This window comes from Amblyomma maculatum, unplaced genomic scaffold (assembly GCF_055883805.1).
Source record: "Amblyomma maculatum isolate TAMU_Amacu unplaced genomic scaffold, ASM5588380v1 scaffold_13, whole genome shotgun sequence".
NCBI lineage: Eukaryota > Metazoa > Arthropoda > Arachnida > Ixodida > Ixodidae > Amblyomma > Amblyomma maculatum.
The window spans coordinates 30649531-30710478 of NW_028146738.1; the positions used below are offsets into that span (position 1 = coordinate 30649531).

Below are 60948 nucleotides of genomic sequence, written 5' to 3' on the forward strand. Positions count from 1 at the left end.
GCTTTTCAGAATTGGAATCAGAATTTGAATTTTATTTCAGCATCACATACATAGTGCTGCGGGTGTAGGCAAAAGGCCTTTCACAGTGATTGCCTTTAAGCATGCATGCTTAAGGCAATGCATGCCTATTAATACAATTGTAACATTAAGTTGTTAAACATGAGTGTTCTGTTATATTTTCTCCACAATCAGTTAGGAAAAATTGCCTCAATCCTTCCTTTCCTTTTTTCAGACCTCTGTAAGCAATACTTAGCACTTCACCATACTAGTTTTACTGCTTGCTTGATTTTATTGTGTACTGTGTGCATTGTAAATGCTTATGTAATGTAATGAGGTTTCATTGGTGTATCGCATGAAAGTTGCAAAAAAGGTATCATCTTCAATAATGTTTCATTACTGTCTAAAAATTTTTATCCTTTTATTTATTTTTTTCTTCAGAGAAATATCCTGTCTCGGACCAAATGTTCAAGTGAGAATATTGCCTGCCCACAGTTATCATCCCACTGCATGGAGCTGTATTGGAGCTTGAACCATCCTTATACTGAAAGGAAGCCTCAATATGCCCTGAATAAAATTATTTGTATTGACTTCGCAGTCACTAGTTTCCTCTCTGTATGCATCTGACATGATTGGATGTGTCCGAATTTCAGCATCCCAGGGGCTTTTTACATGCCTATGGCTCCAGCACGGTTTATTATTAGGCTGCAATTATCATGCCTCAATTCTTTTGCATATACATAGTTGCATGCAAGCTTGCATACAAAACAAAAAGTATACTATATTATCTTAACATGTGGGCTTATAGTGAGCTCATAGTATATTACTAGATTAATGGCTGTGATTATTGAGGCCTGTTTTATGGACATAAAGCTTCATATGTTGAATATTGACTATTGAATGTTATGATAATGTTCATCATCATCATCAGCCTGATTATACCCACTGCAGGGCGAAAGCCTCTCCCATATTTCTCCACTTAACCCGGTTTTGTGCTAGCTGCATCCACTTGACCCCTGCGAACTTCTTAATCTCATCCGCCTACCTAACTTTCTGCCGCCCTCTGCTACGCTTTCCTTCCCTTGGAATCCAGTTTGTTACCCTCAGCGACCATCGGTTATCCTCTCTTCGCACTACATGTCCTGCCCATGTCCATTTCTTCTTCTTAATTTCTACTAGAATGTCGGTAACTTGAGTTATTTCTCTGACCCACTCTGCACGCTTTCTATCTCTTAATGTTACCCCTACCATTTTTCGCTCCATAGCCCTCTGGGTTGTCCTCAACTTAAGTAGAACTCTCTTGGTTAGCCTCCATGTTTCAGCCCCATAGGTGAGTACAGGCAAGATGTAACTGTTGTATACTTTCCTCTTGAGCAATACCGGTAAGCTGCTAGTCATAATCTGCGAGTGCTTGCCAAATGCGCTCCATCCCAATCGTATTCTTCTTGTTATTTCCTTTTCGTGGTCCGGATCTGCGGTTACTACCTGTCCTAAGTAGACATATTCGCCTACTACTTCCAGTATTTCGCTACCTAATGTAAACTGCTGCTCCTTCCCGAGGCTGTTGAACATTACCTTAGTCTTCTGCATATTGATTTTCAAGCCTACCTTTCTACTTTTCCTGTCTAGGTCATCAATCATTATTTGCAGTTCATCCCCCGAGTTGCTTAGCAAGGCAATGTCATCAGCAAATCGCAGATTACTAAGGTATTCTCCATCTACCCTTATCCCTAACTGCTCCCATTCCAAGTCTCTGAATACTTCCTCTAAGCAAGCTGTGAATAGTACTGGGGAGATTGTGTCTCCTTGCCTAACACCTTTCTTTATGGGAATTTTATTACTTTCTTTATGCAGAACTATGGTTGCTGTGCAGCCCCTTTTAATATCTTCCAGCACTTTCACGTACGGCTCGTCTACCCCCTGATTTCGCAATGCCTGCATCACCGCCGAGGTTTCAACTGAGTCAAATGCTTTTTCGTAATCAATGAATGCTATGTATAAGGGCTGGTTATATTCCGAGCATTTTTCTATCACCTGACTGATGGTATGGATATGATCGATAGTAGAGTACCGTTTCCGAAACCCTGCTTGATCCTTTGCTTGATTGCAGTCTAAGGTTGTCCTGATTCTATTAGCGATTACCTTAGTAAATACCTTATACGTAACAGACAGTAAGCTGATTGGTCTGTAATTTTTAAGGTCCTTAGATTCCCCTTTCTTGTGAATGAGGATAATGTTTGCATTCTTCCATGGTTCCGGTACCGTCGATGACACCAGGCACTGCGTATACAGAGTAGCCAGTTTTTCTAGCACGATATCCCCCCCGTCCTTCAGCAAATCTGTAGTTATCTGATCCTCTCCAGCTGATTTCACCCTTTTCATAGTTTCTAGTGCTTTCTTGACCTCGTCCTTCGTCACTGGTAGAACGTCTGACTGTTTTTCCCTACCGCCAATCTCATTACGGTCCTGACTACTGTAGAGATCTGTATAGAACTCCTCGGCTACTTTGACTATCTTTTCCATATAAGTGATGACGTTGCCCGCCTTGTCCCTTATCGCATACATCTGGTTTTTGCCTATGCGCAATTTCTTCTTTACCGCTTTAAGGCTTCCCCCGTTCTTTACAGCATGCTCAATTTTCTCCATGTTATACTTCCTTATATCGGCCACCTTGCGCTTATTGATTAGCTTTGATATCTCGGCCAATTCGATCTGGTCTGTTGGATTGGAAGCTTTCATACTCTGGCGTTTCTTAATCAAATCTTTCGTCTCCTTAGACAGCTTGCCGGTATCCTCTCTAACTATCCTACCGCCTACTTCTACCGCGCACTCTGTAATGATATCTCTGAAATTATTGTTCCTTCCCTCTATGGTAATGTCGCCATCCTCAGTTAGAGCTGAAAACCTATTCTGTAGCGAGATTCTGAACTCTTCTGCCCTCCCCCTCACCGCTAATTCGTTGATGGGTTTCTTTCTTACTAATCTGTTGCGTTCCTTCTTCAGATTTAGGCTAATTCGGGACCTCACCATCCTGTGGTCACTGCATCGCACTTTCCCGATTACCTCTACATCTTGCATAATGGCGGGGGTTGAACACATTATGAAGTCGATTTCATTTTTAGTCTCTCCGTTAGGACTTTTCCATGTCCATTTCCGGTTCTTCCGTTTGCTGAAGAAGGTATTCATGATTCGTAAGTTATTGCGCTCTGCAAACTCAACTAGTAACTCCCCCCTGCTATTCCTAGAGCCAATGCCATAGTCACCTACTGCCTTGTCTCCTGCCTGTTTTTTCCCTACCTTGGCATTGAAATCGCCCATTAGTACAGTATACTGCGTCTTTACTTTTCGCATTGCCGATTCTACATCTTCATAGAAGCTTTCAACTGCCTGGTCATCATAACTACATGTAGGTGCATAGGCCTGTACAACCTTCAGTTTATACCGCTTATTAAGCCTAATACGATGCCTGCAACCCTCTCATTAATACTATAGAATTCATCTATATTACCCGCTATATACTTATTGACAAGGAAACCTACTCCTAGTTGTCGCCTCTCTGGTAAGCCTCGATAACACAGTACATGCCCATTCTTCAGTACAGTATATGCCTCATTCGGCCTCCTAACCTCACTAAGCCCTATGACATCCCATTTCATGCCCTCTAGTTCCTCTAACAGCACTGCTAAGCTAGCTTCACTAGCTAGGGTTCTAGCATTAAACGTTGCCAGGGTCAGTTTCCAATGGCGGCCTGTCCAGCGGAGCCAGGCTTTCTTAGCACCCCCTGCTGCGTCACAGGTCTGACCGCCGCCGTGGTCAGTTGTTCCGCAGCCGCTGGTGACTGAGGGCCGGGGTTTTGTGGAGCTTATCATAGGAGGTTGCGGCCAATTACTGCACCAGGGTGGCCAACTCCTGTTCTGGTGAGGGAGTGCGTTGCCGGAGGTGTTCACCGGCATCAGGTCGCACCCCAAACCTGTTTATGCAATTCCATCGACACGCGGATTTTTTTTTTTTCATCCGGTGGAGAATTGCGCGGCACCGGGATTTGAACCCCGGTCCTCTTGCATGCGAGGCGGATGTTCTACCGCTACGCCACCGCTGCACCATGATAATGTTATTCGATGTTTATGTTGCATTGTAAGCACTTTTTTAATGTTACGAGCAAATGTTCTAATATTGTCTCCTAAATGTTAAAGCAATAATTGGATCATAGGTATAAAGCAACATAGCATACAAACTTGAAACACTGAGTCCCAGCACTTTTGCCCTTTATCTTCCAGTAACCATGTTTTTACAATAACACTTCTTTGCAACTAGAGCTTTGAGAGGATGCCGACCTTAGAATGCCAGCACAGCCCTAATATTTTGCAAGAAAGTATTGTGTGTCCATTTGCCACACTCACTCACGGAACAACCGTCGGCGGTGGATATAAAAGGTTGACTGCTATTTGTTTAGAGGCGAGTGTAGGAATGGTGCTGTATTACGGAGTTGTTTTGTACTGCTGTCTGTAAATCATGGAAGCTGTGTACCATCAAGTGCAGTAGGCTTACATGCTCATGCAAGGTTACTCTATTTCACAAAAGTTGCATTATTGTTGCTTAATTCTTAGATTTATACTGTGTAAATGTTTATGGAAACATTACACATAATTAAACCATTAGAAAAAAGATCATTACCAACATAAAATTGTTTGACTGAAACAAAAAATGTAACATTGCTTTAATGTTTTGGTGCTGCCTGTGATGTAACTCTCATATATTTTCACCACCACCCCTGGACATAGAAATGGCCGACTCCATAGCTGACGACGCGATTGCCTTCATCCTGCAACAGTGGCAGGGGAAGTCCAGATCGAGGTATCCTATATGGGCAAATGATGTCAGTCGTCCCACCCTGGCGTCTTGTGCATTGTGTCGCGCGTGCAAAAGTCTGCGATAGGATGCTACATGCGCGCGGCTATGTTTATGTGCCCACACACCTGCAGCATTACCCAATCTTCAAGACAAAAATCACGGCCATGCAATTTTAAGAATGTGTGCAAGCATGGAAAATAAAATATGGTTTGTGATTTGAAATCTTTGCTGTCATATCTTTGTTTTGGTTGCATGGTCCAAGGCAGCCGCTGCAATAGAAAGACCAATAACTTATTGGGTTATTGCCGCCAAATATTCTATAGGTCCTATAGGGTTATTGGTTCTATTGAACTATTGGTGCTCTTTGGATATTGATACCATTAGGCTATTACTTTACAGGTGCACTGGTTCTATGAAAATTCTACTGCAGCGGCTACCTTGGACCACACAACCAAAACAAAGATAATGGCAAAGATTTCAAATCACAAACCATATTTTATTTTTTATGCTTACACACATTCCTAAAATTGAATGGCCGTGATTTTTTCTCGAAGATTGGGTAATGCTGCAGGTGTGTTTCAGCTCCAGGTAAGGTGATATCATGATGTTAGCTGACTGGAAAAAGTCTTGTTCAGGAAGGCATGCAACATTACATTGTTGCACTCTAATGATGGACAATTTTGAAAGGAGCCTCTCAAGAGCAACACATATGGCTGGAATCCCCACAGGGAAAGATCGAGTGCTGTACAAGCATGTGGTCTCTAAAGAACATTTTTTCTGACTGGTGCTTCCAAATGACACAAGTGAAAGTTTGTAGGCCCTCACATGCTTAGTGAGCACATGCACACTGCACCAATGACCACACACACCCACCATGTTTAATTCATTAAAAAATGAAAAAGGTATTCCTAGGAGCAGTGCGAGTGCATGGTCTTAGAGCCTTGTAGCAATTGGTGTAACCAGTGAGGTTACATGTAAATGAGCGCCAGACTGTGCTAGCAGCCATCGGGCTCATTTTTGTCATTGTTGGACTGTCATTGCCCTAAATAAGCTCTGAAAAATAAGCTGAACTCCAATCCAACACTTATACAGGGCGGGATGACCTGAACAGAAGAGAAATGGTTTACTTACCGAAGAGTAGCATGTCGTAGGCCTTGTAGAAGTCACTTCATATTTTTGAGTCTTACCAGAAGTGATCCCAAGATGGCCGATGGCCTGTCAATGGACACGTCTTGGAATCCTTTTGGTGGCCATCACACTTGGCCAATGCTATGCATTTTATAGCAAATAGCTTGGATACCATGCAGAATGCAACTATATAGTAAAATCATCAGTCACTCAGCACAGCAACTCTTTAGCCACCGTGCATGATCCCACAATTCACAAAATAGGTCACACAATTATGCCGCATATATACTGCCAGGGACTATACCTGCCTGCAATCGTTTTTATTTAGCCGCCAGTTTCGCGCACGTTCTTATAACATGGAGGCGCTAATCATGCCAATCTAGCCATGCTTGCTTGAGTTCCAGCTTCAGACGACATTCTTAGCGCAAAACAACACACACGCACACGAGAGAAAAGGAGGGACACGGGACAAGTTCTACTACATCTGGTTTATTGCACTGAAAAGACCTGCAATGTATAGCAAAGACCACACATGCGTAGATCAACCAACACGCCCCCCTTCACCGAAACCGCTCAAGAAATCGCCTTTCTGCCCCCAACAGAGCGACAGACGTGTCACTAACACACCCCTCCCCTCTTTTTGTTGGTTGATTTACGCATGTGTGGTCTTTGCTATATATTGCAGGTATTTTCAGTGCAATAAACCAGATGTAGTAGCGCTTGTCCCGTGTCCCTCCTTTTCCCTCGTGTGCGTGTGTGTTGTTTCCCGCTAAGAATGCCATCTGAAGCTGAAAACCATCTAGCCCGTCTAAAAGTTCTTTTAAACCATTTGTTTGAGTTCGTGCCCGCAAAGCTGGCGAACAAAGCCGATGAAAGAAATAGCTTTAATAAAAAATTTAATTATAGATTAAAATCACCTCCATATAAGCTAAAATGGGATTGAACTAAAACAACATATTTTACACAGACTACAGATGATAACTTGCACATGTGAAGTTACCCTATAATTTGCTTCGAGAATTTGTGTAAGTTCGCCTACGCATGCCGCACATCTCTCATTTTGTCCCCATCTCGGACCTCGGTCGGTGCACTTCTGTCACCTGCTGGAGCGGCTTGGATGTGCAGTGTGCTGCAGCTTAATCACACCCCTCTTGAAAACTTCTCCCGCCTCAGCCGTAGGCTCATTTGCACTGAAGCTGCGCACAAAGTTTGCATGTTTTCTTTACGAGGTAAGTTTGACGATGGGGCTTACTTGGTTTGGCCGCGCATGATGAGAAACCACAGCCATCTGAGACGACATTGATAAGCTGAAAACGCAAGCGCAGTTTCCAGCAAAAGGCAGCTGTGGCGTTATCTGGCATAGCAAGAGGGAAACGCTGCTATTCGAAAGTGCCCTGCAAGTATGACACATTCCTGTAATAGTGGTAGATCGCGCCATCGCTGCCTCTCTTCAAAAAATTGGCGTTCGCATATTTTGCTCCTCAGTCTTGTAGTAGATGGTTTCGGTTTTTCATCATGAGCGACCAAACCAAGTAAGCACCATGGTAAAACTTAACCCGTAAAGAACGCGACAACAATGCGCAAGCTTTCTGTGCAGTCTCAAAGGAAATGAGCCTTCTGTTGAGGCGAGCATTTTTAAAAACGGGTACGATAAAGTTGCAGAACCCTGTATGATAAACCTAAAATTTACAATTCGGAGCAGTTTAGGATGCCACACCTTTCCTATTTCCTGTAGTCCTGGGTTGGTAGAGTTTGTAACTGCCACTTCGGCAGGTACGCGGATTGACATTCGAAATTGCTAATGCTCTAAAGAAAGTAGTATTGGTGAGAACGTAAAAACTTTTGCTCTACAAAGGGTTCATTCGGTTGAAGAACTCACTACTTCGGGCTGAAATTTCACCTATAAACGGCGTACGTGGCACATGACAGACTATCTGTAATTTTCAGTTCAGGTGTGGTCAAAGTGCTCAGTTTTTTTTTTATCACAAATAGAACTCTGCGTCGCCTGCATTTTCTGCGAGCGAAGTTGCTTCGCGTCACCGATATTGCATCATTGCATTTTGTATTGCATATTGAATTTTGTGTGACCTTCTACATCATGGAAACTAGACATTGAAGGTCATTGCTATCAGTGCAATGAAGTTTGGCTTGAATAACGGGTTGTTCAAGCAAGGTGTATAGCACTTTGCGGCTCTTATTTGGCACTGCAATATTGACCGATACGAGTTAGCAGGTAATGAATAGTGTCAAAAAAGAAGCTAGAAAAATTTACGCGCGTGTCTGATCGTAAATATGATATGCACTGGGCCGACGTGACTCCCAAAATGCCGTTGGCCATTTCTGTTCTTAGCTTTATCTTGTCTTTTTTTGCAGTCTTTTTCTTCTAAAAGATGCAGTCGTTGATTGGGTTCAGTGTTCCGTTATTCATTCTTTTGCCACTTCTGCATGTATTGTTTTGCAGGTGCAACAGCCAGGCTTCTTGATACGATGGCGGCATGCGTTGGAGATGCCACCACAAGACATGTTTGCAGCGATGAGGACGGGGGCCGCACCGCTAGACTTCATGCCATTGCAACGTCAACAAGTGTATAAATATAGCAACTAGCCTGGATTGAACCACTTGGCTGAAATAAAAAATGCACGAAATCAGTGCACTACTTGAGTGTGGTATATTTTGCAGTACACTGTCATCTGTCATATACCAAGCAATATTTCTGTTGGATTTGCTGATATTCAAGTTTATTAATTGTAAAAGTACATGAAGAGATTATTTATGCCTCCCATTCATGCAAGCAAGCCAGCAAGTAAGCTTGCACTACATACATAGTGGAAAACTTGCGTGCATTCTTTGGAAGCCTGATCTAAGAGTACCTAGAACTTTTCTTTGCAGGAAGCTTGCAGCATCGCTATCAATTGCTACATTTTCTGATCAGCTTATCAAGTGGCCTTATTGTGTATTTTCAGACCTAATAGAAGGTCTCAATATATATATCTGATGCATAGGGAAGTGGTGGCTCGAAACGATTACTGTTTAACAATATTGCAGCAGGGTGGAAGCAACTGGCTGTTGCTGAAAACAGGTGCTAGGAAGAAGCTAAACTACATATTGGCCAATTTGATGAGCACGCTAAGAAAATTCTTGGATTCAACATGGTGTCCGCGTCTGTGTTATACAGTCCATGACCGTACCAATTATTGTCCATACTTTGCATCCCTTGGCATGTCCGATGCTAGGCTTGTCACATCCAAGCACAAATTTGTGGTGTCCAGCATTCTGCCAATTATGGAAGCATTGGCCATTAATGATTTACCATGCTTGGTCCAATAAAATTCCACTACAATTGGAATACTGTTTAGTCTGTCAGATGAAATGCTGAAAAATCATTCATGACATCTACGTTTATAGTATGGTAACAGATAATAAGCGCAGAATTCTAGCTGCACAGAGCATTTATAACCATTTTCCGAACCGAACTTGCCGTTAATCACTTAAAAGGCAGACCACTCTTCTACTTTTCCACATGATAGCCATTACAGTCTATGAATTTTTGCAGATGCTGGGCATTTTTAGTATGCCCAGGTTATACAGCTTGCCGCCATGCATCACACAGTTGCCATGACTCTGCTGGCAGACTTTGTTCGCTTGAATTTTTGCGGCTTAGGTGGAGAAAAAGGCCGCCACTCACGTTATTCTTGTTCTCAGGTATGAAGTTTCATCACCTGTTGTAACGATGAAATCCAAAAAGGTTTCCTTTAAATTTCATCTCCATAACGCTGAAGTAATTCCCGGGAGTCAACGGATTGCCCGTGAATGTCGCCTGTGAGCATTCACGGATGATGCCGCCGGAGTCCAAGAACTACCGGCCTGCAACTAAGGCGACTGTCCCACCTTCCGGGTCTAACCCCCGAAAAGCGGGATAGTCACTCTGTTGGACGAATAAAAGTCCTCTCTCTCTCTCTTGCACACACTTGCCGATATTTCAACTTTGCTGTCAAAATTCTACGGGCACCTCGTTATAACGAAGTCTCATTTTGCGCGGAAATTCGTTCGTTATATCCGATATTCGTTGTAAAAGTACGCACAAATTCCTACAAAAAAATTCTGTTCATAAGCCCAAGTAAAGGCTATCCTAAAATGGAAAGCACAGAGCTGAAAAAAAGCATTTTTTTTCTTTAAAGTGTGGTATAAGCATGCAAAACCTTACCTTTCATTTTGCACTGCCAAGCAAAAATGAGCACACAAATCGGGATTTAGGCCACGCAGAACTGATTTATTTAAAAAACGACGTAATCTTCATTTGGCGGCACTTCACACTATTCGATAGAATAAATTTCTCAACGAAATCGACACTGTGCAGCACTTTCCCAATGTCAGCTGATTTGGCCACAGGTAGGTTCTTAAGGTACCTTCTCAATTTCCTCGCCATATCGGCGGCCTCGGTGCTGCTGAGAGCTCGCTCTTCGCCTTCTTCGCTCTCATCGCTGCTCGTAGCATCATCTTTAGGAAGCAGCTGATCGACAATTACTTGGTTGGTGAATTCGGGCGCCACAGCCAAGTTGTCATTTGCAGCAATAAAGTCCTCAAACATAACATTCGGAACCGCCAGTTGATGCCATGTCGTCTCGTCGCAATTGTCCTCTTCACCTTCAGAATCGTGGGCGTCGCTGGGCTCAGTCTAGCTGGTGGATGGGGCTAGGCCAGCATCAACAAAGCAATTTCTTATTGTCGACTGTGCCACTTCGTTCCATGCACCGTACAGCATGTCCAGCGTAGTTTTGAGGTTTATGGCCGTTGATACGCCCCTGTCTATGTCAAATACGAGCTGCGTAACCAATCGCTTTCGGTAGCAGCATTTTAGTGAGCGAATGATGCCCCTGTCTAATGGCTGCAGCACTGAGGTCGAGTTTGGCGGCAAAAAAACTAGGCGGACCGCTTCAAGTGGTACGGACACCTTATGGGCAGAGCAGTTGTCCAATATAAGGAGCACTTTCCTGCGCTGCTCTGTCATGTCTTTGTTGAAGGCCTTCAGCCATGCTTCAAAGAGTGACGACGTCATCCACGCCTTTTTGTTTGAGCTATAGTCCGCTTGGACATTCCGGGCGTTGCGCAGGCACCTGGGGCGAGCAGATTTACCAATAACAGTTAGCCACCTTTTATCTGACCCATCCTTGTTGACACAAGCAACAACGGTAATGCGGTCTTTGCTTTTCTTGCCTCCTCGGCACAGTTCGTTCTTCGCAACGAGTGACCTTTCCGGAGCAGCTTAAAAAAAGCACAGTCTCGTCCACATTGTAGACATCGCGCATCTCGTAGCCATCCAGTTGCATGCGGAAGCTTTCTGCCCACTTCTCGCAGTTCTCTACATCGACGGCTGCTTCTTCGCCTGACAAGGCATGGCAAACAATCTAGTGGCGGTCTAAATCGCTGCAGCCAGCCACTGCTTGCATAGAAGTCATGGCCTAAGACGCAAGCGAGACTTCTTGCCTTCATTTGAAGCACGGCACCAGACACAGGCAAGTTGCGCGCTCTAACGTCCTTGAACCACGCGAACAAGGTACCTTCAACATCCTGGTGGTGACAATACCTGACGCGCTTCCTGTCGTTCTTCACGGCGCCTGCAGAGTGCACGTTTTCTATCTTCTGCCTTGCGCTCAGTATGGTTGACAGAGAGCTAGGCGCAACGCCGAAGTCTGCGGCAATCTCTTTCTTCTTGCCCGCTGTTGACCGCCCTGAATATTTTTATCTTTATTTCAAGAGAAACTGCTTTGCGTTTCAGCGCCGCCATGCTGCAAGACGAAGGCACGACCTCGAGGAAAGTGAGCACACGCGCGGGTCGGCAAAAAGTAGGACTTTACGGAAGCGGATATGTACGCGATAGGACAACTCAGGACGACCTCGGCGGCGGGACCAGACGGCTTCTCAAACAAAATCCTCAGGAACCTAGATATCGGCTCAGTTTCGGCCCTAACTGACCTCATGAACACCTACTGGAGGAAAGGAGAGGTACCGCAAGAATGGAAACATGCCAAAGTGACATTCATACCGAAACCAGGAAAGAAGCTTAACATAGAAAACCTAAGACCCATTTCGTTAACGTCGTGCCTAGGCAAAATAATGGAACACATCGTTCTCAACAGGCTGCAGGGTTATGTAGAGGACAACGACCTCATCCCCTCAACCATGATAGGATTCAGACCCAACCTCTACACGCAGGATGTCATGATCCAGCTGTCGAGGGATGTTATGGATCGCAGGTACTGTCATGGAACGAGGGCAATACTTGGGCTTGATCTCTGTAAAGCCTTCGATAACGTCTCGCACGAGGCGATATTAGAAAACCTCTCGCTTTTGAATCCTGGAGAGAGAGTCTTCGGGTACGTCCGGTCCTTCCTTACGAACAGGATGGCCGAGCTCACTCTCGGCGCGATCAAATCAGACCCCATATCTCTGGGCGGAAAGGGAACACCACAAGGCTCTGTGATGTCGCCGTTCCTCTTCAACATTGCACTGATAACACGGCCCCCCAGACTCGCCGCCATCGAGGGTCTACAGCATACGTTTTACGCGGACGGCATTACCCTGTGGGTGAACAGGGGAAGTGATGCCCAAATAGAAAGTGTGCTTCAGGAAGCAGTCGACACCATTGAGACTTACGATCTAAAGGAAGGTCTTGAATGTTCACACTCTAAGTCCGAACTCCTTGTAGTTCGAGAAGGCCCCAATCGAAAGGACAGACTTCCGCCTCCTGCAATCAGGGTAGAGCTCAAAGGACTGCCAATCAAACAAGTAGACACCATCCGAATCCTAGGCATGTTCATTCAGGGTAACCACAGAAATTTAGGAGCATTAGATAAACTGACCACAACAGTCACCCAAACAGCCAGACTAATCAAGCGAACAGCCAACAAGAGGAGGGGCATGAAAGAACGCGACACCTGTCGACTCATTCAGGCTTTTGTCATCACCAGGCTAGTCTGCACCCTGCTCTATCTGCACCTTTACCAAGACGAAAAGCAAAAGGTTGAATGTCTTATCCGGCAAGCTCACAAGACAGCACTAGGACTATCGAGAAACACCTCAACCGATAGGCTCTTAGCTCTTGGAATGCACAACACACTTGATGAACTCAAGGAAGTGCATTTAATAGCGCAGTACTCCAGACTGGCGCGCACCAAAGCCGGGAGGCTTGTCTTGCTGAGGCTAGGCATCAATGCCGAACCCATGGCGGACGATCCCAGGCAAATACCCACAGCAATCAGGAAGGAGCTTGTTATCAAACCCCTCCCTAAGAATATGCACCCCATTCACCACGAAGGCAGGCGACTAGCACGCGCACGTGCACTACACATCAAATACAAAGGAAACCATTCGGTTGCTTACGTAGATGCGGCCGAATATGAAGAAACGGACCACGGTTTTGCGATTTGTGCGGTAACTGGGGCCCGTGAGTCCACGCCTACCAAAATCTTAGCTTCAGCTACTGTACGCACTAGAACCTCCGAGGCTGCAGAGGAAGCAGCCATCGCGCTGGCTATCGCTTCTACCGAAGCAGATGTTATAGTCAGGGATTCCAAAACAGTCATACGGAATTTCGGGAGGGGCCGCCTGTCGGCTGCCGCCAGGAATATCCTTAAAAGCTACCGTCCAGTCCCTGGTAGGACGATAGAACTGGTATGGGTTCCGGCTCACTCGGGCAATCCCGGGAACGAGAAGGCTCACGAATATGCCCGAGGTTTCGTCGGCCGGGCGGTGAGCACCTCGTTTCCCGCGGGCGCGAGGGAGGGCTTGCTCTCGTTCCATGATATAACTCGCCATTTTAGCCTGGGAAGGCGCATCTTACCTGCACCACACAATTCATTAAGCAAGGCCCAGGAGATACTCTGGCGCCAGCTACAAACCCACTCCTTCCCCTTCCCCAAAGTTTATTCATATATATTCAAAGAGCAGGTTGACCCTGAATGCAAAGAGTGTGGCATCAACGCTACTTTAGACCACATTACATGGGGGTGCGTGGCCTATCCGCCACCCGCCAATTTGCTGCCAGCTCCATATCTGGAGGAGTGGGAGGCCGTGCTGCGCTGCTCGGACCTGGCCATCCAGGCTCGGGTCACTGATTGGGCCGAAGAGATCGCCGACAGGGCGCACTGGCGGCCAGCTGGCGTGGCCAGCAATCAAACTGAACCTCTTAAAGCCGATGAAATAAATGTTTTCTCATCCATCCATCCAGGGGCAGGGGCACGCGGGCGGTGGTTCGATCACGTGCAGGCCACATGCCAGGCAGCCCTTGATGCTATATTCACTCGCGGTCCCTAGCTGGCGTGGTGTGCGAAAGCGCGGGTGATTCAAACACATTTTAGGTGGAGGCGACGCGGGCGGTGGTTCGATCACGTGCCGGTCACATGCCAGGCAGCTGTTGATGCTAGATTCATTCGCGGTCCCTAAATGGCGTGGCGTGCGAAAGCGCGGTTGATTCAAACACATTTTAGGTGGAGGCGATTGATAGAACCGAAATTTACCATTTTGAAATTTTTTTTTGCTTCTTTGCGGATTTTGAGTCGTGTGAATACGAAATATGCTTCGTTATAACCGATTTAGTGTCAAATTTTCAGTTTTTCATTTTGTATACAGATAGAACTCCCATAGAAATAAAGCACAGCCAACCAAACTTTGCTTTTACTTTGTTATATTCAATATTTCGCTGTATCCGTGTTGGTTATAACGAGGTTCGACTGTATATATCACTTCTAAAAATGCCAGAAACCAATATGAAGAGTTTGTTTAATGTTATCCTCTGATCTTGCCGCATCATTTCTTCGACTCAATTATTTCATTAAAATTGACATTCTCCCGCACCTTTGTAATGGCATGCTTGTATCATGACATTGTGTGTTGATTGCTTATTACAACCAGAAAATAATCTTCCTTTATTGCTTGGCATTTTACTGTCTGGACAATGTGTACGCAGTGCTGCCCTAGCTTTAAGTCAAAATTTCCTACGCCATCTTTCCCTTTCGTATCTTATTCTCCATTTATCACTGTGTGCATGTGAACAATAGCCTAGTGGGCATTGCCTAGTTATCCCTGCTATTCGATTCTGCTTCTCTCTCCCTTCTCTGACATCTTTCATGTTTGGCAGGACCCTTACATGCACTAGCACATGAAAATGTAACTGAGTTGGAAAATGTGACCACTTCATGTTCCCAACGAGATTTTAATGTGTAGGTTCAAGATTCGCGCAACTGTGCATCTTTTATATGTTCAAATAAAATTGGTTGCCAGCATTCTGTGGGTAGCTGTTTTCATGCATCGAGGTCTTGTGCATCAGACATGAAGTAGATCACAAATAACTAGTTATGCCACTTCCTACACAAAATAATGGAGCTTTGGCTCATAAGCATCTGCAATATATCGAGGACAAGCTGTGACAATGGATTGACTCACAGCTGCTAAATCCAAGAGCATGGCTTGAACCCGGGCCACAGTGGCCATTATTTAGTACAGGTGAATAGCAAGGCATTCATGTATCATCTGATATCAGTGCACATTAAATAATCTCAAATGGTCAGAAGTTTTTGCTGTCCTCCACTGTGGCATTTCAACATGGAACACAAGAAAAAGAACTACACAGGACAGTGCTGGTCCCAAACACTTCTTTTCCTTGTGTTCCTGTGTTTTCATTGGTCCAGAACGTTACTCCTATGTCACCTAGATTTAAAGTATAATTTTTTTAATGTGCACTTTAAATGTTATCTCATATAAAGTATATGGGATTCATTAAATGTTGTACTGGTAATATTTTCTTCTGCATCAGAATGCTGCCTCTGCAACTCACCACAGCTTTGGTAGGGCTGAAGGGTACTGGAATGGAGTATTGCTAAATGTCCAGCTTTACTTGCGCTGTGGCTACTGATCTGTGCTTCTCCTACTAATATCACATGATGTCATTGAGTGACAACAGTGCTTTTTCAAGGCAACAAATCTGGAACACTGCTCATGTTGCCTTTATTAATAATATAGCAGGCTGGTTTTTTCACTGCCAGTGAATGTAGGCCTTGCTACAGCGAAATGTTGCATTGAGCCTTCTCAGCTGATAATTTTGCTTTCAGCTTCGAAGTTAGTGTAGAAGAGATGTGAAAGACAGCTCGAGAAAGTGGTAGCAAAACACACGGGGTTACAGCGAAGACTAAGATTCCGTAGCACCTTCCTACAAGACATGGGATTAATGCGCTCCCTTCCGACAGTTCATTCTTTTGACTGCCATGGTCGTTCTAGATCATTGCAAGATAAGCCTCTTATTCTTATTTTTTATTGGGGGTTTCATTACTTTCGAGTGAGACCCAATTCTGCCATCCGTGCAAGGTCGTACTAGCGATAGCCTCCTAAACGAGATTGGCGAAATATGCACGCAGTCTTCTGAAATTGTAGCATTATTCTGTCAATCCAAATGCGACACATTGCAAACAAAATGTGACCCACTTGTTCGAGTGCAAGAGTACAGGTGAATAGCAAGGCATTCATGTATCATCTGATATCAGTGCACATTAAATAATCTCAGATGGTGAGAAGTTTTTGCTGTCCTCCACTGTGGCATTTCAACATGGAACACAAAAAGAACTACACGGGACAGTGCTGGTCCCATTTCCTTGTGTTCCTGTTTTCATTGGTCCAGAATGTTACTCCTAAGTTACCTAGATTTGAAGTATAATTTTTTGAATGTGCACTTTAAACGTTATCCCATATAAAGTACATGGGATTAATTAAATTTTGTACTGGTAATATTTTCTTCTGCATCAGAATGCTGCCTCTGCAACTCACCACAGCTTTGGTAGGGCTGAAGGGAACTACTGGAATGGAGTATTGCTACATGTCCAGCTTTACTTGCGCTGTGGCAACTGAACTGTGCATCTCCTACTAATATCGCATGATGTCATTTAGTGAAAACAGTGCTTTTTCAAGGAAACAAATCTGGAACACTGCTCATGTTGCCTTTATTAATAACATAGCAGGCTGGTTTTTGTACTGCCAGTGAATTTAGGCCTTGCTACAACTTGATTGGCCACAAGCTGTAGGCAGGTCTTGAGATGTGCCTCCATTTCTATGAAGAAATGAGGGAAAAAATCTCATTATCATGCAATACAATATCTTAATATAGACATCAAAGTTTTGCTTGTATGTTTTCTTCAAAATAATGCATTAGATATTTTCTCATGTTGGCTGCCTTCTGCAACAAAATAAATCATGATTGAAATTCTTGGTGCCATTTTTGGTTGTCTTTTATTTAAATGATGATGGCAACTTGTAATTGGTGTTTAGGCCACATTAAGCAGGGAAAGAAACAGCATTAAAACTGTTAGTAATCAGTCTGTTGCCACTGCAGCTCTCAAAGCAGGCTTAATGAATAAAAACCTGCATATTACCACTACTAGTTTTTTTCTACCTTGCTGCATATCACATCCATCATTGAATTAATGAAACTGAAAACAAAAAGCATCAATAGTGAATTCAATTTATCAATTATTTATGGTTGTAGGTAGCATTTGACAAAGAAAAATTCTGTAGACACCTGCGAATAGCTACATGTACAAATGTAAAAGCTGGCTCACATAATGTGCTTCCATAAAGGACTTCAATTTTTCCTCCTTTGGCACACGCCACCACACTGCAGGAGCACAACACACCCTATATTCTTTGTTTCTCTGCCCTTTTCACTCCTCATTTGATGGTGCCTGCTGTGCATGATCACACGGCATGGAATGACAAGGGGATTAAGGTGCCCAAATACAGGTGTATATGTCATAACTTCAATTCCCTACCACAAACTAGCATTAACCTTGATTAGTAGATGCATGCTAAATGAAAGGCAAAGTGGTATCACAGCACCCGATATGTGGCATGAACGGTTGTACTCTTGTTGCATGAAAGGGGAAATCTTGAGTAACATGCTTATCGACACTGTAGAGTGACTCCATCTTTATGGGTTCTATTACCATTTCTTGATATCTGATTACTACACCAGACAGGTTTCGGCATAATGGGGCTATTAGGGTTCACACTTTAAAAATACAGCTATAATTAGGTGTCTACAGGTCTCTTAGAGTACAGGTCTAATGATTCAGACCACACAACACACATCAGAAGCACCTTTTCAGAGATTGCCCCTTAGGCATTGTAGGCCCATTGTAGGCATACACCAGCACTAGAAATGGAGCCAAACCACTCATTAATAAGACTAAAAGAGGCCTCTCAAACCTATAGTGTCTGAACAAGGTTCATGGCAAACACAGCTGTCACAGCTCTTGCAATGTAAGCTCAGCCTGCTTAAGATAGACCTGTTTTAGTAAAAAATTCTTGAAGTCATTGATTTTATGCAGTTCAGAAAAAGTGATAGCCTTTGCACTTGATTAGTCGACATCAGAAGAGCAATACTTTTCACTGTCTAATGATCAGCTATGTGCTGAAGATTGTATTGACTAGTTTGAAAACGTGGATTTTCAAAACTGAGCAGGTAATAATGCTAGTAATTTTTTAGAACATTTATCCTTTTATCTGAGCTCTACCTTTATCTTGTGGAATGGTAAGCCTCATCTTTAAATAAAAGGAATTTGTATCAGTTCCTGCAGTGCCCCCATCTTAAGTGACCCCTCTCTAGCCAAACCTGGCAAGTTCGTTATGGACAGATTAACAGCAGGTTGTCAGTTTTTAGATATGTTGACGAGTTCTTGATTGTTATTGACAGTGAGCACGATTCATTTGAATCCCAGGCATTTACCACACTAATTATGCTCAGACAGTTTTAAACGGCTTGTTCTTCCTTCTGAACTGCATTTGTATGATAAGCTGAGATTTCTTGACATTGGCATCACCTTTAACCCAGGTCATACCTGCTGAACATACGAAAGTCATAACAAGCCTCTCCTGCCCTTCAATTCTGCCCCCTCTAAAGTGGTCAAAAGAGCGGTAGCGAGCCTTTGCCTTCAAAATTTCCTTCGAAAATCCTGTCCACCTTGATGTATCAAAGTCTGGCTATCCTGGTCACCTTCTGATTTCTGGATTGGAAAGTTTGCTCAAAAAGCTGAATACTGACTATTACTGCGTGCGGGTGCCCTTTAAACAAAAGAAAATCATTTCAGTAATTCCATGTGCATACCATTTCTCAGTCTAAAGCACAGTGCAAAACCGATGTGTCGGTGGCTTTTTCTTCTCCTGAAAAGTTTAAAGAAGAATACACAAGATGAATAAAGGTGTTTATCCTGTCTCCAATCAATGTACTAAAAAACATCAACTCCATTTGTTGACTGCAAGGTAGATGTGATGTACCATATTTGTCCCAGATGTGGGACAAACAAGTAGCTGCTCTAATGAATGCCTCCGTGAGCATAATCACATTGTCATTAATAAAAACAAACAAGACAGTGAACTTAACAAACACTGCAATACATGTACAAACTGCAGGCCATTACTTGGCAAGTGTTTTTTAGCTGGCAAACATAGGGACCAGCATACCCGTGAAATTTTGAAGCGGAAAACAGTAAAATTAGGAAATGGTTGTGTAAGCACTCCTTCCACCAGTCTCTTAAAAAAGATTGGCTACTTAAATTGCTGTTGATTATCACATTCTTTAGGATGACATGGCAATGATGCATGTATAAAACATCATGCATTTGTTTCTAATAAAGTTGTTGGAATTTTGTGCTGTGTCTGTCTACTCATTCTTAGTCCCTTGTCTTTTTGCACTATTGCTTCAAATTGAGAATATCTCACATACTTGGTGAACAAAATAGAAGCCTACGTTGCCATGCCAAAGTGCTAAAGCAAGATGACAAATGCTAACTTGACCAAATGCAAAGTAGTGCAGAAGCATGTTGAGCTTAATTTTTCTCTCAGTTTGAAGCTAGGGTGCTAAGGTAAGGCCTGAGGTGAAGATTGGTGTACAGTCAAACCACAATATAACAAGCCCTACTTGCAGGTGAAAATTTGTCAAATTGCGAGTTTCGTTATGCTGAAGTTCACATGTTTTAGCTGCCCAAATACAGCAACATGTTAGTCGAACACTGATAGTTGATGGAAACTTGTAAATTGCAAATTCAGGAATTAGGCAAGAAACTCTTGCAGTAATAGCACTAACAAAGGTACCAGAAGTTCTTCAGTACATCAGGAGGATAATGGGTAATAATGGAGGACAACGGCAAATGGACACGAAGGTACAATTTTTTTTCATGTGAGCAAAGAGCGAGCACATCACCCACGCCAGCACGGCTACCTTTGTGCAGCAATCTTGGTCAGGCCTCACATATGTGTACCAAATTTACTTATAATGAACTTGCCTCCCTCTTTGCTGCAGACAAAATAAAATGAATTGCTATATGTTACCGCTCCCTTCTGTTAAGTGTTGTCACAGACCAGCATATTTATTGGCAGGGCACCAAGACTGTGCAGTAAGCACTTCATGGTGTGCATTAGCTCCAGTGGTGGGGTGAAGCTTAGCTGGTCTGGTTGCTCAGTGCCTTCCCTTTATCACATAGCATTTGGGATGAGCACATTTGTCACTTCCGCACAATCAGAGGAACGTGTGCACAGCAAACTCCTTTTGAAGTGAATGATGGTAAAAGCCTGCGTCGTGACCATACGCTTTGTTTGATGACTGAAGGGGTTGTAAACTGTTGTAAAACTGTTGTAAAAAAAGTCTACTTTTCCTTGCCCACTCAATACTCTCCTAAAACTTACGTTGATGGCTGGGAAATGCAAAATGCAGTGTGTAATGGCTAAATATATTGTTCTCACCCCACTGTCAAGGTGGCTGCTGATACAAGCATGTGATACGCGAGGCCTCTGTAAAATCGATAGTATGATATAAAGTTACTTCGTTAAATCGTGAAAAAAACATATGGTTTTCGATAGGGCAGATATTGGGAAATAAAAATATGCTGCATTGGGAACTTTGTTACACTCAGGTTCATTATATAGAGGCTCGACTGCAATTGGTGACTTATTAGGGATAACTTTACACACATTAGGAGATCAATGTGGTAGCAGTGCTTGGAGCTATTATGCATGGATGGAAGTTAATGAAGATGACATGCAATGCTCAGTGTGAGCAAATGGCAGTTAAACATTGCATGGTGTTCAGCTCTGGCAACAGCTATAAGGATGTATGCTCACTTCCCGCAAAAAATGCCTAGGTTGAAATCTGCTCCAACCAATTTTTTGCGTGGGAGGTTTCCTGAGCTTTGAAGAGGCTTCATTGAACAGCACTGCTATAGATGTAAAATGTCACAAAATTTCCTTGCTGATAGTTTACTGCATGTGAAATGTACTGCACGTGCTTCACTGGCTTTATACTATATATTTCAAGAAAGGTCAATTCAGTCTGGTACGAGGCCATTCCAAAATTTGCAATGCCATATTATACTGCAAAGAATAAAGACTTATTCAAGTTACAGCATAGCTAACGCCATTTCAAGACTTGAGCCTCAACTGCCAGAAGCTGCGCGCATTTAGGAAGCGTTCGCTTCAAACAATATCTGTGTATCTGTTGCTTCAGTAGTTTTTCTTGCCATTTTCATTTTTTTTACTTTCTCAGTCCTCTGCAGCAGCTGGCATGAAAAGGTTGCCTAATAACCTGAATATGTTTTTTTTTGAGTGATGCCTTCAGTCCTTTTATTAAGTATATAAATACGGTATTTATCTCAAAAGAGGTATGTCACCTGCAATACAGAGCATGCACAGGATGTAGAACTTGCAGCAAGCACTTGTTCACATCTGAATTAAGCTACATTAAAACTCCTTTCTGTGCAAGTTGTTGCAGTTAGAGCACAAAGAACCACGCAAAGACAAAGTACTGCCACATAGCACAAGCACACAACAAAGCACTTGTGTTGCATTACTGTCTGTGAATGGGTGTTTCTTTTTTTGAAGTCTAGATATGCAATAAATTAGGCTAGCTACCAAGTTTTGTAATCTAGCTAAACAGCCAAAATATTTTTTCTAGAAAGTTCTGGACATCCTCAGCAGAATACAGGCCATTCAATCCTAGATATATTATCATTATTTTATTTACTTTCAATGTCTCATCATTGTTCACCATGTGAAATCAGTATTTAATATGGTTTCATGGTACCCATACTGTGGTCTTTGTATGTTGGTCAGTTTTCAACTTTGTTTTTTGCCTACCACTACATGACATCATAACACTGGACATTCAACGAATTAAAATAAGTAATGAAGGCACCGCACATTTTACATGCACTGCACTCACCTGGGTCAGCCCCTGCTTTTCCTCAGCACCAACACAACTGTTGACAAGGTCAGCAGACATTCCGCTGCTCACTGACGGCTTAGTGATTGTGTAGCCATTGTCAACCAAGTGTCCAGACTCTTCATCTGTCAACTCTCCAGAAGTATCTGACAATGACGTGAAGGCCAATTCCTCAGCCAGATCCTCCACATCAGGTGCTGTCACAACACACATCAACATTAGAGCTCAGTTCTCAGCATCAGTGCAACTGCGCACTGCTAAGAGGAAATTGCCTACCACAAGCTCCCACGTCACATCACAAGCACTGATCATTTGCCAAGCAGAACTATACTGTGCATGCTGCCAACAGTGCAGCCACAAGGTTTTGGTCTCAAGTGAACACAGCATCCTGACAAAGATACATACATTGCAGAGCCATCTATGACCCATCCCACGAGCTCACTGTAGAGCAGACGGTACATGCATGACACAACACCAGAAGCATTCTTATGTAGACACAGACACTGTGGTGCCACCTGTATGCTCCTTCTAAGTTCAAAGCTAAGCAGAAAGCACAGGCACATGACACCAGCCACGACAGCGCTGGTCTAGAACCTGCAGCTTCCACTCCACAGAGAGCAACTTGAGGAGGATTTAGTGATTATGTTTACCGGCTACTGCAATGGGATGAAGAAAATTTTGAGATTATCCTACCCATTACTTAGAGGCAAGGTCGACTGTATTGCTGGTTGTTCTTGTATGAGAAAAAGTACACTTTGACAACAAAAGAACCAATGTGCTCGGTGTCATCGCTACAGTGATCATGTACAATGCATCAAGTTAAGAATAAAAGCTTTGATATCCCAATCATCCGAAATACTACGTCTGATTGTCACCCTTTCAAAAATGGGTGAGTGCACGCATAGTAGCAACAAAAAAAAAAGGGTTTTGTTGGTCAGAAAAAATGCCCTCAATAATGCTACAGGAAGAGGATCACATCTAATGCTACGTATGAGTCTCACAACACTCAGTTGGCATACAATTAAGCCTCAATGTAATGAACTGCAATGTAATCAAATCCCTGAAGAAAGTATTTTGGCCTTCACAACTTTGTGTCCATAGAACACATATGTTTAGCTCCAGTGCACCAAAGTGCATTATACTGCACTTGCAACAAAGCAAAATACTGTTGATGGCACCAAATTAACCTACAGAAAAAAAGCTCTATGAGCTCAAATGGTCAAGTGAAGCACATTCTCAAAGGTGCAACAGAGCATATTTGTGAAGGTGAGCACTACCTAGAAAGTAGATAAACGGACTTCACCTGCCGTGAGTGCAGGTGGAGTCAGAGTGCACCACCTGCTGGAAAGAAGTTTTCAAATGTAGTGCTGAGGGAAACTGCCACTAGGCAGCAGAAGCATCTGCACAGGATGCAGTCAGCAAATACCAGATGCAGTTGTAACCATGCCCCAAAATATGCCCCGAATGTTGTGCACTACCTGTTCCAAATAAAAACTGCTGTACAATCATCGCATTTATTTCTTCCCTTAAAGTTTGGTACGAAACAAAGAGCAGACACACCAAGCACATGCTAACCAAGGCAAGCATGCTTACATTTGCAATGCAAAGTGACGATGTGCAGCGGGAGCCGCACTTCATTTTAGCTGGTGCATTGAAGGGCAAGAAAGTGAGGAAAGTAGGCTTGGCCTGCCGCCGGCCTTTGTCCCTGGTGGCTGCAGTGGCAATGGCAGCCGAATGTGCTATCCAATTGGTGATCTGATTGGGGACTCGAAGTTGAGAAGGGCAACGATGATAGTGAAATGAAAGCTGTACGAGTTTTGTCGTCAAAATCACTCAATTTCCATTTCCATCATAGGTTTTTCTTGTTAATGGTCTGTGAAATGTTATGAAACTTGGCGACAGCTTTTCTTGGCTATCTGGACCAAGCATCCATAACTCTCACTCCACCAGATAGTTTAGCTTGACAGTCTACTGCACTGCAGTCTGTGCAGTCTTTTACCTCATCCCTTGTACAAATGCCCCAATCGATGGAAGCCTATACTAAAAACATGTGAATGACTTAGTCTTTGTTGTACTCCAGCTGCAGCAATTGCTTTTCGATCAGGGCAAAAAGCAAGGTGCCTGTGTGCTGTGTGACATCAGTGCACATGAAAATATTCCAGGTGGCTTGAATTTCTGGAGCCTTAAACTATTCCATCTCATAGCCTCAGTCGCTTTGAGGCATTACACCTCATAAACAAGACAGCAAGCAAATAAAATATTTGTGGTAATTAAGGAAACTGTTTCTACCTTCAATCTTCGACTCTGAAAGTTGAGTCATGTCAGAAATGTGTCCCAAATTAAGAATTAACAAACTATAGTGTTTCGAGAACAAGGTGTCAACTGCAACAAAGGAGTATTTCTGCCGGAAGTTGACAGTCATGTCAGTAATTTGTCCCAAATTGCAAGTTACTCATGTACAGTGTAGTCCATTTATAACAATACTGAGAAAGCCAGAAAATTTTGTCATTATAACCAAATATTATTGAATCTGTGGTGGTGAAAAGAGAAGGAAAAACAAAAACACACAGCCACATATTTTCTAATGCATGTAGACTTGGCTCCTTACCAGCAATGAGTAAATCAATTTTAACAATGCTATTCATCATATAGAGTGCTAATTAGTTTATTACAAGATATATCAATAGTCATAAAATACCTCTAGCATATTATAAAAATTTGGAAATTGGCACTCATTTCAAGAACAGCTGAAGCCTGACAATCACTGTGAGCATCGCTTTCAGTAGCACGTGCACTAGCAGTAGTCCTTTGGTTTGCACAAAGCTTGCTAAGATTTTAGAGTGTGAATGTCTATTTTTTTCCCGAGGCTTCCAACCTCAAAACCCTAACTGAAATCCTGATGAATCTGCCATTTAATCTCAGAGCAATCATACATTATTATGGTCGGCGCCATCTTTCACAGACGTACAATGGGCAATGGCAATACAGCCACATCCTTTGTGCGGCCACAGGCAGTGATTACGGTGATTATAACAGTAATTTCTTTTCATCAATATATAACGTTGTCACATCATTTTCTTCTTAGTGTTTCATTTTTACACATTCAGGCAATTTTCCAGCTAAACATCTACCTAGTGGCAATAAAACTATTGTTGCATCTGATATACCGCCAATAATCTGATCGTTATAAGCAATAGAGTAAAAGCTCGTTAATTCGACTCTGGTTAATTTGAAAAATCAAATAATTCGACCTTCGCGCCTGGTCCCCAGAATTATGTATAGAAGTCTATGGGACAAAACTCGTTAATTCGGACGGATTTGACTGTACAACGGATAATTCGGTCAACTTCGGGCAGCTACCGAGGCTCAAAAACGAAAATAAGACGAACGCGGCGCAATAGCGATACCCAAAAGCAGCATCACCATGGACATCAATTAATCAACTTGGCTCGACTTGTTGCTGGATGGGCGCTTTTTCTTGTTTTTTCACGAGTCGACGTTACTGGCGGTGCCATTTTGTCGTTTTGCTGCTGTCAGTGTGCTATGCTGTTGTATTGAAGACTAATTGCTTTAGTGCGGCTCATTGCTTCTCTGTTGTGCGCTGGTATCACTGTACTCGCCCCCGATGGCAACACCGGCGAAACGGCCAAAGAGCTACGAGGCCAAGGACTTGGCTACCAAAGTGGAAATTTTGCGGGCCCTTAAGAACGGGCTCTCCCGACAAGAAGCAATAAAAAAATATGACGTTAAAAGGAGTACTTTAAGCACATATGTAAAAAAATGAAGAACAGATTCTTCAGGCGTTGAAAGCAAGAAGTTCCAAGCGTCAAGAAAGCGTCTGCGAACAGCAGCTCATCCGGAGTTGGAAGAAGCCTTATTTCGGTGGGTGGTCAACTCGCGTGATGCAAACCTCCCATTGAGTGGACCCCTCATCATGGCGCAGGCCGAGAAGTTTGCACTGATGATGCATATCGATGGATTCAAAGTGTCAGAAGGGTGGTATGCGTGCTTTAGAGACAGACATGGTCTCGTTTTCCAAGGCTGTGTGCGGCGAAAAAGGTGCCGTCAACGAAGATGTTGCCAACAGCTGGAAGAACACTCAGCTGCTGGAACATATCGCAGCATATGATCCAAATGACATTTTTAATGCTGATGAAACAGCACTTTTCTTTAAGGCATTGCCTGACAAGACTGTGACAATGAAAGGAGATCCCTGCATCGGAGGAAAAAGAAGTAAAGAACGAGTCACCGTTCTTTTAGCCGCAAACATGACAGGGACAGAGCGCTTGCCGCTTGTCGTCATTGGAAAGGCACAAAAGCCACGGTGCTTTAAGAACGTGCCTGCTCTTCCGGTGGAGTACCTGGCTAATAAAAAGGCCTGGATGACATCGGAAATTTTTCGCGGCTGGATACAAAAGTTAAACCGACAGTTTTTCGCAAAGAACCGCAAGGTGTTAATTGTCCTTGACAACTATAGTGCACATAACAGTGCCACCGGACTGAACAACATTGAAGTTGTTTTTATGCCACCCAACACTACATCGGCCCCCCAACCGATGGACCAAGGTATAATTCAGTATGTGAAGACTAAATACCGCATGCGCGTGCTGGAACGCATGCTACTGTGCAATGAAGTCGGTAAGCAGTACGACGTGGATCTTTTGAGCGTGGTCACATTCTTGCCTACGTTTGGAAGAACACGCACGTCATCGCTAACTGTTTTCGACACAGTGGCTTCGTTTTGCCCGAGCCCTGCAATGACACAGTGGCAGAAGTGTCGCCAGACAACAATGCAGATGACTGCCTGGATTTCGGAGGTGTGCTGCCGGATGCGGTGACACTCGCCGATTACATCAGCATTGATGACGGCATTGCTACAGCCGGCTCTCTAACTGAGGAAGAAATTGTCCGGGACGTACTGCACGGCGAAGATTCGGAGGAGGAAGAGGGGCTATGAGAGGAGCAGCCTCGGCCCCCGCACTGTGAAGGAAGCAGCAGAGGCCCTCGTTGTGTTAGAAAAATTTTGTTGGGGCACTGCAGATGGCATGATGCTGCTGAGCACCTGGAAAGACTGAGGAAAATAGTATCCGCGCAGGTTTCTGCGGGAAAGCAGACAAGCATCCGTGATTACTTTAAGTAATAAAGGTATGTTGAGATAAAATCGTGCATGTTTTTTTTTTCTGTTCTCTCGAAATTTATGACATTTGGTTAATTCGGACATATCTTAAGGTCCCTAGAAGTCCAAAATAACGAGCTTTTACTGTATATCGTCATAGCTGTAATCATTGTAAGTGGACTACACTGTATATTGTGTCCCGATAACAAAGCGTCAACTGCAACATGGGAGTATTTCTGCTGCGTGTGAAGAACGGATATGTTAGTGCTCAGCGGCTTTCCCTAAACTGGGAAAAAACAATGCAAAGCATAGCCCATGTTCTCACACTAAACAAATTTAACAGACAGGTCAGCTTTATGTTAAAGAAGTATAGACACCCAATTTTTGGGTTTTTTGTCTTATCCTTTGTAATAATGCCTATTACATTATTGTGCACGGATTACCATGTAATATTAACCTACACTTAATAATTTAAAATCGAAATTTGATCTATTGATCTATTGATCTATACTTACTCAATAAATTATAATCGAATTTTTTTCGCCTGTTTCAGTTTCAATAGCTGAGTGATGGCTGTGACGCTAAAGTCAAGTGCATGTCAGGTGAGGGATAAAAGAAATACCGATATCATTCCTGTGTGGTTTGAACTCACTGCAATGATAAAGCCTGCCAGCCTTAATAGCAACCACTGTAATTGAAGATTCGGCGACTATATGGTGGTTTTTGTCATGCCGCATATCAAGACTTGATTGTGATGTCATGCCATCTCCCGGCTGCTGAAATTGAAATTCATGTAGACATGCAGTTTGAAACTAAATGTAGAGGCACCTTTTCCTTTGGCAACAACGTATCAGGTCTAAGTTCTGGTAGCCAGTGCACAAGGGTGCCACATTTTTTTTTACCAGTGCATTTTCCTCATCCATCAAAGCACACATTAAAAGTAGAGAACAGCAACTTTTCAGTGATGACTTTTCGGCAGGAGCCCAGTACGCTCTCTCATAATAATGCTCAACTGTGAGTGTCTCCTTTAAAGCCCACATTCAAAGTCGGGTACAGCAAAATTTTGGCAATGTCTATTTGGTATGAGCCCAGTATGCACTCTTATAATGTTCAATTTTTCGTGTCTCTACCTCTGCTCAGCAGCTTTTCAAAAATGAGACGTAACTGCACTTAGTGTTTTCTTACCATTCTTCGTTGCCTTGAGGTATTCAGCACATTCCTCCAAAGTCTCACCGTACTCAGGTCGTGGGTGGGATAAGGATGCGACCCATGCGTCAAGGGTGCCAGGGGGGAGATAAGTGCTGGGATCGAATGATTGCCGTTTGGTACTTGTGAAACTGCCTGCATAATGGATGCGCGCTGCAATTTACTGATTTTCACAGTGCACAAGCGAGGTTGCCATGCATAAGGTGCTACCCTCCCCCCACAAGCACAACTGCAAGCATACATTTTAACTGTAACCTATCACCTTCAGTCATGAGTGAAAATTTAGGGCAGCAATGCACAGGGGTCACCTGACAAATGTAATCCTCATTCTGGGGTGAGCTGCCTAAGATCTTGGCCTCTGATGTATGCAACACAATGATGTATGAACCACTGATGTATGAAGAAAATGTGTTCTATGCTGGTGACTGCTCACTGTGTAGACTAACCTCATGATGGAATTCCACTATCTCGAAAGCTAGGTTGTGGATACTCACAAACTATCAGCCAGTGATTCTCATGTCCCACAGGTCACTTCATGAAATAAAAAGCAAAAATGCTCAACATGACAATCCCTGCTGCTTCATACAAATCTACTATACTCAGTGTGGACGATATGTCTTATCCAATTCATCACTACAGACCCACAGAGGATTCCAAACTTTTTGTAAACCATGAAACTTTGTACAATAAATATTTCTTTGCAGCTGCAGGAATGCATTGCAGTACTGCATTGTACTGGTCAGCTTTTCAGGCAATTATCTGATTGGCAAATGGGCCCACCTTGAAGCTGGATGGACAAACCTAGAGGAGATAAGCTACAGGTCCAGTGCTTTCCACGAAGACGAGAAAGGGGGAGAGAATGTCTGTCAAACAATGGGTGGTTGTTGGCTACATTATTTGCACTTTTATATTGCTGCACAAAACCCTTTCATTCCAATGATGTACTCTACCAGTGTGAAAGAATCCTATATAAGAATCCGATAGAATCCTATTTAAGCACTGCAACAATGCTGAGTGCATTTGTGGCAAAACTGGCTAAGTATACAGTGCCAGAAAAGGGCCATTGGAGTTCAAGACACAAAAAGATATATAGCCAAAGCTCTGTATACTGGAGGCTGAGTTTTGAGGTGGTCGTTCATCATTCTCCATGGCTCCTGCTGGGCTGAATCACTAAAGCTTCAAATCCACTGAAAAGGTGCCATGCTGAGTGTCTCTACTGCAACAAATGGATTTTGGTCTCCTGAGATAATTTCTGTTGAGGCAAAGATGAGGTTGTCCAAAAGCCTTTTTACAAGCTTTTTGTCCCACATGATACAAGCACAGGGTCAGAAGAAATCTTTCACCCAGTTGGAAACCAATTGGGAATCTAGCATCCCTGGGAATTAAACCCAGAACCAACCAAATGCAAGTTTACTGCATCTCCGTGAACTAGAAATACTTCAGGCTATGAGTGCTGCCAGCATTCATTTCCTTCCACTTGTCATATTGCTCCTGGTCTTCCTGTGCAAAGGAGTGCAGAAAAACAACCAAAAGTAGCAGCGAGACGTACCAGAACTTGAAGGAGCTTGATTCACCAATCCTTGCGTGCTGCTGGCCAATGCCAACGTGGTTGCTTCGGCCGAGTGACCACGAGGCTCCTCCTCTCCCCGGCGGCCACCAAAAGTGGCAGCAAGAGACGTACCGGAAGATGCCGCAGTTTGATGCACTGATCCTTGCATTCTGCTGGACGATGCCAATGTGGTTCCTTCAGCCGGGTGACCACAAGGGTCCTCCTCTGCCCGGCGAGAGTAGGCTGCTGGAATGCCTTGCTCTCTACGCAGTGTGACCATATAGACAGCCTTCTTTGGCTGTCTGGCGTAGGTAGTTGGACTGCGTCGCTCTGTGGCCGGCTGGGCCTTTTGAGCACTGTCTTTTCCTACCCAGATGGAGTGGGCTTTCGGAATGCCTCTCTTTTCCGGTGGTGGGGATTGCTCTGTGGGCTCCTGAACTCTTTGGGCAGTGCGCTTCTGTAATCACAAAAAATACTGTTTTAGAATTTTCCATTGCATGAAGAATGCAACAAGAGATTGCCTACAGAGGTTTAAATGAGAGCATATTTCAAACATGGTAATTTTTGATGGAGTGGGGGAGAGGTGGACTAGAGAAGCTACGGTTTTGGAATGAAAATTTAAAGCGAAAGGCTTTCTAAGCTCACCGTACAAAATCCGGCATGCGTGAGTTATGCGCAAGATTTGTCATATTCCACGAGGTTAGCTATTGTCTAGCATTCCCATCATCTGCAATTTCACACTTGAATGCGTGCCACATGACACCCACTACATGTAGCCCTGCAACTAATACCAGTAGGAGGCAAACAATTAAAGGGAAGTGATTGGGGAGAAAGGGTAGGCTTTTGCCATTCTCCTCTTAAAAAACATCAAAGAGACCTAATATTTTTTCATGATGCAATTTGACATATTCCAGGGATGCTTATTTCCATCTGCGGAATCTTGAATCCAAATATGCCAATGATTGAAGTAAAACAAGTCCCTCTGCTCTTATAATGCTATGAATCCTAATGTTACACTCATGTTCTGTAACAGACAGGATAATCTCACTTGCTTTTTGATACCAGAGAAGACTGATAGCAAGAAGTTTAGCAACTTTCTTGCAATTTTTTTAAACCTCAACCTCTCATAAGATTGCAGAGATGTTCAAGAATTTTTTGTGCATTTATTGGCATGTTTATAAATTTCGAGCAAGTTTTACATGTTTCAATAAATATTTTCAGCCTAAGAATACCTTGCATGTTAAAATGGGTTGCATGACCCATCAGTCACAAGAGCCACTGTGTGTACGACCAGAAACTCGTGTGATGTTATTTGAAAGAATCGCTGCTCTCATTGCCAACCATTCGGCTAACACAGTAGAGAAGCCATTCTAGAAGCAACACAACACATTGAGAACACTGATATGCAACTATCCACCAATCAGTTGAGGGTGGAAACGAAGAACTGGAAAACAAACAAGACATGGACAAAACGCACACATTGAAAAGCAGAGGGACAGAGTGAGCTCATGAAAGCCCAAACCTTGCCAAGCTCAACATGTAAGAAAACTGCGCATAATTGCACAACTGCATGCATTTCAGGTGAAGTGAGAATTTAGAAGCATACAGTAAAACCTCGTTTATCTGGATCTCATTCACTCGGAAATTCAGTCAATTTGGACAGGCTGCACAGTCCCAGCAGGACTGTGTATAGTTCAATGGCGGCAAACGCTCATTAGCCCGGAGGCATTTACCCACACATTGGTTTCCTCAGAGAACTCTGATAAGAGCTACTGACATTCCTGTGTTACTGTGCAATACAGCACGTATGTGCATCCACAGCAGGCTGGCAATGGGAAACCTACACGAGGCGAGTCAGTCTGCATGCTGCTCAGCAAAAGCAGCAACATAAGCAAAGAAAGGCTGAAAGACATGAATTGTGATAACGCTAGCGAATCATGTTTGCAGTGGTTAGGTGGCACCGGTGACTGTGCACTTCAAAGAGAGAAACCACTTCAACACCATCATTGTCAGGATGGCAAGACCTTGTATTGCTGTCATACCCGTCACTGCAGTCTGGTGGCTAAGCTGGCTGCACATCTGATTTCATTGTTCTTATTGTTTCTGGTGCAATGGTGAAAGTGCATGAATCATACGAGTGAGTGTCCGTTGCTCTATTGGACTGTGTCTAGGGCCTGTTGCCACTTCCGTTAGCCCCACAATGATAGCAACCGCCACTCCAGTGAAGCTACAACGATGTTGCCATTGTTGGTATGCTGACCAATTACAACATATTATCAGAAGGTCTCGATGAAGCTGGAAATTGTCTCAATGAGAAAAGTCACAAGCAGCTGCTGCCACAATGTGCGTTGGATCATGTGACATAGACCATGCACACCACCACTTGATGGGACTGAAAAGCAATTGTTATCGCACAAATTCTGATAAACAAAGATAAGGCAGTTTTTATTCAATAAAGGTAAGTGTATGCCCAGTACATTTTGTTTCCTTTTTATGCTAAATACGATAATCCGAATTATGGTTAACTGAATTTATGCCGGTCTCTTGCGCTTCATATTGACAAGGTTTTACTGTAGTATCATAAAGTACTTTTTAACAGCTATTCCTTAATTAAGGCTATATTTACGAAACTTGGCACGAATTAGAACACAGAACGTGTAGGTTCAGAAAAAGGTAAAAAATTTCTATGTATTCCTCAAACTTTGTTTATTCATTTTATTTTTATAATCACTTCTATCCATGTACTAGAAAGGGCAAACACAAAGCTGAAACTAGCAGTGGAGAAGAACACATTTGCATTGCAGAAGTAGAACTAGAAATATAGGCCTACAATATAGTACATTTACTGATATTGTTTTTTTCACTAATGCTTGTGCAATATAATCAATTTCTCAGGACTACTCAAGGCCAAAGAATTGTGCTCAATCAACTCATGCATTACACAGTGCCCCTGTACTGCAACAGGGCAGTTCTAGGCTGTTACAGTTATACAGACATTTCGTGCAATTGTGCACAATGTAAAATTGTGAAAGCAAGCAAAAAGAAGTGGTCCTTACAGTGCATCATGCTAACAATGCAGAGGGGACACAAACAGCCACACATAAAAAACGAAATGGATAGCAGGTAGCCTTTCCCAGTGGCACAGAGATAGCACTTAATGCGGGATGACCACAAATACAACTACTGTTAGGGTGATTCTGGCATGCACATTATCGACTTACCAGTAAATGACATGTTTCTCATTAATGCCAACATGTATAGAAAGGCAGAGAAATCAAAAACATGTTAGAAAGAGAAAGGTTTTGAAGCAGTTGATGCTTCACAGGTACACCTGGGCAGATAACTTGCATTCAGTGAACAGACAACTTTCTGTAACAAGCAGGAGGCACACTGGCATCATATGTGACGCATGGTCACTCATTCATTAATAATCCATGCATACAAAATGGGTGTGGAACTGGAGCACTGACAGTGCTGAAGTAGGCAAGTGCCGTAAACTTAAATGCTTAAGTGTGGGGTTAGACATGTAAGAATTTGTTGCATCTTGAAATTTTGTTACACGCCTGCATACCTTGGCAAAATCACAGGTGCTCACACACAAAATTTTGGTTAATCTGTGGGCTCAATCAACTGTGGTATCACGCATGTCCATGCTCACAGAACTTGTGGGCTCAAATTTATTTACTCAACCCATCTGGGCTCACTCTGGGCTGATCGTATTTTATAATGCAAGTGATATGCAGGAATGAAAGGCAGAAAGAGCTTAACTTGGCCTCTGTCCACCTTGACCTGCATGTCAGTGGCAACATTCTTTGGATGAAAAATTTACAGAGTATATGTGGAAGCATATGTAGGAAGATGTTTCATAGAATTCTCTTTTTTGGTTACCAAGAGATGTTGCTAAGCTGGAGCATTCTCAATGGTGCTTTGCCAAAGCAATGAATTTTTCTCCCCTCAATTGTGAGAAAGTAAGAAAAATTAGGTATGCACCCCCATCACCAAAATGCACACTATGATCAGAATATGAGTCAAAGACTAATCGAAAAGTGAGTAAAGAATCATTAAAACTCAGATCATTACCCAAATGTTAGTTCGTACTTGCTAACAACTTCGATAATAATTTGAGCTTAAATCCACACCCAGGACACAGATAAGATGAAATGAACCCAAGTCCGAAATTACTGCCATATGTTTGTGGAATCACTCATCTATTGTAAACTGTCTGTGAAATTGTGACTTTTTTACCCACTCCTGTATGAGCCTGTCAAAAGGCTTACAGTATAAATAAATAAAAATAATAAATAAATAAAATTGATGGAAGTTAATGCTGTGTGTGTCTACTCATTCTTAGTCCTTTGTCCGCGCTATCGATCTGAAGTTGCCTGACATACGACATACTTAGTGAATAAAATTGCAGCCGACATTGCCAAATGTTAAGCTGGCTAAGTTAGGCAAATGCCGAAGTGCTAAAGCATGATGACAAATGCTAACTTGACCAAATGCAAAGTGGTGTGAAAGCATGTAGCTCTTAATTTTGCTTTCAGTTTAGGTCTAGGGCATTAAGGTATGGCCTAAGGTAAAGATTGGTGTACAGTCAAACCTACATATACTGACAGCCGAAAATTTGTAAATCTCAAGTTTCATTATGCCAAAGTTTCCATGCTCTAGCTGCTCAAACAAAACAACAGGTTAGTCGAACACTAATAGTAGATAAGAACTTATATATTGCGAATTTGGGAATTAAGCAGGAATGTTTAGCAGTAATAGTGCAAATAAAGGTACCAGATATTGTTTTGTGCATCAGGAGGATAATGGGTAATATAAGCAAACAGCGAGCTTATCATTCGTGCCAGCACGGCTACTTTTGTGGGGTAATTTTAAGTTCAAGCCTCACGTATATGCACCAAATTTACACTTGTCCTGAACTTGCCTTATACTTTTGTTGCCAACAAAACAAAAAAAAAACGCTATTTGTTAGTGCAATCCTCTGATATGTGCTGTCGCGTTCTAGCATATTTATTGGCAGGGCGCGAAGACTGCACAGTGAGAACTTCATGGTGTCATTAGCTCCAGTAGTGGGGTGAAGCTTAGCTGGTCTGGTTGCTCAGTGCCTTCCCTTTATCACATAGCAATTGGAGTGGGCACTGTCACCACTGCCACAAAATTGATAGAACGTGTAGCAGCAAACTCCTTTTGAAGTGAATGAAGTTAAAAGCCTGTGTCATGACCTTATGCTTTTTTTGATGACCAAAGGGGTGGAAGCATGAAGAACTGTCGTAAAAAAAGAAGTATGCTTTTTCTAGTCTGCTGAACACTCCCCTCAAACTTATGTCAATGTCTGGGAAATGCAAAATCTGGTGTGTCTCGAATAGTTTCAGTTCTCATCCCACTGTCAAGGTGGCTGCAGATACGAATGCAATACGCAAGGCATTCAATAAATTGAAAGCATGGCCTAAATTTACTTCATTAAATTGCGAAAAAGCATATATGGTTTTCGATAGGGCAGAGATTGACAGTATAAAATGCCCTACATCTTGAATTTCGTTACATTGAGATTTGGTATAGAGGTTCCATTACAATTGCTGACTTGGGGATAACACACCTTAATATATCGATGAGGTAACAGTGCTTGGACCTATTATGCATGGATAGAAGTTGATGAAGATGACAACATGCAATGCAGTGTGAGCAAAAGACAGTTAAGCACTTCGTGGTGTTCAGCTCTGCCAATAGCTACAAGGTTCTATGCTCACTTCCCACAATAAATACAAGGGTTGAAATCTCCTCTAATTTTTTGTATTGTAGGTTTTCTGATCTTTGTAGGAGCTTCGTTGCTATAGATGTAAAAAGTCACTATTTCTTCTTCCTGATATCATGTTTACTGCAAGTGAAATGTACTGCATGTGCTTTGCTGGCTATGAACTATATATTTCAAGAAAGTATAATTCATTCTGGCATGAGCCCAAAAAAAAATTTGCAATGCCTTATGATGGTGCAAAGAAAAAAAGACTAATTCAAGTTAGAACATGACTAATGCCATTTCAAGGCTTGAACCTCAACTGCCAGCAGTGGTTAATGAAACTGTAGGCATTTCTGAAGTGTTCTCTTTCAAACACTATTCATGTATGTGTTGTTTCAGTGGGTTTGCTTGCCATTTTCATTTCTTCCTTTCTCAGTCCTCTGCGGCAGCTGGCATGAAAAAGTTGCATTATAACCTGAATATGTTCTTTAGAGTGATGCCTTCAAAGTCCTTTTATAGAAGTATATAAATACAAAATCCATGCAACACGTAGCATGCACAGGAGGTAGCATTTACAGCAAGCATTAGTACATGCCTGAATCATCATCATCATCAACCTGATTATACCCACTGCAGGGCGAAGGCCTCTCCCATATTTCTCCACTTAACCCGGTTCTGTGCTAGCTGCATCCACTTGACCCCTGCGAACTTCTTAATCTCATCCGCCCACCTAACTTTCTGCCGCCCCCTGCTACGCTTTCCTTCCCTTGGAATCCAGTTTGTTACCCTCAGCGACCATCGGTTATCCTCTCTTCGCACTACATGTCCTCCCCATGTCCATTTCTTCTTCTTAATTTCCACTAGAATGTCGGTAACTTGAGTTATTTCTCTGACCCACTCTGCATGCTTTCTATCTCTTAATGTTACCCCTACCATTTTTCATTCCATAGCCCTCTGGGTTGTCCTCAACTTAAGTAGAACTCTCTTGGTTAGCCTCCACGTTTCAGCCCCATAGGTGAGTACAGGCACTGTTGTATACTTTCCTCTTGAGCGATACCGGTAAGCTGCTAGTCATAATCTGCGAGTGTTTGCCAAATGCGCTCCATCCCATTCTTATTTTTCTTGTTATTTCCTTTTCAAGGTCCGGATCTGCGGTTACTACCTGTCCTAAGTAGACATATTCGCCTGCCTGTAGTAGACATGCCAGAATAAGCTACATTAAAACTTCTTTCTGTGTGAGTTGCAGTGCAAACATAAAGAACCACAAGACCAAGCACACAACAAAGCACTCTGTGAGTGGTTTTTTTTGAGGTCTAGATTTGCAATGAATTGGGTGAGCTACCAAGTTTAGAAATTTACCTAAACAGCCAAAATAATTTTTAGAAAGTTCTGGACACCTCAGCAGAATGCAGGTCATTCAATTTGTTTTAATTGAATTATTTTATTCACATCCAATGCCTCAACATTGTTTACCATGTGAAATCATTATTTACTCTGGTTTCTATGGTACCCATGCAGTGGCCTTTGTATGTTGGTCAATTTTCTATTGTTTTTTACCTACTATTACATGACATCATAACACTGGACATTCAACAAGTTAAAATAGGGTATGAAGAAACTACAAATTGGACATGCACTGCACTCACATGAGTCAGCCTTTGCACTTCTTCAGCATCAACACAAATGTTGACAAGGTCGGCGGAGGTTCCACTGCTCATTGATGGCTCAGCGATTGTGGAGCTATTATCAGCCAAGTTAACTTCTTTCTGCTTCCCAGAAGTAACTGACGATGATGTGCAGGCCAATTCCTTAGCACGCTCCTCTGCAACACGTGCTGTCACAACACACACCAACATTAGAGCTCTGTTCCCGGCATTACTGCACCACATGCTCCTAAGAGGACACTGTCTACCACAAGCTCCCAGGTCCCTTCACAAGCACTGATGAATAGCCAATTGGAACCATACAGTGCATGCCGTCAACAGTGCAGCCACAATGTTTCCAGTAGTAAGTCAACACAGCATCCTGACGAAGACATACATTGCAGAGCCATCTATGACCCATCCCACAAGCTCACTGTAGAGCAGAAGGTACATGCACGACACACCAGCAACATTTTTATGTAGACACATACACTGTGGTGCCATCTGTATGCTCCATCCCCCAAGTTCACAGCCAAGCAGAAAGCACAGGCACAACACGGTGCCATCGACAGCAGCACTGCTCTAGAGCCTGCAGCCTCCACTCCACTCAGAGCAACTTGAGAAGTATTTAGTGACTATGTTTGAGATTTTGAGAAATAAATGTTGAGATTTTCCCACCCATTACTTGGAGATAATGGCGACTGCATTGCAAGTTGTTGCTTGTGCAAGGAAATGTGTACACATTGATGACAGAACCATTCTGCTGGGTGTCAATGCTACAGTAATCATGTAAAATGCATCAAGTTAGGACTAAAAGCTTTAAGATATCCCAATCATTCAAAATACTACGTGCAATTGTCACCCTTTGAAAAACAGGTGAGTGCTCGCATAGTAGCAGCAAAAAGAAAGGTTTTATTTATTGGTCAGAAAAAAGCCCTCCTGGAATAAAATAATGCTACAGGAAGAAGCTAATGTCTCAGGTTATGTACTAGCCTCACAATACTTTGTGGGCATATAATTAGGCCTCAATATAATGCACTGCATGCAATCAAATCTCTGAAGTAACAAAGTATTTTGGTTTTCACAACTTTGTGTTACAGAACACAAATTTTTAGCTTAAGTGCACCAACTGCATCACACCACACTTGCAACAAAGCGAAATTTTATTGACGGCTCAAAATGAAACTACAAAAAAACTGCCCACAAGCTCGAATGGTCAAATGAGGCATATTCTCAAAGGTGCACCGGAGAGCGTTTGTGAAGGTGAGCACTGACTGGAAGACAGATAGAGCACATGGCCACTGTGAATGAGGATGGAATCAGAGTGCATTACTTGCTGGGGAGTACAGCTGAGGTCTGCAAATGTAGTGTTGAGGGAAACTGCCACTAGGCAGCAGGAGTGTCTGCACAACATGCACTCAGCAAAAATCAGATGCAGTTGTAACCTTGCCCTAAAATGTGCCCTGAATGCTGCGTGTCACCCGTTCCAAATAGAAACAGCAGTACAATTATTGCATTTATTCCCTTAAAGCTTGGAAAAAAAAGCAGTCATCCCAATCTGCCTGTAAACCTCCCTTCCCACTCGGACACCGCGCACACACCAACCAAGGCGAGCATTCTCACATTTGCAGTACAAGCGATGGTGTGCAGAGTGAAGCACGCTTAACTTTATCTGGTGCACTGAAGGGCCCTGTTCTTGCTGTCACTGACACAGAGAAAGTGAGGAAAGTCAGCATATCGAGTTGCTGGCCGTTGTTTCCTTCATCCATTGTGGATGCTGACGGTGGCAGCCAAACGTGCCATCCAATGAATAAAATGATGGGGACTTGTAGTTGAGAAGAGCAACAATGACAGTGAAATGAAAACTATACAAGTGGTGGCGTACCAATCACTCAATTAATGTCCACTTCCATCCCTGTTTTTTTTTGTTAACAATCTGTGAAATGTTATGGTTTCTTTATTAGTGAGAAGACAAATTTCGAGGTTGTAACATTTCAATGTTGCAGAATGCAGATTTGCCATACTGTTAGCAGTGATAAGACCTCATGCACATGTACCCACATGCAAAAGAACTCAGTAAAGAACTTGAAGTGCAGGAGAATCTGAGAAAGAAACATGGACACAGAATACATGCTATATTCAATATTTCCTGTGATGTCTTGTTCAATATTTTACTATTCTGAAGGCTTCAAACCCCACTTACGATTTTTTTCCTTAGCTTCTTTCTGGCTGTGTTTTAAAAGTAACACTTGTAAATATGCATCTGTATACCAAGCGTCCTAAACTGCTGCATCACCTGCATTGAAGTCCATACTGCATTTGCATTTTCACTCTACGCTTTCTACTGTCAATGCCCTTACAGCATCAACTACTAAGCAGCCCAAATTTCCATACAACACATATGGCCAAATTCAGGTTTGTTTTAGATGTACTATGTGCTTTGTTTTATAAATAAAATTACATTATTTACATAATATCTGCAGATGCAATGTAATACTGAAGTGGTAACTAAACTTGGCGACAGCCTTTCTTGGCTACCTGGACCAAGCATCCGCAACTGTTTCCTTCCCCCAGATAGTTTAGCTGCACGACAGTGCACCTGACAGTCTAGTGCAGTGCTCTCTGTGCAGTCTTACCTCGTCCCTTATACAAATGGCTCAATCGATGGAAGCCTGCAGTGACTACATGTGAATGACTCAGTCTTTGTTGTATCCCAGCTGTGGCAGCCGCTTTGATCGGGTCAAAAAGCAAGGTGCCTCTGTTCTGTGGCATCACTTCTAGCGAAGATACTAGGTGGCTTCAAATTCAGGAGCCTTCCACGATGGCATCTCTCATAGCCTCAGTCACTTTGAGATGTTAAACCTCATAAAAGAGATAGCTAACGAATGAGATACTTGTGGTTATCAAACTGTTTCTACCTTCACTCTCTGAATTGAAATTGACAGTCATGTCAGACATTTGTCCCATATTACAAGTTACGGATATACAGTGCAGTCTATAACGATACTGAAAAAGATGGAAAATTCTATCATTCTAACCGATTATCATTGTATCTGAGCTGGAAAAAAGAAAAACAAAAAACACAACTGACGTATTTTCTAATGCAAGCAAACTTGCCTCCTTACCAGCAATGACTAAATTGAGTTGAACAATGCTATTAATTGTATAGAGTGCTAACTAGTTTATTACAGGATATATGAAGTCATAAAATATATTAAGTATAGTTTAAAAAAAAGATGCAAATTCGCACTCATTTCAGGAACAGCTGAAGCCTGACAATCAGTGAGCATCGCGTCCAGGTCATTAACTGGCAGCAGTCCTTTTTATGTGCATGAAGCTAATTAGCAATTGGATGAACTGCAGGACATCCCCTACCTTGATAATTGGTAAGATCGTTGAGTGCAAATGACTATATTTTTTGTGAGGCTTCCAACCTCAAAATCCTGATGAATCTGCCATTTCATTTCAGAGCTATCGTGCCGTTACTGTGGTCGGCGCCATCTTTCACAGACATACAATTGGCAATGGCGATACAGCCGCACCCTTGCGCGGTGACTGGCAGTTATTACCATGATAGTGGTTATTTCTTTTCACCGTGTGTCAAGTTTTCCCGTCATTCTTTTAGTATTTTTACACATTCAGGCATTTTTCGCGTTAACAACTACCTGGGTAGTGGCAATAAAACTATTGTTGCATCCGATATACCGCCAATAATTTGATCGTTATAAGCAATATATCGTCATATTTGGTATCATTGTAAGTGGAATACACTGTATACAGTGTCCCTATAACAAGGCATCACCTGCAACATGGGAGTATTTCTGCTGCGTGTGAAGAACAGGTATGTTTGTGCTCAGTGGCTTTCTCAAAATGGGGAAAAAACAATGCAAAGCATAGCCCATGTTCTCACACTAAACCAATTAACAGACAGGTCAGCTTTATGTTAAAAGTATAGACACCCATTTTCTAGGTTTGTGTCTTATCCTTTGTAATAATGCCTATTACATTAATGTGCATGGATTAGCATGTAATATTGATCTATGCTTACTCAATAAATTATAATCGAATTTTTTTCGCCTGTTTCGGTTTCCATGGCTGAGCAATGGCTGTGACGCCAAAGTCAAGTGCATGTCAGGTGAGGAATAAAAAAAACTGATATCATTCCTGTATGGTTTGAACTCACTGCAATAATAAAGCTGCCCGTCTCAATAACAGCAACCACTCCATGTGAAAATTCGATGATTATATGGTGGTTTTTGTCATGCCGCATGTTAAGACTTGATTGTGATGTCATGCCATCTCCCAGCTGCTGAAACCGAAATACAAGTAAACATGCAGTTCACAACTAAATGCAGAGGCACCATTTCCTTAGGTAACAATGTATCACGTCTAAGTTGTGGTAGCCACTGCATGAGGGTGGCACATTTGTTTCACCGATGCATTTTCTTTGTCCTTCAAAGCCCCCATTCAAAGTAGAGAACAGCAAGTTTTCAGTGATGACTTTTCGGAAGGAGCCCAGCACGCTCTCTCATAATAATGCTCAACTGTGAGTGCCTCCTTCAAAGCCCACATTCAATGTCTATTTGGTACGAGCCCAATATGCTCTCATAATATTCAATTGTGAGTGTCTCTACCTCTGTTCAGCAGCTTTTCAAACATGTGACATAACTGCACATGTTTACTTACCAGCCTGCTTTTCCTTGAGGTATGCTTCATACTCCTCCTCTGAGTTGTACTCATATCGTGGTTGGGATAAGGATAAAACCCATGGGTCGAGGGTGCCAGGGAAGATATAAGTGCTGGGATCGAATGTTTGCCGTCTTTTACTTGTGGAACTGCCTGCATAATGGAAGCACGCTGTAGTTTACCAATTTTCACAGTGCGCAAGCGAGGCTGCCATGCATAAGGCTATCAGTTAGAAACATGTTTCCCTCCTCCTTCCTCCCCCTACACACGCACAACTCAGTGGCTTCGTGTAACAGCTTTTGTAGAAGATCAAATCGCAGTTTGTAGGAGAAATTTCAAATTTTGCAACAGAAAAAATGGCATTTTGTAGCAAAATTTTAGCTTTTGTATAAAAAAAAACCTTTTGTAGCTAAATTTCAAATGTCGAGATGCTTAAATAAAGGTTTGTTTTATTCTGGACCCCAATTGCTCAGATGTTTATAATCACCATAGCCATGCAAAAACCAGTTTCAAGCTTAAATGCAGTCTCTCCAGATTGGACAGTGCCACTGTAAGCCTTTACTGTCCATTCTTCAGAATGGCTTGTCCACTTTCAACATCTGCAAATTTTCAGACTTGACACCTTTTGAGAAAAGCAGCATTCAGGGGTGGAAGCAGGCTCGAGCATTTTGGAGCAGCTTTGGGAGCAGTAATAAACACATTCTAGAGCGGCTTTGGAGCAACAAAACGTGATTTGGAGCATGCTTCTTAGGTCAAACACCTTTGATAATTGCCATTATCTTTTTCTGAACTACAAAATCTACAATCTGATTCATTTTTGCATGTTCGACGCCTTTCCAACTTCACACTCATCTCTAAAAAGACTGAAGACCAAAGCATGTAAATATATATATATATATCACAGGCTGGCCTAAGCAACCACTAGGATCAGACCTGCAGTAGACGTAATGCTTGCTGGTGCACTTCATAACTCAACATCTAGTCTGACCTAATGTGTTTACCTATTTTGATTTGATGGATTCAACTGTCGAGTCTACTACTTCAATGTACTTGAGCAGTGATACTAATTTGGAGTCCAGGTGAATGGGCATGACATTTTCGCTCCCTTTCTTGAGGAAATCTACCAATGTATTTATTTATTTAGAATACTGCTCAAAGCCTCCAGATATGGGGTATTACATAAGTTTTTGATCCTATGTCCGGGCTTATTGAATAAATTCCTGAGAATTGGTTATTTTGTTCGCCAAAAAGGCACCTTCAGACCACAGCAACGAACCTTGATAAGATTGGCGCCAGTGCCGCTCCCGTACGCTTTGCCCACCGTGGGATCGCAGACTGCAGCACCACCTCGATCACCTTGTTTGTAAACATGGAGGTCTACAGGGGTGGATTTGGCTCAAGCATTTTTGAGCATCTTTGGGACATCAAGGCCGCCAGTTTGGAGCAGTCTCGGAGCAATATTGCATTTTGGAGCAGGATGGAGCAGGGAAAGCAGTTTGGAGCAGATTAGAGCAATTGGAGCAGCGCTTCCACCCCGTGCATTGGTGCTCATATTCCTGACGAGCCTGATCTCTTCCTGTACCTATTCCTGTTTCTGGCTGTATTTGTGTCCTTATCCTGTACATCACGGTAAAGTCGAGGTGCCTTCTTTCTTCAAGACCCGTGCTGATTGCAGGAAAATAGGGAAGAATATTTTTGCAGGTCCTGGGTGGGAGAGTCCCCCCTCATGTTGCTTGCTCTGCTCAGTGAAAAGCCGCGAGGCACGGGTTGTAGAGTGAGTGCCGATTCCGTGCATTATTTGCAATCTTTGCTTTCGTTCTTGTGCTTCCGGTGGTTTGGTGGGGTGGCTGGTTAGTCAAAGCCACGCAGGGAGTCAAAGTCATGACTCTGATTCTTTGCAGCGCACTGCAGCAATTCTGCGTATGCTTAGTGAAAATGTCCAAGGGTATTTACTGACCATATGCGGAGCTGCAAATATATTGTATACCTGCACGTGAGTTAAGCTGTGAAATTATAAAAGATGTTCCACATAAGGGGTTTGATTTATAGGAAGGGAAAGGCGTAGTAACTATCTCACTTGTTTTCTGTTGACACCTCAACTGTGCTGTAAGGGAAAGGAGGAAAGTGGGAGTGAAAGTGGAAAGGGAGAAAGAGGAGTCATAGTGGAGGGCTACCGAATAATTTCAACCCCATGGGGATCTTTACTGTGCACTGACATTGCCCAGTGCATGGACGCTTCATTTCGCCTGCATAGAAATGCAGCCCGTACGTGGTCGGGTTTGAACCTGGGTACTCCGGCACAGTAGTCGGGCGTCTTACCACTGCACTGTTGGCTGCTTTTGTATCTTAAGGGGTTGAAATTAAGGTACAAATGCAGCCAACAGAGTCCAGTGCGCGTGAACAAAAGCAATCAAATCCTTAAAGCTCCATCCACTGCTACTAAGGCCATCGCAGTCTATATCTCACTGGTATGAAAAAAAAGGGAAGCAAGCATGCAACTGCTCCAGCTCTGGTTTGCCGCAGGAGGTTAAACCGTTACTCGTTTGAAACCGCACAATATGCGCTTGCCAGCCTGCTTGCACATCCTGTGCACACACACACACGCACGCACATATCACACGTTCGAACGTGCTTTGACCCTTCGATGGGCAGCTTGCCAGCCCCTCTTCACCCTTCCCCCCTTCACCCGTGCTTTGAACTTGAGAAATATCTTGCAACCCCTTCTCACTCGCTCCCAGTAGATCGAAAAAAATATATAAACACCAGCAGGAGATACAAAAGTGACGTAGACAAACATCAATTTTGTGTCACGTGATTGTCTACCCAGGACATGGAGGAAGGAAAGAACTTCCTGCCTCCATGTCCTGGACAGAACTTCCTTCCTCCATGGCCCGGGATCTGCAAAAATATTCTGCCTCACACAGCGTTGCGAGCCAATATCAGTTTTAATTTCGGGGCATTTCGATTTCGCTGTCAGCGGAGTTATTCAGCGACTCTCGATGCAGGTGGAGTGCAGAAGTAGGCAAAATAATTTTGTAGCAGTATGTAGCAGGATTTATGATTTGGCGGTTTGGCACTATTAGCACAGTAGTTCCACCACTGACACAACTGTAAGCATACAACCTAACTGTAACCTATCACCTTCAGTCACGAATGAAAAATTAAGGCAGCCCACCATAGGGGTCCCCCGACAACTACTATCCCCATTCCGGGATGAGCAGCCTCAGATCTTGGCCACTGATGTATGAACAAAATGTGCTCTATGCTGGTGACTGCTCAGTCTTGACAAACCTCGCGATGGAATTATACTATCTCGACTCGCAAACTGTCAGCTAAAGTTTCTCATGTCTCGCAGGTCACTCCACGAAATGAAAAGCAAACACTACACAATTCCTGCTGCTTCGTACTAATCTGTTCTTAGTGTGGACGATATATCTTGTCAATTTCATCACTGCAGTCCCACAGAGGATGCTGAGGAGCTGTGTGGTAAATGGTGCCATGACACTTTGTACTAAAAAATTCTTTGCAACTACAGGAGTGCGTTGCAGTGCTGCATTGCACTGCTCTGCATTTCAGACAATTTTGTGATAGGCAAATAGGTACCACTTTGAAGTTTGATGGAGAAACCTAGAGGAGATGAGCTACAGGTGCAGTGATTTACTCAAAGATGAGAGGAGAGAGTCTCTGTTAAAGAATGTTTGGCTATGTTGGCTATTTCTTGCGCTTTTATATTGCTGCACAATACCCTTTCATTCCAATGTTGTACTAAAAAATTATTTGCAACTACAGGAGTGCGTTGCAGTGCTGCATTGCACTGCTCTGCATTTTAGACAATTTTGTGATAGGCAAATAGGTACCACTTTGAAGTTTGATGGAGAAACCTAGAGGAGATGAGCTACAGGTGCAGTGATTTACTCAAAGATGAGAGGAGAGAGTCTCTGTTAAAGGATGTTTGGCTATGTTGGCTATTTCTTGCGCTTTTATATTGCTGCACAATACCCTTTCATTCCAATGATGTACTCTATCAATAGAATAATCCCATATAAGAATCCTATATATGCATTTCAACAATACTGAGTGCACTTGTGCAAAACTGGTTGAGTTCAGAGCCAGAAAAAGCCCGCTGGACTTCAAGACACAAAACAATATGCACCTAAAGCTCTGTATACTGCAGGTTGAGTTTTGAAGAGGCCATTTATCATTCTCTGAGGCTCCCGGTGGGTTGATTCACAGCAGGATCAAATCCCTGGAATAAGTGCCATGCTGAGTGTCTACTGCAAAAATAGATTTCTGTCTCCTGAGATACTTTCTATTGAGGCAAAGATGAGGCTCTCCAAAGGCCTTTTTACAAGCTTTTTATCCCACAGGATGTAAGCACGAGGTTAAAAGAAATATTCCAGCCCGTCAGAAACAAGTTGGGAACCTAGCAGCCCTGGGAATCGAACCAAAACCATCCAAATACAAGTTTACTGCACTTCCGTGAACTAGAAATACTTCAGGCTATGAGCGCTGCCTGTTTTTTCTTCCTTCCACTTGTCTCATTGCTTCTGGCCTTTCTGTGCAAAGGAGTGCAGAAAAAACTAAAAGTGCCTGCGAGAGCAGAAACGTACCAGAAGGTGCTTGAGGCTTGGTATGCTGACTCTTCCGTGCTGCTGGCCGATGCCAACGTCGTTGCTTCGGTGAGGGATCACGAGGGTCCTCCTCTCCAGAGTCTGTAAAAAGATGTATGGCTCTGTTGGCTACGTTTTTTGTACTATTATATTGCTGCACTACCCTTCATTCCAATGTACTCTACCAGTGCAGAAGAATCATAATCATTGCAACAGTACTGAGTGCACTTGGGGCATAACTGGCTGAGTGCCAGAAAAAGGCCATTTTACTTGAATACACAAAAAGATATACACCCAAAGCGCTGTATGCTGCCGGATGAGTTTTGAGGAGGCCATTAGTTATTCCATGTGGCTCCCGCTGGGCTGTATCCCTGCAGCTTTAAATCCCTTGAAAAAGTGCCATGCTGGGCTTTTCACTGCAAAAAAATTAGTTTCAGTCTCCTGAGGTACTTTCTATTGAGGCAAAGATGAGGTTGTCCAAAGGCCTTTTTAAGAGCATTTTATCCCAAAGGGGACAAGCACGAGGTTGGGGGAAATCTTTCACCTCGTTAGAAACAAATTGGGAACCTAGCAGCCTTGGGAATCGAACCCAAAGCAACCAAATGCAGGTTTACTGCACTTCCATGAACTAGAAACACTTCAGGCTATGAGCGCTGCCTGTTTTCACTTTTTTCCACTTGTCTCATTGGTTCTGGTCTTCCTGTGCAAAGGAGTGCAGAAAGAACACTGAAAGGGGCAGCGAGGGCAGAAACGTACCAGATGCTGGAGGCTTGATGTGTTGACTTTTGCGTCCTTCTGGCCGATGCCGACGTCGTTGCTTCGGCGAGTGACCACGAGGGTCCTCCTCTCCAGAGTCTATGTAAAAAGATGTATGGCTCTGTTGGCTGTTTCTTGCACTATTACATTGCTGCACTACCTTTCATTCGAATGATGTACTCTACCAGTGCAGACGAATCCTATACAATAATCCCATATAATCATTGCAACAGTACTGAGTGCACTTGTGGCAAAACTGGCTGAGTGCCAGAAAAGGGCCATTTTACTTGAATACACAATAAGATATACACCCAAAGCACTGTACACTGCTGGCTGAGTTTTGAGGCCATTAATCATTCCATGTGGTTCCCGCTAGGCTGAATCACTGCAGCTTTAAATTCCCTGAAAAAGTGTCATGCTGGGCTTTTCTACTGCAAAAAATTAATTTTGGTCTCCCGAGGTACTTTCTATTGAGGCAAAGATGAGGTTGTCCAAAGACCTTTTTAAGAGCATTTTATCCCCCAGGATACAAGCACGAGGTTGGGGGAATCTTTCACCTGGTCTGAAACAAATTGGGAACCTAGCAGCCTTGGCAATCGAACCCAAAGCAACCAAATGCACGTTTACTGTACTTCCATGAACTAGAAACACTTAAGGCTATGAGCGCTGCCTGTTTTCACTTCCTTCCACTTGTCTCATTGCTTCTGGTCTTCCTGTGCAAAGGAGTGCAGAAAGAACACTGAAAGTGGCAGCGAGTTCAGAAACATACCAGAAGGTGCTGGAGGCTTGATGTACTGACTTTTGCGTGCTGCTGGCCGATGCCGACGTCGTTGCTTCGGCGAGTGACCACGAGGGTCCTCCTCTCCAGAGTCTACGTAAAAAGATGTATGGCTCTGTTGGCTGTTTCTTGCACTATTACATTGCTGCACTACCTTTCATTCGAATGATGTACTCTACCAGTGCAGACGAATCCTATACAATAATCCCATATAATCATTGCAACAGTACTGAGTGCACTTGTGGCAAAACTGGCTGAGTGCCAGAAAAGGGCCATTTTACTTGAATACACAATAAGATATACACCCAAAGCACTGTACACTGCTGGCTGAGTTTTGAGGCCAGTAATCATTCCATGTGGTTCCCGCTAGGCTGAATCACTGCAGCTTTAAATTCCCTGAAAAAGTGTCATGCTGGGCTTTTCTACTGCAAAAAATTAATTTTGGTCTCCCGAGGTACTTTCTATTGAGGCAAAGATGAGGTTGTCCAAAGACCTTTTTAAGAGCATTTTATCCCACAGGATACAAGCACGAGGTTGGGGGAATCTTTCACCTGGTCTGAAACAAATTGGGAACCTAGCAGCCTTGGCAATCGAACCCAAAGCAACCAAATGCACGTTTACTGTACTTCCATGAACTAGAAACACTTCAGGCTATGAGCGCTGCCTGTTTTCACTTCCTTCCACTTGTCTCATTGCTTCTGGTCTTCCTGTGCAAAGGAGTGCAGAAAGAACACTGAAAGTGGCAGCGAGTTCAGAAACATACCAGAAGGTGCTGGAGGCTTGATGTACTGACTTTTGCGTGCTGCTGGCCGATGCCGACGTCGTTGCTTCGGCGAGTGACCACGAGGGTCCTCCTCTCCAGAGTCTACGTAAAAAGATGTATGGCTCTGTTGGCTGTTTCTTGCACTATTACATTGCTGCACTACCTTTCATTCGAATGATGTACTCTACCAGTGCAGAAGAATCCTATACAATAATCCCATATAATCATTGCAACAGTACTGGGTGCACTTGTGGCAAAACTGGCTGAGTGCCAGAAAAAGGCCCTTTTACTTGAATACACAAAAAGATATACACCCAAAGCGCTGTATACTGCCAGCGGAGTTTTGAGGAGGCCATTAATCATTCCATGTGGCTCCCACTAGACTGAATCACTGCAGCTTTAAATCCCCTGAAAAAGTGCCATGGTGGGCTTTTCTACTGCAAAAAATTTCGGTCTCCCAAGGTACTTTCTATTGAGGCAAAGATGAGGTTGTCCAAAGACCTTTTTAAGAGCATTTTATCCCACAGGGTACAAGCACGAGGTTGGGGGAAATCTTTCACCTGGTCAGAAACAAATTGGGTACCTAGCAGCCTTGGGAATCGAACCAAAAGCAACCAAATGCAACAGTTTACTGCACTTCTATGAACTAGAAACACTTCAGGCTATGAGCACTGCCTGTTTTCACTTCCTTCCACTTGTCTTATTGCTTCTAGTCTTCCTGTGTAAAGGAATGTAGAGAGAACACTGAAAGTGGCAGCGAGGGCAGAAACGTACCAGAGGTCGCAGGAGGCTTGATGCGCTGACCCTTACGTGCTGCTGGCCGATGAGGACGTTGTTGCTTTTGTGAGTGACCACGAGGGTACCGCTCTCCCCGGCCGGAGTAGGCTTCTGGAATATCTCGTTCTCTGGACAGTTTAACTGCATGGGCTGTGTCCACTGGCTGTCTGGTGTAGGCAGTTGGATTGCATTGCTCTGTGGCCGGCTGGGCCCTTTGACCCCTGTCCTTTCGTACCCAGCTGGGGTGAGCTTTAGGAGTGCCTCTCTTAGCTTGTGGCAGGGCGATTTGAGCAACATTCTCTGTCGGGCCAGAAGAAGCCGATGGTATGCATCGCTCTCTGAGTGGTCGGGCTAGTTGAGCGTTTCCCTTTGCCTGGCTGAAGTGAGCTGCTGAAATGACTTGCTCAGTGGGCAGTTGAACCATATGAGAAGTGCCCTGTGCTTGCTTTGAGTAGGCAATTGGATTGCATTCCTCTGTGGGTGGCTGGCCGATTTGACCGGTGCCCTCTGCTGCCCAGCTGGAGTAGGCTGTTGAATTGTCTCGCTTCACCAGTGACGGGGCTGTTTGAGCAACACTTTCTGTCCAGCTGGAGCTGGCTGCTGTTGGAATGCATTGCTCTGCAGGCTCCTGGATCATTTGGGCAGAGCAGTTCAGCAATCACAAAAAAATCTTTTAGAATTTTCTACTGCACGAAGAATGTAACAAGAGATTGCCTACAAAGGTTTGAATGAGCATATTTCAAACACGGTAATTTATAGCAGGGGGGGGGGGAGTTAGTCCTGAGAAGCTTGGGTTTCTGAATGGATTTTAGAGAAAGCCTTTCTAAGCTCATCATACAAAATCTGGTATGCGAGAGTTATGCACAAGGTGTCATATTACATGAGTTTAGTTCTTGTCTAGCATTCCCATCATCTGCATTTTCCACACTTGAATGCGAGCCACGGAATGCCATGTGACAGGAGTGATGGTGCACCATCCAAACTATACTTGCCGTTGAAAGTGTGACAAATACTGTGCCTTTCCTTGCCTGTAAACTAATTATTTATTACATGTAGCACAGCAACTATTGCCAGTAGGAGGCAAATGATGAAAGGGAAATAATTGGGGATGAAGGGTAGGCTTTTGCTATTCTCCTAAGAAGCATATAAGATACCTATAATTTTTTCATAAAGATGCAAATTTTAAATATTCTGGGGATGTTTATTTCCACCTGTGGAATCCTGAATGTAAATATGTCATTAATTTTATGTAAAACAAGTCCCTCGGCTCTAGTAATACTATGAACCCAAATATCATAGCTTATGTTCTATAACAGGCAGGATAATCTAACTTGCTCCTTGATACCAAGGAAGACCAATCGCAAGAATTTTATGAACTTTCTCACAATTTCTTTAAACCTCAACCTTTCATAACATATTTCAGAGGTGCACAAGGATTTATCATGCAATTATTGGCATGTTTAAAATTTCCAGGAAAATTTTACATCTGCATCAATAAAAGTTTTCAGCTGAGATCAACTTGCACGTTCAAATGGGTTGCATGACCCATCCGTCACAAGAGCCATTGCCTGTATGACCAGGAACTCATGTGGTGGTATTTGAAAGATTCGCTGCTCCCATTTCCAACTATTCCAGAAGTCATTTCAGAAGCAACACAACACATCGAGAGCACTCCTATCCAACCATCCACCAATCAGGTGATGGGGGAAAGAGAAAACTGGAAAACGAACAATACATGGACAAAACCCACACACTGAAAAAGCAGGGGGAAAGAATATAGGCTCATGGAAGTCCAAAGCTTTCCAAGTTCAACATGTAAGCAAACTGTGCACAATTGCACAACTGTGAAGTGAGACTTTATAATTGTACAGTAAAACCTCGTTTATCTGGATCTCATTCACTCAGAAATTCAGTTAACTCGGACTCTGCACGGTCCAGGCAATACTTTATAGTTTAATAATGGCAAATGCTCAATACCTTGGAAGCATTTACCAGCACATCATTCAACTCAGAGAACTCCGATGAGAGCTACTGGCATTCCTGCATTACTGTGAAATACAGCACATATGTGCATCCACAGCAGGCAGGCAATGGGAAACCTATGCGAGACGAGTTGGTCTGTGGGCTGCTCTGCAAAAGCAGCAACATAAAACAAAGAAAAGCTGAAAGACAAGAAATGTGATAATGCTAGCAGATCATGTGTGCAGTGGGTGGGTGGCACCGGTGACCATGCACCTTAAGAGAAAAGTAACATCGTCATCATTGTCAGGGTAGCAAGACTTTGTATTGCTATCAAATGCCTATCACTGCTGTTCATTGGCTGCGCTGGCTGCATGCCCGATTTCGTGGTCCTTATTGTTTCTGGTGCAATGGTGACAGCGCACGAATGATACAAATGAGTGCCCGTTGCTCTATTAGACTGTGTGGGGCCTGTTGGCACTAGCGTTCCGCCCCACAATGATGGCAATTGCCACTCCAGTGAAGCTGAAACTATGTTGGTGGCATTGGCATGCGGACTTATTACGACATACTATTGAAAGTTCTCATGAAGATGGAAATTGTCTCAATGAGGAAAATCACAAGCAGCTGCTGCCACAATGTCACACTGTGCAAGAGGCCCCTGAGAGTCGCGGTGCTCGAGAAATTTTGTGTTGGATTGAGTGTACACACCACCACTTGATGGGATTGAACACAAATGTTATCACCCAAATTCTGATAAAGAAACAAACAAAAATAAGACAGTTCTTATATGTTAAAGTTATGCATATGCCCCATACACTTTGTTTTATGGCAAATTCGATAATTTCAAATTTGATTAACTTGGACATATTTGCTGGTGTCTAGCAATCCAGATAAGCCAGGTTTTACTGTGGCACCATAAAGTACTCTTTGGCAGCTATTCCTTAATCAAGGCTATCTTTACTAAGCTTGTCAGACAAATGCAGACTGTAGTTATAGAAAACTGTCGAAAATTGCTTACAGATCTTACACTTCATTTATTCATTTTATTTGTATAATCACTTGAATCATTTTACCAGAAAGGGCAAACACAGACCATAAACTAGCAGTGTAGGACTGCATATTTACATTGCAGAATTGGAACTAGAAATATAGACCTAAAGTATTCTGGTGCTGTTTTTTTCACTTATGCTTGTGCACCATAATCAATTTCCGAAGGATACTCAAGGCCAAACACTTGAGCTGGATCAACTCAAGCATTATACAGTGCGTCCTGTACTGCCACATGTCAGCGCTAGGGTAACTTGTACTGACATTCTTGTGCACAGTGTGCAGTGTAAAATTGCTTCAGAGGTACACCTGGGCAGATAACTTGCAGCCAGTGAACAATTGTTGGTAACAAGCATCAGGCACACCGGCATCATGTGTGATGCATGGTCACTCATTCATTCATTTATAATCCATGCATACAAAATAGGTGGGGAAGTGCAGCCCTAACAGTGCTGAAGTAGGCAAGTGCAGTAAACCATTAAATGCTTAAGGGTGAAGTTAGAGGTGTAAGGATTTGTTGCATCTTGGAATTTGTTACACACCTGCATACCTTGACAAAAACACAGGTGCTCCCACACAGTTTTGGCTAACCTGTGGGCTCAATCAACAGTGGTATCCCACATGCTCATGCTCACACAACTTGTGAACTCAAATTTATCTAATTACAACTCATGACTAATCTGGGCTCACTATAGCCTGATCATTTTTCATAATGCAAGCGATATGCAGCAATTCATCAGAAAAGGCTTAACTTGGCCTCTGTGCACCTTAACTTGCATATCAGTGGCAATGTTCATTGGATGTAAAATTTACACAGTAAACCTGGAAGTACATGTAGAAAGATGTTTCATAGAATTCTGTCTTTTGGTTACCAAGAGATGTTGCCAAGCTGGAGCACTTTCAATCTTACAGCCAGTGAACAATTGTTAGTAACAAGCGTCAGACACACTGGCATCGTGTGTGATGCATGGTCATTCATTCATAATCCATGCATACAAAATGGGTGCGGAAGTGCAGCCCTGAGAGTGCTGAAGTAGGCAAGTGCAGTAAACCATTAAATGCTTAAGGGTGAAGTTAGAAGTGTAAGGATTTGTTGCATCTTGGAATTTTGTTATACACCTGCATCCCTCGGCAAAAACACAGGTGCTCCCACACAAAATTTTGATTAACCTGTGGGCTCAATCAACAGTGGTATCACACATGCTCATGCTCACACAACTCGTGAACTCAGATTTATCTAATCACAACTCATCTGGGTTCACTATGGGCAGAGTGTTTTTCATAATGCAAGTGATATGCAGTAATGCATCAGAAAGGGCTTACCTTGGTGTCTATCTATCTTGACTTGCATGTCAGTGGCAATGTTCATTGGATGCAAAATTTACACAGTAAACCAGGAAGTACATGTAGGAAGATGTTTAAAAGAATTCTATCTTTTGGTTACCAAGAGATGTTGCCAAGCTGGAGCATTCTCAATGATGCTTTGCCACAGCAATAAATTTTTCTCCCCTCTGTTGTCAGAAAGTGAGAAAGTTAGGTGCACACCACCATCACAAAAACACATACCATGATTCGAACAAGTCAGACTCAGATACTGATCCAACAGTATGACTCATTAAAACTGAGATCATGACCCAAACATCAGTCCATACTCGCTCACGACTTGGATAATTTGAACTTGATCCCACACACAGTACTTGGATAATGAACTTGACCTGAGTCCTAAATTACTGCGACATGTTCGTGGAATCACTCATAGGTAGACTAACTCGCACTTTCATTCCAGTATGCTCCGAGAAGTCGGTACAAATTCACTGAGATCATGATCTGAGACATGAATGAATCTAGCCTCATATTCGAACCATAATTCGAGTTGTGACTGAGTCTGGACTAAAGTTCAGATCATGATCTGAATTCAGATTCTAAGTTGTCAGTGAGCCCACATGCAAGTTTAGATTATAGTTCGAATCGTGAGTCTGGACTTGTATTATGAGTTCAGAGGGCAGGCCTTGAATAAGATCATGCTGTTTTTGTAGTAAGTGCAGGTCTCTTTTTTGCCTTTATTGACAGCAGAGGAGAGGAGACAATACTGTCACATGGGACACTTGCGGATGCTGTGTCTTGGCAACACATCTCGCTGACAGAAAGAGAAATCTGTGGAGTCTTCCTATGTATGCTGCCTGGCAAATGTCATGCTTTTTGCACATTATAAATATTGCCAGCAGTACAGAAACTAATGTGGATAGGGCCATAGTCAAGCCCTTTCTATCTTTCTGTTCATGCCTGCAGGCAATCTAAAATATCAAACTTTGATTGCATTTGATGATATAGTAAAATTCATATTGGCATTTCACTCACATGAAAAACAGCCCACTGGACCAAAAACAAAAAAGGAGCCTCCTACTTCTGCCTTCATTGGGCAACTCAGGTTATAAAAATTTCTCAGCTCAGTGACTGAGCCCAAACGAGTCATGAGTCAATGTGATTCGTGAGTTAAAACCAGTGAGCTTAAATGAGTTGTGAGTCGAAGTGAATCAAGAGTTGGAGTGAGTGAGCTCAGATGGATAGCTAATCCCGAGTAATACTGAGTGGCTGACTATGAATGAGCCATAACAGAGCGAGTTGAGGCTAAATGAGTTTAAATCCACAAGTTCAGTGAGCCCAAGCATGTGTGAGGGATTCTGACTGAGCTCATAAATTCACCTCAATTTTTTGCGCGAGCCCGAGTAAGCACTCTGATTTCACAAAGGTATGCTCAAAACTCGGATCATTACCTGAAACCCCACTTAAACTGAGTTCATTGTATGAATGAGTTTGGACTCACTCATGACTCGGATCATAATCTGCACCCCAATCCACGCATACTTAAGACTTAGATCTTGATCTACATTACTCAAATAATGAGAATGACTTGCGAATGAGTATGACCGAGCCCAAGTGAGTCAATTCATGAGTGATCTCATCGACCTATTACCACATGTGAGTGTTGCATGCAGGACAACCTTAAGATGGAATGGGTCAGCTGTGTAAGCTGTCCATGGTTTGGTAAAATCAACAGCCATGTAAATATTGCTGTAATATGAAGCTAGCTTGAAATCCTGACATCCTGGTCATTTGAGCAGCTCTGTGGCTGAAAACGTTATAACTATTAAGGTAAACTACAAACAAATCAACTATACCTTCTTTGTGTCAGCAATCTCCCTCCTGGGTGTGGACAGGATGGCAGATTCCGGATCATCCGGCTTTTCTAACAGGCCACTGGGTTCTCCATCAGCTGTTCAGATTCATAAGAAAATAGACAGCTACACGTTATCCTGCATTTCTTAATGCACAATCAACTAAGGCTATATTGCACCAAATACAGTGCTTGATATAGTGGGCGGCTGGTTTCTAAAATGGCACCATTTAAGTTTGGAGCAAGCAAACCTTGAAGTTATGATTATAAAAACTGCACATTGCCAGGGATTCACAACATAGCAGAAGTACAAAGGTAGCAGTTTACCATCCAGGAACTTCGAGGTCGTGTTGGTGTGCACACAAAGTGGTCTTTGAGAGTTCCGGCCATCGCCCACAAAATCTTCGTCACTGTCACCCGAGACGTCTGGCATTGAATGCTGCACATACATTACAAGGCTAATACACCATGCGGTCAACTCAACATGCCACTGTGGCACCCTCTTAGCTGCTTGCCAGCTAGTGTCAGACAGAGTTGCAGTTCATGCAGTGCTGTTATTACCAAGCCAGCAAAATTAAATTTCTAGGTTCTACTACCAGCTGAATTAAATTTCTAAAACTCCTCATAAGTGTAACTTTTGCATGCAGACTTCATTAAAATGATCTGATCCTGCTTTCAGCAGCATGAACCAGCACAGCGGCCATTTTTTTGACGCGATCAGCCAATTACAATGTCACAACGCGGCTTGTAATCTTTTTCCCATATATGTGTTGCATATATATTGCTAATAAACAACAATGATCAAAACAATCACTTTTTGCGTACATAGAGAACGCAACGCGTCTACTCCAAGGCGGTTACCTCCTTGGTCTCCGCGTGAACAGGCGCGAACACAGCATAGTTGCACTCACCGAGACGCTGTTAGTGGGTCGCCCTCTCCCGACGCCGCCCGCGGCATGATGCATCTGGACATATGCGCAATTTTGTGCGGCATCAGAAAGCAGTAAATAACTCAGATATTAGACCGTGCATACCATTAAAGAAATTTAGCCTTCCGAGAGCGCAATGAGCCCAGCTTATATGCATGACTTACCAAGAAGCCTGGATCTTCTGATTCGAATAAAGGCAGTTCTTCTATAGGGTTCAGCGGCTGGCCGCAGCCATGGCAAGGTAGAAGCTCGCTTTCAGTTAGCGCTTCGTCCAAATCCAACTGCGTCGCAACACACATGCTATACTCGACATCCATTACTCGGGAAGTAGTAGATGTCGCACTCAAAAACTCTTTACTTTTGCCATTTGTGGCCTGAACCAAACGTGAACGCAAACATCTCACAGGTCGCCGCCGCGCGATCTCAGCAAAATGCGCATGTGCGAGAGCGAAGAAGATGGACGATATAGCGCGTGTACGTGGTCGAAGATGATTCGTTTGCATTATGGCGGATGTGACGCAATAAACTGCAGATTCTTTTTTTTTTTGCCAATGCTTCTATTTGATAATGATGTATCATAATATTGTTAGTATTATTATATTATTATTAAAATATAGTAGGTGCTTGCAGCGTCGCATATTGCCGTTTCCCGAAACCTGCAGCAACGGAAGTGACGGGTGCGTCACTCAAAAGTTGCGATAGCGCTAGCTTGTGTAGGAACGGAAGCTAAGTTCATAATTAGCGACAGCAAAACTGCGATTCAAAATTTTGGGAAGAGAGGATATCGCCGGAGACGGCAAAAATTCTCACCCAAAGAACGCTCAATAGGAAAATTCAGTTAATTTGGACACCCGCTCACGCTGCCGCGCCTGGTAACGAGGCGGCTCACGAGCTAGCCCGAGCTCTCTACTTCCGGGTAGCCGTCAAGCCCCCCGAACACTGGATATACGACGAGCGTGTGCAAAATTACGGGGAAATCATCGACCATTATAAATTGGGACGTAGACTGGTATCCCCGCCAGATGTTAGACTAAATAATAGAGAAACGGTCGAGTGGAGGCGGCTACAGACTAATACGTTCATGAACCCGGTCTGGGCGTTTCACGCGCTACCAGACCTTAGGGACAATGATCTGCAAACACTGCGGGGCGAGAGGGACCCTCGACCACATAATTTGGGAGTGCCCACAATCTCCTGGGATAGCACAAAATATTACAAGTAGAGAAGCCTGGGATACCCTGCTGCGAAGAGCGGACCCTGCGATCCAGCACCGCACCGTTCATCTGGCGGTAGAGGCTGCAACAAGCCAAGGGCTACATGCCAGCCTCTAATCCGCGGGCGCACGTCTCCCCGGTCTTCCCCGGCACGCGTGCCGGGGGCGGGGAAGAGGACGTCTATTTCCGATGGACTTAAAAGTTGTACAACCAACCAACCAAACACAACCTTAGGTTTTGTTCGAACATGAAGCGCAGTGCGGAAACTGAAATGCAATATTAATAAAATAGTTTTATTAATTAAAATTACTTATTGTAAACAGCGTAATATATCGCTGGCGTCTGTCGCGCATTCTTCGCGACGCTGAATAACTTGAAAGATCGGCGCGGTGTAAATCCGTAAATAAGACTTCAAAGCATGTTAAAAGAATATTGTTGCTGAGAGCTGTCTGTGAAAGCAACCGAAAGGTAAGACTCTCTCTGAAGGCAGGAATTTATTACGGTGAAGGTAATTGAATAGTGTAACCATTGTCCTACCATCACATCCTGGCTGCGTTCACGGCTGGGTTTGTTGCAGTTATGAAAAAAAAAAACATGGTATTATGCAACCTAAAGTTGAGCATACCCTAGGAAATGTGGTCATAATTTATTTGAATATTGTGAATTTAAAGAAAAAAATTGTACATACAGGAATTGAACACATGTCTTAGGTTCGTGGTGTTAATCTATTGCGCCACAGAAGTAAATTTTTTTTTATTGCATGAAAGTACTTCGAGTACCAGGTCGCATTCCGCAACCTGTCAATATAGAGTTACACCAGCATCGAGCTCTCACTTTGATCACATATCAAAATTCCGGGAGACATACATGCATCCAGTAAATGTATCCAGGCAGGAGGTCGATCCTGCGCAGCAAATACCCCCCGCACCATAGCACAATGTTCTCTGAACAGACTTCGATGAACGTGGTGGCTCTGCGTGGCGATCGGTCATGCGGCTCTTTCACAGGCTAAGTCCCATGAGCACAAAAAGGTCACATGGCGCCTCAGAAGCTTCTTTTGTAGGCAAAAAGCTTATAGTATAGGGTGTTATATCAATGTCCTTTTTGAGAGTCTGTTAGGAATGTCCCAAAAAAAACACAGCATCGCGGCAATACACAAAGTAATGATCTATAGTTTCTGGCTGCTGATACAGGTGACAGTCTACTGACCATGGCACATAAGTCCCTTTTGCACAAAGCCACGTTTTGGCAGGAAAGGTTGATGAGAAAACATTAAGCTTTATTGACTTTTTTGTTGTTTTATTTTTAAGCGACGCCACCAAGCACTTCCTTTGCTGTAGTTTTCAGGGAATGGCAATACTACATATTCTAGACCACTGTAGCAATATGCTGCAGCGTCGCGCCCATACCAACAGAATTCAGATTGCCCGTCTGCTTCATTCAGGGATTGTGTGGTGGTGCTAGTCTTACGCCAACACTCACAAGTTTTTTTTTCTTTTACCATTCCTGTTTGTAAGTATTAATAATGCAGACAGTATTTTATCAGTGGTAAAAATAGTCCCGTTTTTGGGAAGTGCGCACATCTAAATTTTAGAGGGTAGTTTGGCGTATGTACACAAAGGACGCCACTATTACGCCCTATTCCGTTGCTTTTTTGTAAAAGGACAAGGGAAGAGGGTCACGCTGACCCTTCAGGCTGCAGGCACTGGCTAAAGACCACTGTACGGTAGCTTTTCGACCGGTTCTGCAAGTCTGTGGTGCGCATGTTTTCTGCCCGCTTGAGGAAGCTGCACACAGAATCGCGCACTAAGGCAGGCACAACAGAAGGGGCGCACCGGGAGAAAGGGTCGAAGATGTCGCTCACATACCCACAAAGATATGTCGAAACGGGGAGTCCACAAATGACAAGTCTGCCAGCCTGATCTACAAATAATCAGGAGTAAGAGGCCAGCTGGCCAACTCACGTGATCATGCGACGTAGTCCAGTGCCGCCGGGGAAGGAGGTAATCCAATTGGGGCGAGAAAGCGCGAGCTGCGGACGAGCAACTAATGACTCTTCCCCCGCGCATGAGCACGCCGACACGGGTCCGCTTTCGCGGAGCGCAGAAAGACAACTGAGGAGTGGTGGTGACTATGATGAGCTATGATGAGGGGGGAGGGGTTACTGGTCACGACTTATGCCGGCCTGTAGCAGCGGCGGCACTCTTGGCAACCAGGGGAATGCGTTAAAGGGAGGCTAAGGACAAGGTGGGAGGCGGGGGGGAGACGCGCGAGACACAGGTTCGCAGGCGTCCGAAGGGCCGAAGCACGAAAGCACAGCGATGAGGACCACAGACACAAAGGGGTATCCAGGGTGCCCGTGAACCGCGCACCATGAACGCAGTCACGTCCGGCAAGACCGAGCCAAGCGCAGGGTCGGCTTCGGTGCGAGCAGCGTGCTGCTCGACGAGTGTCCTGGCTCCGGGAGGGAGCCAGAACGATCTGGAAGGCCTGAGCGTGAACTCGGGAGCGACATCCGGCCCGGTGGGTGGCGCGAGGACTGCGGGGGAATTGCAGTAGGCTGTCGCGTCGGTGAAACCGGGCGGCAGCAGGGAGTGACCGCTGCCTTGGCCGCGGTGCGGCCAACACGGGCGCGCCTTCAACGCGGAGGCAACGGAGGTGTGCAGCCAGGAAAGTCAAGACCCGCATCAGGAATCTCATCAAGGGAGGAGGATGTGCTGGCAGGAAACAGAAGTCTTGGTATCCACTGCAGCACCGGGGTGCGC

General features: G+C 43.5%; 1 protein-coding gene across 1 annotated transcript; it reads right to left on the reverse strand.

Annotated features, from left to right (window-relative positions):
- Window positions 1-16948: 16948 nt before the first annotated feature.
- LOC146172497 (uncharacterized) lies at window positions 16949-60318 on the reverse strand. The gene is made up of 17 exons (XM_084585838.1): window positions 60148-60318; window positions 57134-57250; window positions 56952-57005; window positions 56368-56479; window positions 56045-56139; window positions 49854-50484; window positions 49080-49181; window positions 48308-48409; window positions 47539-47637; window positions 46783-46884; window positions 42173-42325; window positions 37490-37677; window positions 30104-30560; window positions 28534-28689; window positions 22233-22429; window positions 19125-19180; window positions 16949-17072 (listed from the first exon to the last, which is right to left on the reverse strand). The coding sequence occupies exons 1-16, from the start codon at window positions 60250-60252 to the stop codon at window positions 19136-19138; spliced, it is 2715 nt and encodes a 904-aa protein (XP_084441964.1). The 5' UTR covers window positions 60253-60318; the 3' UTR covers window positions 16949-17072; window positions 19125-19135.
- Between the last annotated feature and the right edge of the window lie 630 nt (window positions 60319-60948).

Excerpts from the sequence above, each read along its gene's own strand:
- LOC146172497 (XM_084585838.1), bottom strand. The coding sequence starts at position 60,252 with ATGCGCGGGGGAAGAGTCATTAGTTGCTCGTCCGCAGCTCGCGCTTTC. Across the intron at positions 47,638-48,307 it reads CAAGCCTCCAGCACCTTCTG|ACTCTGGAGAGGAGGACCCT; the intron begins GTATGTTTCTGA and ends CTTTTTACATAG. Across the intron at positions 28,690-30,103 it reads TCAAGCTCCTTCAAGTTCTG|GCAGTTTCACAAGTACCAAA; the intron begins GTACGTCTCGCT and ends TCCATTATGCAG.